This window comes from Tasmannia lanceolata, unplaced genomic scaffold (genome assembly GCF_043159265.1).
Source record: "Tasmannia lanceolata isolate RefF3 unplaced genomic scaffold, GAP_Taslan_0.1 ptg000048l, whole genome shotgun sequence".
NCBI lineage: Eukaryota > Viridiplantae > Streptophyta > Magnoliopsida > Canellales > Winteraceae > Tasmannia > Tasmannia lanceolata.
The window spans coordinates 4,302,670-4,372,303 of NW_027518725.1; the positions used below are offsets into that span (position 1 = coordinate 4,302,670).

General features: G+C 38.4%; 5 protein-coding genes, 1 long non-coding RNA gene and 1 pseudogene across 10 annotated transcripts; 5 read left to right on the plus strand and 2 right to left on the minus strand.

Annotated features, from left to right (window-relative positions):
• Window positions 1-4,115: 4,115 nt before the first annotated feature.
• Window positions 4,116-10,198, minus strand: LOC143864236 (uncharacterized). The gene is made up of 6 exons (XM_077375134.1): window positions 10,098-10,198; window positions 9,849-9,972; window positions 8,517-9,053; window positions 5,975-6,467; window positions 5,692-5,773; window positions 4,116-4,628 (listed from the first exon to the last, which is right to left on the minus strand). The coding sequence occupies exons 1-6, from the start codon at window positions 10,128-10,130 to the stop codon at window positions 4,410-4,412; spliced, it is 1,488 nt and encodes a 495-aa protein (XP_077231249.1). The 5' UTR covers window positions 10,131-10,198; the 3' UTR covers window positions 4,116-4,409.
• Window positions 10,199-11,686: 1,488 nt separating this feature from the next.
• Window positions 11,687-12,351, plus strand: LOC143864387 (uncharacterized). The gene is made up of 2 exons (XR_013241149.1): window positions 11,687-11,939; window positions 12,083-12,351. It is a non-coding gene; the product is annotated as an uncharacterized LOC143864387 (long non-coding RNA).
• A 763-nt stretch (window positions 12,352-13,114) lies between these two features.
• Window positions 13,115-23,993, minus strand: LOC143864386 (tobamovirus multiplication protein 3-like). The gene is made up of 11 exons (XM_077375317.1): window positions 23,652-23,993; window positions 21,982-22,072; window positions 21,814-21,866; window positions 21,629-21,721; window positions 21,478-21,549; window positions 15,974-16,046; window positions 15,831-15,876; window positions 14,313-14,376; window positions 14,183-14,236; window positions 13,968-14,045; window positions 13,115-13,505 (listed from the first exon to the last, which is right to left on the minus strand). The coding sequence occupies exons 1-11, from the start codon at window positions 23,802-23,804 to the stop codon at window positions 13,413-13,415; spliced, it is 870 nt and encodes a 289-aa protein (XP_077231432.1). The 5' UTR covers window positions 23,805-23,993; the 3' UTR covers window positions 13,115-13,412.
• Window positions 23,994-28,446: 4,453 nt separating this feature from the next.
• LOC143864370 (aldo-keto reductase family 4 member C10-like) lies at window positions 28,447-36,872 on the plus strand. The gene is made up of 3 exons (XM_077375298.1): window positions 28,447-30,286; window positions 31,938-32,186; window positions 36,409-36,872. The coding sequence occupies exons 1-3, from the start codon at window positions 29,720-29,722 to the stop codon at window positions 36,667-36,669; spliced, it is 1,077 nt and encodes a 358-aa protein (XP_077231413.1). The 5' UTR covers window positions 28,447-29,719; the 3' UTR covers window positions 36,670-36,872.
• Window positions 36,873-43,005: 6,133 nt separating this feature from the next.
• On the plus strand, window positions 43,006-50,953 carry LOC143864329 (uncharacterized). Of its 5 annotated transcripts, none has more exons than XM_077375246.1 (6): window positions 43,006-43,109; window positions 45,514-45,615; window positions 45,732-45,825; window positions 46,424-46,604; window positions 47,459-47,535; window positions 50,771-50,953. In XM_077375246.1, the coding sequence occupies exons 2-5, from the start codon at window positions 45,532-45,534 to the stop codon at window positions 47,523-47,525; spliced, it is 426 nt and encodes a 141-aa protein (XP_077231361.1). In that variant the 5' UTR covers window positions 43,006-43,109; window positions 45,514-45,531; the 3' UTR covers window positions 47,526-47,535; window positions 50,771-50,953. The 5 variants fall into 5 exon arrangements, with proteins under 5 accessions (XP_077231361.1, XP_077231362.1, XP_077231360.1 ...); XM_077375247.1 differs by lacking the exon at window positions 50,771-50,953 and adding an exon at window positions 48,157-48,217; XM_077375245.1 differs by lacking the exon at window positions 50,771-50,953 and having other exon boundaries at window positions 47,459-47,642.
• Window positions 50,954-62,765: 11,812 nt separating this feature from the next.
• LOC143864244 (pentatricopeptide repeat-containing protein At5g66520 pseudogene) lies at window positions 62,766-64,730 on the plus strand (annotated as a pseudogene).
• A 1,274-nt stretch (window positions 64,731-66,004) lies between these two features.
• LOC143864414 (strychnine-10-hydroxylase-like) lies at window positions 66,005-69,128 on the plus strand. The gene is made up of 3 exons (XM_077375352.1): window positions 66,005-66,601; window positions 67,247-67,606; window positions 68,406-69,128. Exons 1-3 carry the CDS (start codon window positions 66,023-66,025, stop codon window positions 69,012-69,014), a joined length of 1,548 nt encoding a protein of 515 aa, XP_077231467.1. The 5' UTR covers window positions 66,005-66,022; the 3' UTR covers window positions 69,015-69,128.
• Window positions 69,129-69,634: the final 506 nt, after the last annotated feature.

The following is a 69,634-nucleotide window of genomic DNA, read 5'->3' on the forward strand; positions in this document are numbered from 1 at the left end:
GTGTCTAAGATCAAGATACCAAACTCAAATGATGATCCAGGGGAGTCACCGGAAGACTGAGAACGAGACTGTAATGGGGACAAGGTGACATTAATTTAGCAGCGAAGGGAGCATGGTGTGGAAGACAAAGAAAGGGAAACATGTCCATGTGAAAAATGAGACAAGGTCTCTCTCTCTCTCTCTCTCAATCATGTATTTTCCAAGAATGTTACCTCAGTAGGGAATCACTTAACTCTTAACAAATCTTCATTAATACTTAAGAATGCCACTACAAGGTCCCACCTTCATACCTCCTCCCCTCCTTATTCATTCCTCCATGATTTCAAGTTTTCAAACTAGGATTAGCATGAATACACAAAAGTGCCCATGTCCTCAAAGTCTCCCAACATTTAAAATTCAAGACCCACATTCCCCTAAAAGTGGTGTATGCATACATAGATGGGCCCACATGAGTGTCTCCACTCACAAGAAAATGTGACAAGGATTTCTTAAATGGGGGTAGAGAGAAAGTAGTTAAGATATTTTTTTGAGCAACAAGACACAGGAATTTTGAGTGAATGGGGAATGTGTAATAGTTAGTCAATTTTCCTATAAGAAAATTGATTAAAATGAGTCCCACCAAGGATCTAGATGACTTTAGAAAGATACACAAAAACACTTAGGATTTTCTTTTTCTTTTTTTTGAAATGGTGGCATTTTATAAAAGGAAAAGAGGAGCCCAGGAAGGCAAAGGTCAAGAGGCAAGGAGTACGGAATGAAGAAGAGAAATAGAAATCAAGGTGGTAAACATTCAAATATCTCAAGCATCAGGTGATCCACTCCATTGAGAGAATCACCCTTCACAATGAGGTTATCCAAATCTTTTGTAGCCCTTAATCGCATGCCCTGAAGAATGGCTAGCTCTAACTTTGCCTTGTCGGAATACACTTACGATACACTTGCGATTTTTTGTAGCCATGATTAATGGTTCCCAATGGAAGGGAGAAAAGGGGAATTGTATGTTTTTATTTATGCATTGAATGCCACCAAGGTATTGATCACATTTCTCATTGTTAATTTGAATGTGAAATCTACTTAGGATCATGTAAGGTCAAGGACCTAGGTCAAAAGATTTTGAGGTGGCTTGCCAGATGCAATTGTGGGTAGGGGTGCAACTTGGGTTGGGTTTTACCCAACCCGCATCGACCCGACCCGAAAATAGCATGGGTTGGGTTCAGAAATCATGAGTCTTGGGTCGGGTCGGGTTTTAGTTTAAAAAACTGGCTCAATCTTGGATAGGGTCGGGTTTAAAGAAAAAAAAGCCCGACCCGACTTATATAGGTGTATTATGACATTTTTAATTATCTCTTGAATAACATAGCCATTCTTAAATTTATACACTTGATTACATAAATTTAGAGATTTTTGGTGTGAAGATTTTTTTTTTCCTACAAAGTGAAAAAACCCGACCCGACCCAAGAATTATCATGGGTAGGGCCGGGTTTGAGAATCGTGGGTTTTCAGGAAAAAAACCCAACCCGACCCGAGATATTTCTCGCGTAGGGTAGGGTTCTTCAAAACCCTACCCGCCCGACACAAGTTGCACCCCTAAGTTTGTGGGTGTTGCGAGAAACGATATAATCATGAATTGCCACATGGAATAATGATGTGGGACGTTTTCTCGACTTTCTAAACACTAGTTTTTTACTTGCTTAACAGAGAAATTATATGATGCCCGACCGTCAAAATAAAGGGCGAAGAGAGACAAACCCCCCGCCCTTGATTTGTGATCTAGCAAAAGGTCAAAAAGGCGGCTTTTGCTAGATTGCAAATCAAGGGTGGAAGGGTTCTCTCTCTCCGCCCTTGTTGTTTTGACGGTCGGGCACCATATAAGTTCTATGCTTAACATAGGTGGATCCTATCCAAATTGGATCCGTCATTAACTTTATTGACTTGCAGAGGGAACAAGTCAATGTACTTAAAGGTGGTTTCCCTTTCCCCCACCGTATTTTAAGTGGTTCCATGATTAAAAAGGATGAGAAACGCGTAGAACCCATCTCCTCTCCCACCAACCAAACCTCCCATTTCCACCACATAATAACAAAGGATGCTAAAAGGGTTGTGTAAAAGCTTTCTACCCTTCTGGCTAGGGCCCATGCATTGCAACATTGAGGGTATGGGTTCCACCTCATCTTTATTCCCCAAAAAGGTCCATTAGTTTTTGGGCAGTGATAAACAACCCCCATCTATCTTAAATTGACCCCTATGTAGGGCAGTGCTGAGAGAGAGAGAGAGAGATTGGGGTCGATTTAAGATATTAGGAGGTCGATTTATCACTGTCCTAATTTATTCCATTGTTTGTTTCTTCCAACCAGTCAAACTCAATAAAAAAAACCCCATGGGTTCCACCTCATCTTTCTAACCCAAAAAAGGTCCATGTTTTCCCTTGTTTGTTTCTTCAACCGTCAATCTCAATAAAAAAAAAGCCAGTCTCTCATTGCGGCCTGGACAGCTTTTAAACCTACTGGAATCATCTCGAAGGTTCTTGATAAATTGTGTGGAGCATGTGCATGGCAATTGCCTTTACATAATGTGATACACTATTATCATGTTTTGGCGCTTCTTATTGCTGTCTATCGTTCTACAGTTTAGAAATTATTTTCCTGTTTTTCCTAAATCTCTGTTCACTTGTCTTCCCGACGCCAAAAAAGGAAAGGAAAATCACTCATTTTTCTCCGAGAAAGCACAAATAGCGTTGCTCTCTTCGTTTCCCTGGAAACTAGAGATACTGACGTGGAAAACCAAAATATTACGTGGAAATTCTGCTTTCCTTTCCTTTCCCTCAACTATTTTCCCACCGATTTGATAAGAAAACGATTTTCTCACTGTCGCGGGAAAATACGAGCTGCCTTTTTCTTTCTTTTCCATTTAATCTGGACAAGTGAACAGCGAGAAAGCAGGTTTCTCATGACAGTTTCTTTTCCTTTCTTTTCCATTTTGCGAGGTCAGATTCCTTTCCTTCCTTTCCTTTCTTTTCTTTTCCTGGAGCGAGAAAACAAGTGAACAGAGCCCGACGCTCTGTTCTGTTGCTTTCCTTAGGCCGGAAAACTTGAAGAATTGACGTGGCGAAAAGAAAAGAAAATAAAAGGAAACAGAAAGAAACGAAAAGTGGCGCATTGTGGCAATACAAGAGGTTCCAATGGAATATTGCTGTAATTTAATTATAATTCTTAATATTTATTTATATGTTATAGTCGTTTCAATGCTAGAACGACATAGTCATGAATCATAAAAAGTATTTACAACTTTTAAAGGGCGATGATTTCCCCCCCTGCAGGATTATGCTGCTCCTCCGGAACGTGGTTTGCCGTCAAAAAGGGTTTAATTCTGCCCACAATTCACGTTAAAAGCATAATCCTAGGGCAAAAAAATCATCTTCCCTTTTAAAATAGGGAATTGCTAGCGTCCATCGCATAAGGCATTTCGCGGCTGGTTTGTCGCATGGCAGACCAGCCACCTCGTGCATGGAGACAAAAGCTATTGTCTTCATTCACGAGGTGGCTGATCTGACATGCAACAGACCAGCCGCGAAATGCCTTCTGCGATGGACCCTAGCAAATCCCTTTAAAATATATAAACATGTAAAGTGTGTCAAATTAGAGTGCTTGATACTAAACAAATTTTAGTATTGTATGACAAACACTATTCGCTTAAACCAGGTGAAAATAATACATACTTGTAAACATGTGTCAGATTAGTCTTGATACTTTCCCTTTATAGACTTTTTTAATATTTTATGTCCACTATTACCTTAACCCATGGTTAGGTGGAAATATTACATACATGCATTAAGAAAACGCCAAACTCCGCGCAATGACAGAAGTTCCCAATTTATGAACAGAGATACGACAAGAGATCTTTAGGAGCAGAGTTATGAAGATAGATCTTAAATAAAATGGGAGAATTCCCAGGGTCTAAATTCAGTTGGGCCTCAATAATTTGTAGTTACTGAATCATATGGGTTTAGCAATCTGGGCAACCATGGAAATCAAAGAAACATGAAGCAATGGCAAAGCCCCTGAGGAGATGATTAAAACACCCACTAAAACACTTTCAATTACAATCTTCAGTTAAGAACATAAAATCTCAGAATACTTTTATTGTGGGTGAAAAAAATAATAGCTTATTGTTGAATGGAGCAAAATTTGTGGAGCATTTTCATGACTCCTATACAAGGATGTGAATCAATTGACTAGCACAAGTACAGAATAGTAGCAGAAACCTTATGGTAAGGTAGGCATGCCACTTTATAAACATCACTTGAGCACAAAAAATACAAAACATACCAGCCTAAGATACAAAACATCACTAGTCAATTGCTACTTTAGTGAAAATGATAGGTCTTTGTTTTTTTGTTTTTGTTTTGTTTTTTAAACTGATAGGTCTCCAAAGCACCAATTCCAGTAGGAGAATGAGGATGGGATGCGACTGGTCTTTCGGATATAATCTGCTTGGTGCTCAGTTCTTGCAGCGTACCGGTTTCTTTTGGCGTCTGCTATTGCACGTTTTTTTTCGGCTTTATGTCTTGATACTGCTAGCTTGTTCATTAGCCTATCTTGGGCATGCCCCCTCATTCTTTCTACCTCAACCTGGAAGGGATGGATGTTAGTCCAAATGAGAATTTAGTTTTGTAAGACATGAGCATGGCTAGTTATATTTATGCTTTCTATCTTTCTGCATAAGTTAAGAAACCAGACAAACAGATTGATAGGTGTGAAATCCAATAGCCACCTCTGGGTTGAACCCACAACTAGCAACAACTTAGAGTGGTTGATTTGTACTTTCCACATTTTCTCTAAGTAAAGATAGAAGAAAAAGATAAGTATCCTGCATTTCAATTTAGAAGATTGGGAGTTTTGACTCTTCCATACCGATAGCTTCACACAACGATTTCAAAACATATAAACATATGAAACAGCAATCATGGTCTTAAATTTCCATCGAACTAACACAAATTGGCCCAAATATTTCAATTTCCATCCCCACTGAAACACATACTAAAATCCAAAACCAAAAGTGTATCAGCAGTATACTATATTAGTGTGTGTTACATAATTATAGTTCTATGAATTGCATGCAAAATGTAGGATGTGTATAATTCGCAATTTCTTTTGTTTGCACAATTATAGTTCTATGAATTACAAAATTATGCACGAAGGCAGAGGATGTCCAACCCTGGAATCCTCCTAGAACTTCTCTTTTGTTTATGCTTAATTTCTTTACCCTTAATGCTTAATTTCTTTATCGTTACAGATTAGCATATCAATAGCTCTTTCCTTCTACACTAAGATTTGATTAAGGCTTCACATGGCCATTGCAATGATTTGAACGTACTTCAGATATTTTATTTAATTACATACGATAATTGACAAGCAAAATTTTGAGAGAACAGCATACAGCAATCTAAAGATACAAACTCGAAAACACAGGCAGAAGTCATCCTACTTAAAAAAGATTTTCCGATGCAAAGTATAAACAAAAGAATAGGGAATTGGATAGAGCAACAGACAAAAAGATTTAATGAAAATTCGCAAGGATAAAGTCTTATCGGGCTATTAAGAAGGAAGCAAACACTAGTCCAAAGAAGCCATATATAACCGGCATGACAATTATAACTTAGATTTGGTTGGGGTTGACAAAAATAAGCAATACCTCAATTTTCCTCATTTCCGCTTCCGTCTTTGCTTTTTGATGGTTTTCCCATGCTTGTATTTTTATCTCTTCACTTTTATACCTGAAATTTTGAAGTTGTTTCGAATTTAGATCTAGAAAACATAAGTGGTGGTAATTATAGAAAAGACAGGTGCATGAGTGGTGACCATTCTGATATAGTGATTCCAACTTGTGGGAGTCCATTGTTTAGATATATGGCAACAATCATGCTGAAAATACCTATAATGAAGAAAAATCAATCGAAGGATCATAGAAAAATAACCTTGCCATAAACTTGGCTTTCTCTGTCTCCTCCCAAGCCGATGCGCGGGTCTCAATGACAGTTTTAGCTGGCTGACTCACATCTACAATCTTAAGTAAAGTTGACGCATCCTTGTCTTCCTCTTCCTTGCTTGCCCAGGCAGCAATATTCATCTTACCAAGCTGTGCACCAAGAACCATAATTTCTCGCCTAGTTTTCAATTTTAATTCTTTTTCAGACAACTCTCTGTTAGGATCCACTTGGTAATTAGCTGGCTCAACAGGAGATGAATTTGGTGCAGGTCTTCCTGGAGTTGATGGCCTAGAAGAAGTGGGGCTACGCATTGGCGTTGTTCCACTCACGGGAGTTCCATTCCTAGAAGGCTCTTGGCTAACAATAGGGGTCATTTCTGTACCCATATCTCTCACGGACACGGGCCTAACCGTTGATGGAGGTGGAGCAAGTGTTGCAGCACTTTGGGCGGATACAGATGAATCATGGCGACTGAGACTAACTGCACAAATTTAAACTCAAAATAAATATTTAAATCTTGATAAGTTGAATCATTCAAATAAAAGTAATAATTATGAAAAGCTTCAAACGTGGTTCGTATGCCAACAAAACTCCTATCAAAAAATTCTGAAATTCCACTTCCAAGTAAAACATCTTTCAAAACACAATTACATGAAGCTTCTCAAAGTTATTTCAAAATATAATCCCATATAATTCACAGGAGACAGTGCCACGCCAAATTTTAGCGTTTCCTTTTAATTCCTAAAGCAAAATATGCATCAATATTTCAGGAAAAAATGGTCCAAATACCCAAGGAAGTTTTATATCTTAGAAATTTTCAATAAGATAAAAGATTCATTTTATAATGTGCTTATCTGCATATAAAACTCCATTTCCATCGCATGCAAAATGCAACTGAAATGACCTTAGGTTTCATTTAAGCACAACACAAGCAATTCCATGCTACTAGATGCATCAACAGATGCACACCAGATGTTTGAAAGACTAAAGGAGACCTGGATGCTCAAATATCCCTATAATAATACTATGATATCAAAAGATATACAACCAGATTTAGTACACAAATACGACATACAATCCAAGATACAATTAAATAGAAATATAAATGGTAAAAAGATAATAAAGAAAACATTGCCCTTTCTCCTATCACCTTTGGACGAATGCTTTGAGATCTTTTGGTGTTGCATGGGTTTCCCAAAGGGCATCAGAAAGCTCTTAATGAATTGCATTGGTGGAGCTTTAGGTAACACTTGTCAAGCAATGTGGAAACTTCTTCCATATATCATTATATGGAATATTTTGAAGGAAAGAAATAATCAAATTTTCAAAAAAAAAGGCAAAGAGGACGAGTCGGATTACAGTTCAAAATCGAATTAATTTCATGGATAAAAGATAGGATGGGACTTACTTATGGAATCGGCCATATTTTAAGGAATTGGAATGCTGTAATATGGGAAAAGAAAATTGAGGACAAGATTACCCCCAAGTGGAAAGCACCACCGAATGGGATGGTTCAAGTTGGATTTCGATGGCAGCTCGATTGGCAATCCAGGAAAGGCTGGGATTGGTGGAGTAATTCGTGAGGCAAATGAGAAGATACTACCGTCCTACTTGGGACCGGTGAGAATTTGTGATGCTAATGAAGCCGAAGTAAGAGTGCTTCTCTATGGCCTCAAATGGTACTCTAACTACAATCTTGGCCCTCTCATCGTTGAGGGTGACTCTTCGAATACAATCTCATGGGCCACCAACAATTCAAAAGGGCCTTGGGGACTTTAAAATTACATTATCGAATTCTACCCAACAATTGAACATTGGAGAAGATCAGCTAATGAGATGGCGGATCGGTTAGCTAAAGACGGGGTACTACTGGAATCAATGTCCATCTTCATCACAACAGATGCTGTATGGATTGGGGATGGATAATTCAAATGTAGACATATTTCTCATCTTGATGCAATCTTTACGGGTGTTGTACCTGCTTGTATTGGGGACAACTTGTCCCCTGAATGTTAGCTCTTTTGGTAATAAAAGTCATTTTTCAAAAAAAAAAGAAAAGAAAAAAGAGATAATAAAGAAAGCACAGAACAGGGCAAACTTATGCCCTGTGTTGATTGCGGGGTCATCTTATCAGGGTCATCCATCGTGTCCAACATGCATGTTCAAGAGGGCGTTTTGCAATTAAAACTATTAAAAACCAAGTTCCATGTGATGGTGCAGCAACCATTTACATCTTCATTCTAAATAAATATGTTTCGGTCGAAATAAAATAGGCCCTGTTCATTTAAGATTATGCCAACCGATTGTGAGTCCAAAACCAATTACTGGACTTCAATTTAAGTTTAATTTTGAGTCGAAAACCAATTAATGGACTCAAATTTAAGTTTAATTTTGAGTCCAATAATTGGTTTTGTAGTCACAATCGATTGGCACAATCTCAAACGAACAGGCCTATAGTGTGCAAAACACCAATCAGACATTTAATCATTCAGCTTTCCACTTAGATAAATAAGAGATATTGCACTCTTACCTGCCGAATCTGCAACAATGTTCTCAATTATCAATGCAGGCTTAGTATATGACTCTGCAACTGGATGCAGGTTAGGCACCCAATTAACAGACTTTTGTACTCCAACTTCCATATTAGTCTGGCGTGGATCAATCCTTTTAACATCTACTTCTTCTGTACCTACTACCCTTTGATCAAAGGCCGTCTTTCGAGATGCAAGTGCTTGTCCAACCCGCATTTGAGAGGGTCTAGTATTAGGCCGATTTGAGGTGGGTTTCCCAATCCACTTCTGTGCATCATCCCATTTAGAAGGTGCTGGTTTGAAAAATGGTGTGACAAGCAATCTATGGGAAGCTCGTTCTTCCTTCTGAAACTCGAAAGCAGATGACACGCTTGAACCGTTGTTCGCACTATCATAACCATCTTTTAGAGATCTAATCGTATAATTACGATCTTTCAATATACAGTTCCACGGTATTGTTTCCCAATTTAATGTTTCTGTTGCCATTGAATTCGAGCATTCAGCCACATCTTTGCAGTTCTCAGAACTGATAACACCTATGCAAATTCCATCACATTTCCATCAATTAAAAAAACACGAAATCCCCCACAAACAAAACTCTAACCATACATAGATTTTTTTTATAATTCAGGATTGTAGAGAAGCTAAAACCTGTATGTTATATGGCAAAACCTGGTTTTTACAGTACTGAAAATTTACAATCCTGGTTTTTGCTTATAAAATCCATGTCTTCGCTTATAAAATCTAGGTTTAATTTGTAAAATTACAATCCTGGATTTTACAAGCTAAAACCTGGATTTTATAAGCCAAAACCTGGTTTTTACAATCCTGGAAATGTATAATCCAGGTTTTCGCTTATAAAATCCATGCTAAAGCTTATAAAATCTAAAATCCAGGATTTCACAAGCTAAAATCTGGATTTTATAAAACAAAACCTGGTTTTTACAATCCTGAAAATGTACAATCCAGGTTTTCGCTTATAACATTTATGGCTTAGCTTATAAATCAAGGTTTAACTTGTAAAATTCAGGATTTTACAATCCTGGATTATAACATCAATACATCCAAACGACTCATAATCTTTACATAATAATTCTAAAATTCAACACACACACACAGAAAAAAAAAACAAAATAGAAATTTAAACTCGCAGAAAAGTGAAAACATCTTAAGGATTCCAATTCCAGTTCCATCAATTTATTAAAAAAAAAAAACAACAATATAGACCTCACAAACAAAACTCTAACCCTAAATTTTATACAATAAGACTAAATTTTGAAACAAAACACACAATAGAAACCTAAACTAAAAAACAAGACATCAAAGGTTACCTCTATCTTCGATCTCGCTAATTTCGGATCTTAATGACTCCGATTCCAAATCTTCCTGTTCTTTTCTCTTCTTCTCCATTCCCAAAAACTTACTCCTCAGCTTACCAGGAGAAAATCCTCCTCCCTAAACAAAATTCACAATCAGTTCCACTAATTTAAACAGTTAAAGAGAGACATATATACTGAAATCTCAGAATTTTTTTTTTTTTTTTTTTTGGGTCTTTGAATCTTTGCGAAACCCTAAATTACCTGAGAAGGCTTTTGGATCTTTTCGTAATCCATCTGCTCTCTCTTTCGTTATTCACAAGGAACTGAAAATGGTACGTTCTCTACTTCATTTTCATTTTTCTAGTGGATTTGAACAGAGAGGGAGATGCTTTAGATTGAACAGTTATGGGAAAACGCGCTTCTTAGTTACGTAATTTACGAGAATGCCATTACCGGTTTCTCTGGCAGTTAGGATTCGCTCTGTCCGGTCTCGGCTTTCACCTTTGCAAGTGTGGTAATAGGACCACCATTTAGATGATCTAATCCGTTGATTTGTCGGGCCCCTTGGTAGGCAATATAATAGGTGGGCTCCACTATACTTTTCACTTACGCAATGAAATCTAGACTGTCACAGCATATTCAAACATTATAGATGATCAAACGTTCGTATAAAACAAAATAAAGGCATAGCTTCCATAGAGGACACGTGCCTTTCTATTCTCAATGTTGATTTGGTGGGCCACCCCATGATGGACCCCAGTTCTAAAAGGCATATTTTGATCTCGTGGGCCTTCAACCAGAGGATCCTCAGCCCTTGATGAGAAGAGACCATTCCGATTAATCGAGCTACATATAGTGGGCCCGGCAAGCAACAAAAACCAAAGAGAGGATCAAGCCTGGATTTCAGGGACATTTTTGTTAATTTTACATAAACCGAGGTTATTAATCTCTTTTAAATCAGACATTGACCCCTAACGTGACCATTCAACGTGAGAAAATGTCCACACGCCGTCCTGGCCTTATTCTATGTCTTGGTCTGCGGGCGCTTGATGTAACGCCACCTGTCAAGTCCTCATTCGTGGTCTCCTCTTTCCCAGACCTGCATATTACGTTTGCCACGTCACCACCAACTAATCTACGTCCACGTCATCTCCAAAACAAATTTTCTGTTAGCTTCGGTTCTTTCCGCGTAAATTTTACGTCCATAAGAAACTTAGCCTTAGTGGGTTGTGATGGGCCTTGGCCAACCTTTGGAAAGAGGTGAATGGGCTCGAGTATGGCCCAACCGCAAAGATAAGTTGTGGGTTTATTATTTGTACAATTTCTCTTTTGTAGAGAAGATCAAGAGAAGCATGACCTTATATTAATACAATGAGATAAGCCCACTGTTACATACACTGCCCACCTTTGATTAATCTAAGCCGTCCATATGATAAGTGTTATATTGGACCTACCTCCAACCGCCCAAACATCACACCATTCAAGAGAAGTAAGACCTTTAATGTGGGTACAATGAGGTAGGCCCACCGTTACATAACTAGCCTACCTTTGATTGATCGGGCCGTCCATCTGATAGGTTTGTTTATTGGATCTCCAATGGCCCAAAAATAACCCCATTCAAACAATAGTAAGATCTAATGATTTGCACTTTTGGTCGTCAAATGTGGATGGTGGGGTCTACCCAAACTTCACAGACCATCGAATTCTCGAATGAACGTATCAGATAAAATCTAAGAAATGATTCAGTGCGAACCAAGCGATCTCATCACCGTTCATTTGAGAATCAGATGGGAGAGATATCAGGGCCCACCTTTCACCTTAGACCTCCCCAATTCCTCCTATTCTTGCTGAACCCTGAAGGATCTACTTTTTTATTCTTATTTTGTATGAGATAATGAATACAGAGAGAAAAACTGAATAACTATCATTCAAAGCCAAAGGAAAGACTGGTAGTTGGAATGTATAGAGAAGATGGAAGAGATATTCAACATATCCACCTTTCTAAATGCCTGGCTTGCCGAATCTCTCACAGATGTGGGAAATAAGGAGAGGCAAGAACCATTTCTCTGATTGGAGATCAACAAATTCCTTTCCTACCAATAGGTATGTGATATTTACACATGAATTTTTTCTGCTTGTTCTTCTAATGTTCAGTTTTTTGTCCTTGGAAGTGTTTTTCCTTGCTCAGTTGATTGCTTGACATTCTTGCAAGTAAGTAACTAGGGGTGCAAGTTTTTGGATTACAGGTTAGAGGTTCTGCCTTGAAATCGGATCAAATTTGGACGCCGATTCCAATTCAGTTTTCAGCAGAAGCTAAACTCAGTCCTGCCCAGGTCAGTTAATTGTTAGTAGCATTTCATAGAAGAATTCAGGGCCTGATTGGATAGAAAATAGAATATTTTCTGTTATCCTTAATCGCGTAAGGACACATAGTATGTTGCAAGAAGGGGCAATCTTATATTTTTTCAAAGACATTTTCTTATTGTAAACACATTAATAGAGATATTTAGCGAAATTTCTCACACACTTTATAATATTTGTTGATAATCGATAGAAGAATATCACCCATAAAATATACCTTGTTATGCGTATGATCGAGCTGGGGCCGCAACATGGGTCGGGTCCAACCAGAACCCAAGCCAGTCCGGTTTGAGAAATCAGGTTAGACAGGTTGGGTTAGGGTTGACCCTCCTCAAACTGAGGTTTGGATTGGGAGTAATTAGGATTGAAGTAATGCAACCCTAGATTGAAACCTAAACGTAGTAGTGTCTGTGCTAACGCTTCGAAACTCTGACTCAGATGAGAACTCTACCAAGAGAGTTGACTGAAAATTTTCATTAGTTCTGATTAACTTGATAGAGAAAAGTGCAGGCTCTCAAAGGAGAACTCAGAGAGAAGGTAGTTTTTAAAAGAATGGCATCTACAACTGTTCCTAATGTAAAGGACGAGATCTGAAAAAGTCATGCTATAGTCTCTAAAAATTGGAGGCTTTGAGAGTTTGGATTTAGTCTGTTTTTTTTTAAGTTCAAATTCAAATAAATTAAAAGATACTGGAAGATACAAAAAAATTGATAGATAAAAAAGGAAGTATCTGAGAGAGCACAAGGAGAGTTTGAAGATTGGAAAGAAAATCGGGAAAGAGAAACGACATGAACCTAATTTTAAGAATGGCAATTCCATATTCCATGTACAGAAATCCTTCCCAAGATAAGCAGAACGGTCAACAGTTTAAACACTTGCAGGCAGAGAAAAAAGCATGGGTTCAGAAGCAAAGGCCATTTGGAAGAGTCATAAATATATGAGATTAAGCAACGAGTAGAATCAATACACAAAGCCATGAGTATTTCACAAACCTCACCCAGCATATTTCCACACATATAGAGCCACCACTGCAAACAGACAAAACCCTCCACAATAGACCCATGTGACCAGCTTTGCCGCAATCCGCCAATGGATCATTATCTTGCTATTTTCTTCTTTTGCTTGCGCCTACATCGAGTGGAGGTGGCACTTCTAAAGACAAGCTGCACCTCTTAATCGCTTTTTCATGTGATTATCTGGTTTTATAATCATCTCTCAGTGGATTGGGTGATATTGTGTAATCCCTCGTTTGGGAGGCAACTTCCTCAATATGAAAAGAACCAGAGCAGAAGGGACAATCTCGACCAACTGTATATGAAAAAAAAAAAACACACATCAACATTGCCATCAATGGGAGTTTCGATTTTTACAAGAAAAGAAGGTACATAATAGAAAGGAAAAAACATCATTGGAGAAGGATGGTTGGCCTTATAACATCAAAGTTGGGAGTTTGCCCTAATCTCTGTCCATACAAGTGTACTGCAAGGATTGGAAAGTAGAAATAGTGATCTGGTGAGGACTTGGCAGGGGTGTGTCAATGGTCCTGGGCGGTGATCCTATCTGATTAAAATGGATCTGGGCTCTAATTTTAATCCGAAAAATGGACCCATATGCCAGGATCTAATTAGGATCTGAAAAATCATCAACAGAACGAATTACGAAAAATGCTCTAAACTCCATACTCTGTCATTATGTTTGCATGGAACATGAATGTGTTTTGAAGTTCATTTTATTGCTAATGTTAAATATATAATGGAAACCAAAGCTTACCAGGTAGTATAAAAAGTTAAGGATTGGATGGTTCAAAACGTCAAGATCCGCAGCTTTGTCAAACGCATTGAAACACATCTGCAGCATAAAATTAGGAATTACTGTAGAAAATTGTAATGGGCAGTATAAGAGTAGAAGTCACGTAATCAGGTTTTTAAATAGCCAGCAAGCATAGGGCAGATCACATATTACTTGCAACATAGAGGCAGACTTACCATTATACATCTTACCAAGAAACATAAGAAACATATGGTGGTTACATAGCCAACCTGTAAAGCCAGGAGTACATGTGTGAGAGAGACAAATGAACATATCATCAAAGCAATAAAAGAGAACACAATATACCTCCTGTAACTTTTTGCGCCGCCCTTTTGATTCAACTGGGAAGCGTTGCAGCATTAGAAATAGCCTGCGGCGGGTGGCAGAAAAAATTAGTCACAATAAAAACAGAAAATGGGGCTAAAAATCTTACAACCTACGCAAAATATGCCATTTATTGCATATTCATGTAAGATATTCCTGTTAGCTACATTCACTAGTAATAGCCCAAGAAGATATGGCATCCTGAAAACAGAGATTGACCACTTCAACATAATAATATAATATATAAAGAATAAATCAGGGGTGTGAAACAGAGTAGTCTGTTAAAATCTTGGTGTAAGACACCTTCTCTATCAATGCTTGTTTCATGGTGCCGGAAATGGGGTTTCGTTAGTTTTACATGTATTTACAAGAAGAGTATAACATATGTTCCCTGTTTATTTTAAGTTTTCCATATTAAAAGTTAAAACACAGGCAAGGGGCTTCATGTGCCTATGGGTAAGATATCAGATATTAAGTAAAAGTGTGTGAGAAGTACAGAAACTTAAAGAAATGTGATGTCAGGCAAATGAACAGGTTAAGGAGAACAATTGTAGTAAGAGCACCAAAAGTTACCATTCGAAAAAAAAAAAAGCACCAAAAGTTGATTACATGTAAGACAGGACAAGAGGTGCACAAAATGATTCTTGTGCCTTAAAATCAGTGTTTAAAAACGCAGATGTGACGCGGAAAGCGGCCAAGAAAAATTCTTGTCGACTCAGCGCGGACACGGCCAAGAACGCGGTTGACGCGGTCATAACTCGGGAGAGTCAAAGGGGGTTTTATTGACTCTGTAGGGAAAAACGCGGAATGCGGATGCTGTACAACACGGCCAATGTAAAGGGAGTCGACTCGGGCAAGTTTCGAGTCGAGTCAACGAGTTTTTAAACACTGCTTAAAATGCATCTTGTCTCAGAAATCTAAATAGCATATTGCCAGACAAAGTCATGGTTTTCAGAAGTCTTAGTGTGACGGGTAAATACCAACAAGTTGGCGTAAGCCTGTCAATAGACATGGGCCAAGAAATAGGATTATATATACAGTAGAAGAAAAAAAAAACAGATCGCTTGAAAAACCAAAATATCCAGCAAGTGCTGGAGATGAGAGCAAAGAAACTTAAGCTTCTTATCCAGTGTGTACATGTCCCTGGTGAGGAGAAACTTTAACGCTCGTCAGTTGTGTTGCTGAAAAGGTGTCAAACTTTGCAAGTGATAACTCATCTATGATGTCAGAAAAGGCATCCAGAAAATATCATTTTTCCTTAGACTACACCTCCAGAAAATATCATTTTTTATTAGACTACCTGCACAAGTTAGCTCCACCAAGTTCTAGAGTTTTTTTTTATAGACTTCGTAGGGCAAAGATTTTATCAACCAGGTGGAGTTAATGACAGACCAGGCAAGTTTTTAAACATTGGCCAGATGGGTATGTTTTACATACATAGAAGTCCACCTATGCATAAATACAGCAGGTGTAGTAGAGAAAGAATAAATAGAGCCTCACCTCCCTCCACATACAAGAAACCCAAGGGCTGCAATTAGTGATACAACTGCCAATTCCATGTTTACAGGTAACATTAGTTACATTTCTTTTAAGTAAGATATGAATCAGTTAAACAGAAAAGATGCTAGTATTCTCTACTATACCTGCAAAGAACACCTTGGATAGGATGAGCATCATCCGAATGGGCTTCCACCACATAAGCAACCACAAAGCAATCTGTGAGCAGTTCAATGACAATATTATCCAAGTAATCCAACTTGGTGGTAGTTGAGAAGGAAAAGGGTTGTTCAGTCGCAACAAATAGAATGGAGTATGAAGGAATTATTCCAGGCCAACAACAATAATAGCAGCATTAAAAATCCATACATAAAGTAATACTATGGGAAAAACAACCAAATTCATCGAACTGCCGCACAAACATGAGCTAGACCAATGTTACTTGATTCGCATTCCCAGCCTCTGACCTGTGATCCGGGGTCGCCGACCCGAAATGTGGGTCGTTTGCGACCCGGATCGCAAAAAATTACGACCCAGGCGACCCGCGGGAAAGGGATAGATGCAAAGAGGGAACACTTAGGTGAACTAGGAAAAGAGAATTGCACAATAGGTTATTACTTTGTTCATGTTTTTATGTTCTTATTTCAAAACTGGGTAGTTATTTTCTATTTGCTTTCATTTAAGATTGAGAATGCAATATATGTTGGTACTTAATTTAGTGATGTTTAGAGATCTTCAAATTTTATATATTAGGAATTGGATTGGAACTGGAATTTTCATTTTGAATATATATGAATGGCATACACGAGATTTTTGGTTCTGTTTATTAAATGTATGTAGTATGGACTATAGAATGTTCTTGTAAAAATATATGAAATTATATATAGAGAGAGAGTACCAGAGTGACCCAGATTTGCGCTCCAAATTGACCCGCGAGCCGAAATAGCGAACCGACTTAGCCTACGCACATCGTACCGCGTACCGTGCTACCATCGTACCTAGTACCCGTTCTCGTACGGCGTACAGGAACAAACTGCGTTCCAGGTAACCTTGAGCTAGACCACCCAACTGAAATGACACATTCGGTGGGGTACTAATAAAAGCAACCAACCATGTAACATTGAATTTAAAAAGGCATAGGATAAATAATATATTAGAAACCAGATTTGCTAAGACATTGCATTTGGGTGAAGTGCATGTCTCCAAGGCTATAATGCCTAGATAATGCATGGACAAGTTAAACTCTTTTTTTTTTTACTGGTACAAGTAAGCCTTCCTTTGATGGGGAACAGAAGATCCAACTGAAGATCCATCGATTCAAAGTGACCTATCTATCTCTCATTAAAGGATAAACCCAAGTAGTAATACTCATATCTCCTCTTCTCTTGCCATGTGTCACCCAAATGGTTATAACCATCTTTCCTCTTCCCTTGTCATGTGTCACCCAGGTACTTATACCCATCTCTCCTCTTCTCTTCTCATATATCATCCAAGTAGTTAACTAGTTATACCCAAGGTTTTAAATTTCGACCGAAATTTCGGGTTTCGGTCAACCACGAAGTCAAAATTGTGTATACCCGAAACGTTATATTATTTCATTAGAAATTTGAAATTTCATTTTCCCCAAAATTTAGGACTAAATTCAAGGAATTCCACCCAAAAATCTAGTTTTTTTTAATTATTCAACACTTATCCGAAATTTTGGGATTTCGCCCGAAATTTTCGGTTTCGATGAGGATCGAAACGCTTTACGAAACCGAAATTTAAAACCTTGGTTATACCCATCTTTCCTCTTCTTTTGTCATGTGTCACTCAAGTAGTTATACTCATGGTTTAAAATTTCGGTTTTGGTAACCCTTTCGGACCCCACCGAAAACCAAAATTTTGGCGAAATCCAAAATTTCGGTCTGAAATTTGGTAATTTGGTTCGAAATTCCGGACAGAATTTCCTTAATTTCAGCCGAAATTTTGTAACACTTTTTTTTAATAAATAATGGCATTTAATCGAAACGGCGAAAAATGAAATTTCGGTAAATTTCGGTTTCGGTCCCCACCGAAATTTAAAACCATGGTTATACTCATCTCCCTCCTCTTGCTACGTGTCACCCAGACAATTATACCTATCATTTAAAAGAGGGCTCTTTATACATTATTTTGACAATGAATTACGGAATGAATAAAATAGAATTGAAGCCTTGTGCAAGTGGAAGTGATTTCTTCCCATCTTGATCGTGGGTGTGACGCTCTATATCCAACCTTGGAATGATTCCTTGGCAAAAAATGGTGAGATGCCCTAGTATATATCCCTATCCTAACATTTTTTCTCTTTCTTGAATTTGTGGGGATGAAACCCTAATCTTGGATCAATTTCAACCATTCTAGTTTCAACACCCCTTGGTAATGTTTCATAAAGAATTTTGAACCCTAAACCTAGTCCTTAGATTAGTTTGATTCCCTTTGTCCATGCCCTAGTCCTTAGATTAGTTTCATTTCCTTTGCTTCCCCGATCCCTCTCCCCAGATTTTCTAGCATCATTTTACTGTCAGAGCTATCACGGGTATATTGCCTTACGGAAGTTAGATTCCTATGAAAGAAATAATGAATGATTATATCTGTTCAAAATAATGAAGCTATGTTTCTGTTTCAGCGATAGCTGAGTTTTTGTTTCTAGAGAAGTGTGATTTTTTTCTAGCTTGGCGGTGTGACTCAATCGAGAACCCATACAGATTGGTGAAATGCTCTTCTAGTTGAAATTTAACTTGAGCTAAGTTCGGACGACGATGCAAGACAAAAGGATATCTAAGGAATAGATGAACCCTTGTCTGAAATGAAATATTTGATTTTGGCTTTTACTGAAACGAAATCCACTTGGATTCAGAAAAATAACAGATTTCGCCTGAAATTTAGGGATTACGTCTGAAATTTTAGATTTCGGTAATATTTCAGTTGAAATATGCGAAACATGCAACTTTTTAGATATAAAGGCAAAGTTCCTGTCGAAATGCTGAATCCTGACAAAAATCAATTCCACTCGCAGAAAAGAGAAGAACAAATAAATCCCTTTAAGATGTTTATTAAAAACGACATAAAGTAAAAAGAAAAAGTAGTGGTGAAGAATCTTACTTGGATTTCAGTCGTGATTTCGTGCCGAAATTTTTTCGTGAGTTTACAAGATTTCAATAAATTATGAGTACCTAATTAACAAATGGGCAGACCCAGACTCCAATCAAGCACAAATTGACACAAAACAAAGGGTTATGTCTTAGTTTCCACACCTTGAAAGAGTTCACAATTTCCATAGAGGATACACGGACCCCTAGTTATATACTTATATTAGTTGATAAGATTCCAGAGATTTGAGGTTCTCTGGTTATATACTAACCTTCAAGCTTGTTGAAAGATAACATCTTCTACTAAATCCATATTACATTAGACAACATAATCGTTAATTCATGAAAACTCTACTCAAACTTTTTGGGGTTTATTAGTAAAATCTTCAACCTAGGGGTGGGTCACGTAAGTCTAATAGCGATGGACTTTAGATTGTTTAAAGAGGCAATAGTTTTTTTAACATTTATAAAAAAAAAAAAAACCAATAGTTTTTATGAGTTGAAGAAAATTGAGGTCCAACAAAGTAAAAAAAAAAACAAAATGTAAGCTATTCACATGCTCATCATGCATGCCAAGTTCCAATCCATTTTCCATTTTGATTTTTTAAGAAGCTTTTTTTGTCCTTATTTGTTGCATGATCACAACTCTTTCATGTAGTAGTACAAGTACAACTTGTACAAGTTGCGGTGAAATGAATATGACCATTGGTCTAAATGGCATGTCAACCCACCAAATGTCACCCTTAAGTACAACAAAAAGAAGCAACTTGGTAAGAGTTATCAATGATACTTTTTTGAAAGGACAACTTTTTTTTTGATGACATAGGGTATCCCCACGCCATTTTAGGGCGGGACTAATGCCTATGAATGTGCGCAATCACCCATAAACAAAAGGACAACTTTATTAATGAAAGAAAAGAAAAGAATTGGAAAAATTACAAATTTAAATCAGTGGGTAACAATTCCCGTAATACAAGGACTCCCTTCTCACCCCGATTTTGCTAACTTATCACCCATCACCATAGTTTTAAAACTCTCCCGCGTCATCGTGGACTCCCCAGAGTCGACTCCCTTTTCTCTTGGCCATGTTCCGAATTTTGCCACCGCATTCTGCGTTTTGTCCTACAGAGTAAAAAAAAGGAAACTCCTTTGACTCTCTAGGGTTATGACCGTGTCAACCGAGTACTCAGCCACGTCAACCGCTTTTTTGGCCGCATTTGTGGTTAATCGACAATGATTTTTCTTGGCCGCATTTTGACCCGCATCCACGTTCTTAAACACTGCCCATCACATTTGCACCTTTAAGTACATGATTACATTCCTCCATGACCCTCCTCAGTGATTCAACAACCTCACTAATGTAAAGACTAAATCTCCAAAGCCCCATTTCAGCACCACGCATCCATGGGATTACATTAGATGAATCCCCTTCAATTTGTAGATTTACACTTAATTCACTCTTAAAAAGCCGAATACTTGTTGGAAATGCTCTCCTCCACCCCCATTAAGTCCGTTCAACCAATGGGACCTGAGTAGTAGGATAATCACATCATTGGAATCTCAACCCCCCAAACACCCCCTTACCAAATAAAAATGCTCACCCATCCCAAATATTCTCAAAAGCAATGGTATTGGTACCTACATACTTCATCTCAAGCGTAGTGCTTGTTTTCTGAGATTTACAAAATGATTTCATTTTTCTAATATTCCTGGTCATCATAGTTTATCAAGTAACTATAAGGCTATGATCTGTACCAGGATTGCCTTGAAATCAAACACTGTTATGATATGCCGCATGTTAAACCAGCTTTAGTGGAGATAGAAATTAAGAACAAAATTTAATCAAAGAACCTTATGCAACACCTACAACTGGTGGAAGTAGCCTTATATAAGACAAAACATTACAATATTGTGCTGGCCGTGTAAGCATCAGCAATTAGCAGACCCAGTGAATGATAGGAAACATCATCTGTTTTATTATTTACACTTTGAAAGGCGACCTTCTGGAAAAAATTTCTTTGATACATTAAAAAAAAAAAAGGCACCACAACAACAAGAACCACATCACATTGATGAACTAAGTGCCACCAATGGGTATAAATTAGTTTACATGAATGTGAATTGAGTAAACAAACAGTGGAAGTTGAAAACTAAATAAATAAGTAAATAGACAACAGAAAAAGTCAACTCTTATAACTATTTGTGAAGTATTTCATCATATCCAAAACATGGAGAACATATCAGAGACCACGCTCATAATCAGGGACTCCTAAATTTTGGAAGTCGGGACAGCCAGTTGAACCCTGGCTTTGCAATTTATGCTGTCTTTTTTAGATTACTTTTTCAGCTATTTTAATATAATTTTATAACTAATAAAGGGAAGAAGGCAAAAGAAGAATAAGAAGGCGAGAAATATTTGCAACAACACAATACATATCAAATAGCATTCCCCTTCAGAGTTAAGTAGAACAACTTATAAATCACACCCATGTCTGAACTTCCATTGACCATTAATTTAATCAAGCTAGCGGGGACTTTACCTGTATGTCATATACAACTGCATTAATCATATAGAAACTTGGCTTAAGGCCATCAGTAGATACAGCACGTGCCTGTCAAAAAACAAAGTTAGAGAACAAAGCACAAACATCATGACTCAAAAAAGTAAGCGACAACAGATCCGATTCCAACCTGATAATATATCTCTGCCCAGAACAAGATCAAGAGTGCATACGTTGTGAAGAATGCAAGACAGGGCAAATCAAGCAGGACATGTTGGATGATCTGACAGTAAGGCCATGATAAATATTATTTAGAACCTGTAAGATAAAATGGGTAGAGATAGGAATTTTAATAAGAAGATTCAACTCAAGAACCTCGGGATGTATCCGTTGCACACTTCGGCGGAACATAAAGACGGCAGATCGAACTGCGAAACATAGGCAAGCATCATACGCAAAAGAGTATTTTTTGGGCAGAAAATATTAATATTCATATGTATGGAATTACAATTACACGACACAGAGCACAAAATGGATACAAACCGGCATTCACCAGGAAGTTCAAAAAATGGAAAACCTTCTGAGTAGTCCAACCATACTCGGGAACTCTGAATTCAATTCGAACAAGTTGGATCTGCAAATTATAATCTATCAATACTTAATAATTAATGAAGAATGTACAAAAAATGTTGGTTTGATTGGAATAGAAATGTGAAATCAATAAATTCTGATTCTATCTCAAAAGTTTGTGGTAACATTCAAAAGCAATCTTATCTCCTCTTTCCTGTTACTATCTTGTGCACTTGATTTGGCATGCTCTGTTGACAACTTACCTTATATATACAAAAACTAAGCAGTAAAAAAACAATAAAAAGATTAGATAACAAAGCAAAGTCAATTTTATCAACAACAAAAATAACAAAGCAAAGTCAATTCAAAAGTGTAGAATAAACGGTGCATAAGGATGAGAGTAATTCAAATTACTCAAAACTCTAAGGTGGGGCTAATCAAGTTTAAATTTTAGTAGAAATTATTAAATCCACACACGGGTTGTTCTCTATAGTCTTCAAGTAATATTAATTATATGCACTACACTCTTTCCAAGGTTTCATGTCATGTAATGGTGTACATTGAATGACTGAAGTGGACGTTGATATGATGCGCCACTAACTTTACGCTTGCATTTAAGAAGTGTACTCTAATGAAAAAGGAGAGAATTTTACAGCAATCAAAGAAGAAATTTATGTTTCCAGATAGTCATGGTTCCTCGCGAATTGCACCGTTAGGAGGTCCGGTTGCCTCGAATCAACCTCTCTCCACCTCTCTTTTCTATCGTTTTCTTTGTTTATTTGTGTTACGGCCAATTAGACACATAACAGAGGTTCATTTTCTTTCTGATCATTTCGCTGTGTTTCTTCAAATTTAAGTTGTTGGGTAATCAAGATTCGGCTTGTAAGAATAAGCTTCTTTTTTTCCCTTTTTCATTTTCATATGTGCATGTTAGAGTCATATGTGGGGTTAGTTAGTATGTACTTATTATGTAGTTGTGGGTACGTGTTTTAGAGTTCTGGGTGTTGGTTATTACTTATGTGTCATGTGAGTGGGTTAATAGAGTAGTGATGTGGCAATCCTTTGAGCTTGTATTTAAGAAGTTATATCTTAGGCTCTTAGGCTAGAGACTAAGGCCCTGTTTGTTTTGGATTTTGAGAACCGATTGTGAGTCCAAAACTGATTATTGGATTCTAAATTAAACATGAGTTTGGGTCCAATAATCAGTTTTGGACCCACAATAGGTTCTCAAAATCCAAAACAAACAGGGCCTAAATGAAAAAAGAAGAGAATTTACAGCCAAAACATAAACTTATGTTGGTTTCTCTCGAATTGAACCGTTAGGAGGTCCAGTTGCCCCAAATCAACCTCTTTTCCCTTCTCTTTTTCTATCTTTTTCTTTTTTATTAGTGTTACGAGTTTACAACCAATCAGGCACATAAAAATTTGCTATATTTTTTTCTGTAGGAATAGGTTTCTATCTATTCTATTGAGAAAGTCGAATCAATTCCCTTTTCCAAAAAATAAACGAATAAAACCCTAACCCTAAAATCAAAACAGCACTATCTGATTTGAACTGCTACATCCTTAAGATTAGAACAAAAAAAACAAACAAAGGGAGAGAAAAAAAATCAAATTTAATCGAGCCAATGGAGAAAATTTACCAGAGCAACGGTTGCAACGAATCCGTAGAGCCCGGCTAGGGTTTGGAAAATCCGATCTTGCCAAATAGACGAATTGTTCACTTGGTCCCACCAATCAAAGGCGTTCTTGAGGCCATACGCCGGAATCACCGATCGGATTCCGGCGGGTTCCATCGGATTTCCACCGGAAAATCAAATTCTCCGGCAATTGAACGGATTTGAGGAAAAATCCGAGCCGGAGAATTAAAAAAATGTCAGAAAGAACGTGAAAAGCCCCAAACAAATAGAAAATGGTGGGAATTAAAAAACAAAAGAGTCTGAGAAAGAGAGCGATTTACAATGAGATTTTTTTATGGTGAGAGTACTAAATATAGACGCAAAGAGCAGTTTGGAGTTGGGTTCGGTAACTGGCCTTGATACGGGCGCTCACAGGTAAGGATAACTGGAAATAACCTGTCGTTTTCGATTATTGGACTGACACGTGTCAGTTTCTGAGAGTTCTTTTCTAGTTTGGCTTTGTCATATTGTCAGCTGGCGTAGATTCTTGGTGGGCCCGCTAGACTTTTGATTATTGAGAATTTATGTACTGAGCCCAAAAAAACAGTGGACCCGACATTGTTTGGATGATCTAAACCGTTCATTTGTTGGGCCCTGATATAGATAGGGTGTGCCCAAAAAATCTTCTCCATAGGATGATCCTATCCAAACAATGTGGGCCCCACTGTTTTTTTTTGGTGCTCCACCGTGTAATTTCTCTTCGTGAGTTGGTTTCACATTACTTTGAGGATGGGGCCCACGCACGATAAACTGTTTCTTAGACGTTTATTTGTAAATTTTTTATTGGAAGGCTGAGATCATCTGATTTTTAATTCATGTCATTTCACCGATAGAGCCTACTGAATGAAGGGCCTAAATCAACATCTTAAAGATGTATTTTGGAGGTTTTTTTTTAAGGGGAAATGATATATTCACCCCTTTTCGACGTAGAACAGTGTATTTATGACTGCTCTTTTACACTACAGGGGCTGTCTCAGGTAAAAAATTGGGGCAAGTAAATCACATCCCTATTTTTAATGAATATCGTTGACGATTTCAAGTTTCGGTCCCACTCATCGGATGATTTTAGACCTTTGATCAAACATGGTGGAAAAGACTGTATCGGGATGATAAATTCACAACTGGTACAACGCCTATACAAACACCTCTCTCCTCACTTCTATCAGGGCCCAACAATGAATGGTTTCGATCTATGAAGAAGGTGGAAACCATAAAAATGTACTTTGTTCGAAGATCCAAACCATTCATTTGTTGCAACCCAACGTAAATACGTCTTGCTCCAAAAAGCATCTCCCTACGATGATCCTAACTCTTTGATCCGTGGAGATTCATATATTATGTCGTCATATTAGAACGGAGGGTTGGATCATCAAGATGATTTTGGGGCACAGCCTATTTACGTTGAAGCTCGACGAATGAAAGTTTGGATCTTTGAACTGAGTGGCCTAGTGAATTTTCTAAAAATGAATATTCGTTAGATGATGTACGCACGTGAGGTGGGCCCGGTATATATTGCGTATATTCATAGGTGAGCATACATTTCGAAAGATACAATGAAGCCCACCTTGTTCAAAGATCCAAACATGGTTCGGAGATTCAAACCATTCACATGATGGACCTTGATGTTACTAGATCATGCCCCAAAAATCAGCTCCATTGGATGATCCAAACCCTCTACTCTATAGATAAACTACTCCAATGAAGATGATTACTTGGTACGATGCATTTACATTGGGGCCTACCAACTGAATGATTTAGATCTTTGAACAAGGTAGGTCCCACTCTATTTTTAAAAAATATGTAAACCTCGATACATACACCATATAATGCATAGCCCTTATTCCATTATCCAAATTGTTCATTTGATGGGCCCAATGTACATAGGCCTTCCCCAAATATCATCTCCACATGATGGATGATCTTAATGCTCCGATATGTAGAGGCTGATAAGAGGGTTTGGATAATCCTATCGAGATGATTTTATGGGGCAAGGTCTATTTATGTTGGGCCAGTAAATGAACGGTTTGGGTCTTCGAATCAAGTGGGCCCAAGTAATTTTTTAAAATACTCTTTTTTTATGTAAGATGGGCCCAAGGGAGAGATGGTTGTACAGGTGTACAGGTGTCGAACCACTTGTGAGATGGTTGTACATGTGTTGTACCAGTTGTGACATTTTGTACTGTTGTAATGTAGAGTTTTTATACGGTGCCCTACCTACGTTGACCTTCAAGTCAAATCTGCACCACCCTTGATATTTGATCCAACAGCGGGCACTTTTTAAGAGGCTGTTGTTGGATCAAATATCAAGGATGGTACTTATATCGTACCATCTTCACGGGGCTTTGACCGTCGGCCACCGAATAATTTCTCTGTAATGTGAATGGGGTTGAATTTATCCTGTAAGGGGTTGAATTTATCACTGTCCGATTTTATTTGAGAGAATGACTAATCAAATCAAAACTCTAGATTACTAACTATACACGGTAATCATTATGCATGATACTCTAATACGATATTTTATTTAAAATAATGACCACGCAAGAAGTCACTTTAGAATCAAAGGCAAAAATGGTCATCATTTGGATCTAGGAAACTTCTTTGAAAAAACTTTTTCTTAGCAAATCCTTTATAATAAGAATGTGGATATCATTTTAAAATTTATCACTGCCCGATTTCATTTAATTCTCTGTTTCTTTGGACGTAAAATTTGTTTTATGTTGTAAGAATGAACATAAAACAAATCTTACACCCATTATGCATGATATTCTGTTATGAACTTAAATCGGTTCGCAACGGTTTTGATCTTCTCGGAGGGAAGATCGGCTTCTTGACCCACTTCGAGGGAAGGGTCGTCCTCCTTTGTGCCACAAAAACACAATTTCTCAAATTAAATTCTTTAGTTTTCTAAAAGTCTGCATACATGAAATTTATAGAAAATCTATGAGAAAAGTGTTCCTGAGCTATAGCTCAGATAAGCTTATCTAAGCTATATAGCTCAAAAACGCTTGAGGCCCCACATTTTTTGGGGGATTCAAAGCATCCATTTGGAAGGCCCTTCCACGGATAGGGTGTGTACCAAAATCAGCCGGTCATCAATTTGCGCATTTTTCAGATTTAGCTTTCTTTCTTCTCACATTTCCTTGATCACCATGCTGATTTTATTTAGGCCTTCCGAAAATCGCAGTTGTTCTTCCATGAATTCTGAAAAAAATCTTGCAAAAATCATCACACAAGGAATTCCAAATCTCACAACCCATGGCGCGTGATTGACGGCTCTGATACTACTTGTTACAAACCTAAATCAGTTCACAACGGTTTAATCTTCTCGGAGGGAAGATCGGCCTCTCGACCCACTTCGAGGGAAGGGTCGTCCTCCTTTGGGACCTGAAAACACAATTTCTCAAATTAGATTCTTCATTTTTCTAAAAGTATGCATACATGAAATTTATAGAAAATCTATAATCTAACTAACCCTTATCAATAACACTCCTACTTATCTAAAACAACTAGAAAGCAAATCCCAAAAGCAACAAAATCTAAATAAACTTATTTCTTCCATGTGAGCACGTAACGTACTCTAATATAATAGGATATTTTACTTGAAACAAGGACCACACAAAAAGTCACTTTAGAATCAAAGGCAAGAAGGGTCATGTTTGGATCTAGGAAACTTCTTGAAAAAACTTTTTCTTAGCAAATCCCTTATAATAAGAATGTGGGCATCATTTTAAAATTCTTAGTCATTTGAGATAAATGTTTTTCCAACATATTATAATATTTAGTACTAATTTAGAAATGCTTTGTTATTCAACCTAGAGGCCAGAGGTTCAATCCCCAGCTTACCTACCCCCCCCCCCCCCGCCAAAAAAAAAAAGAAAAAAGAGAGAAATATAGTGACAAATCCCTTAAAGATTATTATTAATTCTTTTCACCATCTATTTTTATATTTTCTTGATAGTTCCTAAGAAAAGACAAAGAAGAGGGGATGAACATGTTAGAAAAGTGTGTGAGAAAAAATATATTTTCTTTCTTCTTTACAGAGCAATGATTAGAAAATATAGAAACTTGATTAGAAAATGGTGAATAAACATGGCCTCACTCCAAAATTATGCATCTCTAACAAAATTTGCCTGGCATATATACCAAATTGTTGGTGTATATATATTATATGTAGCCATATCTCGTATATAGTGTGACAATTTCATATCGAAAATGATGTGTTGCTAGCCAATTTCGAGGAAAGCCATTTCGTGGCTGGTTTGTGCAAGTGAGAACAGCCAAGACTTAACCGAGACTGTACACAGGAGAAAACCAAGAAGAAACTCTCTTCTTTTCTCTTTCTCTCGTCCTCTGTATCTCTCTCTTGCCTCCTCTTTGCAGAAGACAAAAGAGCCTCACATGCCTTTATCGTGTGCCATTAAGAAGGTTATGTATCCTATTTTTCCAAAACCTACCAAACGCTTCCTATGCTTAAGTTTCCCACGACAATTACTAGTTCTTAAATAAGGTAACTTTCCCACCATGTGGGCCATATGAGAGTACAATTAAGCCATTTATGTGTAAGTTATATGAAAGCATAACCGGGCCCACAGGTGGGTCATCTGTTAGACTTTTTATGGGCCCTCTACTATCTAATTTTTTTCTTTTCCTTCCCAATCCCTCAACCGTAAATCTAGGATCAAAGCATCCATATAAAATTCTAGTTCAACTAAGAAAGGGAAAAGACAATTTCGACAAAAACCCATTTCAAATATTTCAAGTGCAAAATTCCTTACTGCCTCTCTTCTCTCGATTGTAATCTATTGTTGAACTGAGGGCATTTTACACAATTCTCCTTGGTAATTCCCATATAACTTCTTCTAGAGTTCTAGTCCTCCAAAAACCCATGAATTTTCTCTGATCAATGAATGTTATTTCGTAATTCATATAGATTGGTGCCTTGGTGGTCAATGAATTTCAGTCTCCTCGGTTAGGAAAGTGCTGACGTATTATTTCCCATTTTTTAATTCTTTTTGGATTTTAATATCAAATGGTTTTCTAGATGAAGTTGATGTTGTTGAATAATGAATAGGGCTGATAAAGAGGTCAATGGTGGGAATTTCTTGGAAAATGAAGGCGTGGAATGTTTGTAATTTGATGGGGAAGCATGGATTTTAGTCGGGTTTCCTTCCTTGGATTGTTGGGTTTTGTTTTTAAGGAATAAAAAAAAGGAAATAGACTATTAGTAGGATTTCTTGAAGGGTATTTTAAGGTGGCATGTTCTCCTCTATTGGAGAGAGTATGAAGTTATTAGATTGTTGGAGCTTTGTTTGAATTGGGTATTTTTCTTCCTTTATACTGAGATAATTGGATCAGTTGGTTTTTCTTTCTGATAAGGATTAATTTCTGAAACATTGGGTATTTCTTTGAGTGCGTTTTTGTTCTTCATTGAAGAGATTGTAGTATTTCTGGGTTTTTTCTCCTTAACAACTAAGATTATTGGATTGTTGGGGTTAGTTTGACTTGGGTTCTTCTCTTCCTTTACTGAGATCATTCGATTCTTGGGTTTTCCATTCTGGTAAGGATTTCTTTCTGAAACATTGGGTATTTCTTTGAGTTGGTTTTTCTTCGTCATTGCATAGATTGTGTATCACCGAGGTTTTTCTCCCAAATAACTAAGATTATTTGATTGTTGGGGCTTAGTTTGACGTGGCCTTTTCTCTTCCTTTTCTATGATCATTGGGTTAGTTGGTTTTTTTCTTTCTTGTGAGGATTTATTCTCAAAATTTGGGTATTTCTTTGACTTAGTTTTTCTCCTTCATTGAAGAGATAGTGAGATTCCCAGGGTTTTCTTCTTCACATGTGAGTTTGTTGTATTGTTGGGTGTTTATTTGAACAGCCTCTTCTCCTTTCCAATTAGTCTTTTTTGGGGTCCTTGGACTTTCCCTCAAGGATTTTTTTTCTTTTCTTTTCTTCTCTCTTTTTTTTTTGGGATTTTCTCTTCTCAGTTGAGATTTTAGAGTTAGCTGTGTTTTCCAAAGGAGATAGAGAGAATGAAGGGAAAAGGAGGGGCTGTAGGAAACTACTACTTGTTGAATACGGGAGGAAGAATTCCCGCCATGGGGCTTGGAACATGGCAGAGTGGAGGAGAACTCTGTGTCGATGCTGTAAAAACAGCGTTGAAGGCTGGATATTGCCACATAGATTGTTCTCATCTTTATGGCAATGAGACTGAAGTTGGGCAAGCATTGGCTGAATCTTTTGATGGCGGTCTTAAGAGGGAAGAAGTGTTTTTGACTTCAAAATTATATTGTACTACAAATTCCCATAAGAGGGTAGAGAATTCTATTAGAGTTTCTCTGCAGAGCCTCGGTGTATCGTATTTGGATCTTTTTTTGGTTCATTGGCCTGAGAGTTCTGCTTTTGAGGATGCTACTGATCGTCCTTGGAAGTCAGGAAGTGAGTATAGGCAGTTCTCACATCGATTAAAATCGACATGGGAGGCCATGGAAAGTCTTGTGCAAATGGGTCTTGTTCGTGCGATCGGTGTTAGTAATTTTTGCGTTCAGCAAATCGAAGAATTGCTCCACTTTGCGAAGATCGTCCCAGCAGTCAATCAGGTTACACGAATAATGTTTTTTGTTTCTTGTTGCATCAATTTGGTAAATTTTGAATTATCAGTTGTTAGGAATTGAAACTATCTCTTAGAATGAGTTTTTTGTTAACCATAAGGTGAGAGTTCTATAGTCTACTCATAGGGACTTTCCGTCCTCATAGCTTGTATGTCAACCAAGTATTTCTAAACAGTCCGCATAATGGTAGAGAATTAGCGATAATGGGGCTTGATTTGCTACTGAGAACCCATGTCACACAGATCCTTTTGAATGGTTGAATTACCCATGTCAGATTCCAATATTTTATGATTCTCAGCGGCACTTACTAGATTTCTTTTATCTACTTTTTTCTGAATACTACTACTACAACTTTATAATTTTCACATGCTTTGAATTTTATCCATGCTAATGAAAAGTTTTTTATATGAAAATAAAACAATATGTGTACTTAACCCATTAAAATTTTCAATGTATTACTTGTAATAACTGTATTATTAGTTAAAAAAATTAAAATTTGAGAAATGATTAAATATTTTGGTGTGTCCACGAATCTTTGTTTTTTAGGCTTGCTGAAATCCTACACTTGATATCCGTGTCGGATTCTGACACTCGTGTACTGATGCAACATAGCTGAGAACTAATTATGAGCAGATTAAGTTCTTTTGCAATGATCTAGTATCTCATGTATACTTGGTTAACACATTGAAGCTGCTTTCAAGTACAATGGAATGCCATACTCTTATTATTCTTGTTGTTTTGACAATTTCGAAAGTTGTCAGAGCATGCTCTTTTCTTTCAAATAGCCGAAAGGAAAAGATTTTTAAACCTGTTGAATGGATAGTTCTAATTGTATCAATGTGATTCCAGTCACTATTAGGGGAGGTGCTGAAGCGTTTTGCTACTGCAGTTTTTTTTTTTTTTTTTTCTTATCAAAACTCAGGCATTCTTGATGATGAAATCCATGATTATTGTCGCAGGTCGAATGGTGCCTTTTTCATGAGTGCTACGACCATGTTAAGACTTTCATAGGTGTTGATATTCTATATGATTATTTACTTAATTCTTTTGAAGCATCTTGTGTTCCTTTCTAGTGCCCACATGCTCTTCTCCATCCAATCTAGAATGTTTGGGTCCTCACTTGAAGAAATACTACTATGTAACATGCAGACATAGTTTCGAAACTCCCCTGAGTCGACTTCCTTTTAGCTTGTCTGCGTTTTTGTCCTGGTATGCATTTTGTGTTATAAAGTCAATCAAGACCCCTTTTGACTCATGAGTTTTGACCGTGTGCCAGCAATAACTTGAAAGTGTCGGCCAAATCATAGCTTGAAGGCTATTGATATTAGCACTACCATGTTTTGTTAATTGCACTAGGCCACCTTGTCTTTTATTATTTAACTAACTATCAGAGGTTATTACAATTCCCAAAAGGCTCTCTGAAGCAAATTAGAAAAGAAAATACAAGGTGATCCTGTGCACTTATCAAAACATGGTAGTGACTAGTGCCAATGTCAGTACGCTTTCTGAATTTGAATATACAATATTTATTTTCTCACATGTAAATGAAATATGTCTTTTTATGAGATTTTATTTGTGGCTCGGTAGTTTGAACTCTATATTGGAGTTGGTTGACTGAACATTGATTATTTTCATTTAGGTAGAGTTGCACCCTTTTTGGAGGCAAGATGAGCTTGTAAAGTTTTGTCAATTGAAAGGTATTCACATGTCGGCTCACACCCCATTGGGTGTACCTCCTTCCCATTCTGGTCTATCTGATAGTGGATCAGAAGATGAACCTGGAACTCCTAGGATATCATTTGGACGGTCAAGATCCGTACATGGACCAATGTTGAAACTGTCTGTTGTTGCAGATATTGCTGATCGTCACAAGAAGACACCTGAGCAGGTATAGTAGATTATGTACGTCTAATTCGAAGTAATCTCTTCAGCAATTAATTAGGATCATTGGGGATATATTTGATGAAATTATTTGTTGTCACTTTCTATTTAAAGAATAAACGGGTAACAAAGTTAAAAATCCGATGATTAGTTCAACCCACAAAACATTTCAATAAATCAAAATTGGTCCAACAGTATACCAAGAAATTGTTCCAACCAATAAAATAAATCGATATTGTGTGAAAAATTTATTAGGTGCAAAAAGGAAACCGATCGAAAAAAAAAAGGTGCAAAAAGGAATAAGATATTATTTTCAGCAATGGCAGAGTAAAACATGACTTGCCAAGTGCCCTTTTGAAATCAGTCCTCAAGAACCCAAAAAGTTTCTAGGAATAAATATGCTGAAGAAATTTTCAACACATTGATTAAACAAAAAATAAGGACATGCACAACAAGAAAATGGTAAAGTTACATGGGAGCATGATGGCAGTGTTTTTATCGTTCTTCTTTTGCTCCTTTTATTATCATTACTACTTGAGTTCGCTTAGCTGTTACATAAGACATGATGGAAATACCTTTTATCTTATGATTTGTGGACACGGACACGAGTGTCGCATGTCGACACGGGCACGGATTGTCGGACACGGCAAACTCCCAAAATTTAGAAACGGGGACACAACTAAAATAGAAAGTACATATAATCATGATTTGTGGTTACAGATTCATGTGTCGAGTTTTGACACGAATACAAGGCATCTGACATGGAAACCCCTAAAAATCTAGAAATAGTGGCATGCTCATTCATGCACATACATATAAAGTTACTGACACTTTTAGCAGTACATTTACAAGTGCTAAAGGAGTGTCGACACGTGTGGGCACAGGTGTCGTGTCGGACACAACACAACATGTGTGTCAGCAATAAATTCAAAGTGTCCGGCTAAATCATAGCTTTTATCTTTTGAAGATGGCAAGCAGTACTTATTGTGGAAAGTAAGAGAAGTTCTAGGTACTTAAAAAATTTGATTATCCCTTAATTTCTCAAACAAAATTTCACCAAGTAGAAACATGTCTCAGCTTGTCCCAGTGTAGTGTGCTCGACTAATGTAAAATTGACACTTGCCGATTTGATTTGTACATCTCATTAACTCCCGATGTTATCTTTCGGATCTCAGTCATGACTTGAGCTAAGAATTGTTTAATGGTCTAACTGCGTAAAAATCCCAGGAAAATCTGACCCATCTGAAGATTGCAATTTTAACCATACAAAAGTAGTTTATCATCGATTTTAGAGTATCTGCCGCCATTTCTTTACTACCCAGAAATGATATGGTTGTAAATCCAACTTGTATTAGGGTTTGAAGAAGAAAAAGAAAGGAAGACAAGGGACGAGGGAAAAAGGGAATAATCATGAACTATGTTTAACCCAATGAAACCCAACTTTTATTAGGGTAGCAGCTTACTTTAACAAATTATATGAATACCCCTCATAAATGAGTATATGATAGGGCCCATCACAACACTCCCCCCCCCCAAGCTGGTGCTAAGATATCTATCATGCCCACCATTAAAAAAATGATATTTATCATGCCTAGCTTGCATAAGATTCCTTGCAGATGAGCTTTTCACACACCCTTAGTCAAGACTGATACCAATTGCTCTTCTGTTCTAACATAGGGTGTACAAATCTTGACCTGCCAACAACTTTTCCTTGATAAAGTTTCTACCAATCTCAATGTTCTTCGTATGGTCATGTAACTTTTCCTTAATGAAGGTTCTATCAATCTCATTGTTCTTTGTATGATCATGTTGAAATGGATTGAGAGTGATGCTAATTGCTTCCTTGTTGTCAAAGTACAAGCACATAGGTATTGATTCCTGAACTTTGGAACCCAACTCATATACGTGTATCATTAGTCGCAATCGCTCATACACCCTGTTATCTTACCAATTTCTCCAAAAGCTTAAGCTGTTGGAGAAAGGCATTATTTATCTTTTATACTTTAACCCTCCCCCGCACATGTGGCCCACTTGGCAAACACGTGGCACATGTGGTCCCACTTTGGGCCGACCATCGCATGTGGAGTTTTGCTATCCGGGAGGTTTGAACTCGAGACCTTTGGCTTTGATACCATGTTAACTTACCAACTTCTCCAAAAGCTTTAGTTGTTGGAGAAAAGCTTTATTTATCTTTTATACTTTAACACACCCAATGAGCCATGGATCTAAACCATGACATGCCCATGGTTACCAAACAGTAAGCCTCTACTAGAATAGCCTTTCAGATATTGAAGAACCCTATATGCTGCCTCCAAGGGTGAGGTATGTGGTGAATGCATGGATTAGCTGATCACACTCATTGTGTAAGCAATGCCAGGATGAAGATGAGAGAGGTAAATTAGTCTCTCAAATGAGTCTCTGAATCTCCTAGAATCAACAAGTGGATTCCCATCAATCTAATTTAATGTATGGTTTGGTTAAATAGTAATATCTACATGTTTGGAACTAAGCTTTCTTGTTTCACTCAACAAGTCCATAACATACTTTCTCTGCGAGATAAAGGCCCCTTTCCTTGATCCATCAACATCGATCCAAAGAAAGTATTTCAATGGCCAAGATCTTTTATTTCAAATTCAGATCTTGCACTTCCTTTGAGTCATTACCAGTTATAGCTTTCTCCATGGACACAAACAATGAGAGTTGTGATTTTATCACCTTTCGCTTGAGGAATAGGGTATGATCAACCAAACTCTGAACACTTCCAAACTTCTTAAGTGCCCCATTGAACCTATCAAACCAAGCTCTCAGAGGATGTTTTAATTCGTAGAGAGCTTTCTTCAAATTACATAACTCCACCACTAACAAACCTGAAGCCAGGTGGAACCATCATGTACACCTCCTCCTTGATGCCTCCATGGAGAAAGGCGGGCCAAGACAAATTTGCTACAAGTGACAAAAGCACTCGGATAGAGTTCAACTTGGCAATCGATGCAAATGTCTCCTCTGAGTAAAGTATTTGGCAACCAATCAAGCCTTATACCTCTCTATGGACACATCACATCAACCATGTACTTCTCCTTAGATCCATTTACGCCCGACATGTCCTTTTAGTACACTAGAAAGTGCCACAAATTCCTTATTGTTGTTCTTATCCACTGCTCTCATTTCTTCACACATCGCCTAAATCCACTAAGGTTGAGCAAGAGCATTTAAAACACAAGATGACAAGGAAACAATAAAGGAGAAGGTTGCAAAAGCACGATAGGGACCAAATAATGAAACATAAGAGGTTGTGAAAGCACAATGGGAATCAAATAATGAATAATAGGAGACAAAATTAGAAACAGGATGTTGAGTACAGGTATGAACTCTCGTACAAATACAAACTCTCTTATGAATAGCAATAGGAAGATTAAGATTATCAACAACAGGAGTAGTAATCCAATAACAAAAGGATCGTCAACAACAAGAGCACTATAAGAAGGAATAATAGAGGGATCACTACTTAAATCGAGGCCTTTTGACATGGAGTTGAACCCTTTCTCCTGGAATAAACTCAGCTCCTTTCCTTGTATAAAATCATCTTTAGTAGTAAACATGAAAGGAGGAACATGAACATGTAATGGTACAGCGATGGAGGGGCTCTCTCTACTTCAAAAGATGTAAAATATCTAGTAGAAAGTGGTCTCTGGTTTTTCTTTTATTGCTTATATGGAGCTAAGTCACAAATATCGTTCTAAAAATTTCTTGGCAATGGAAAATCTCGTGATATATTACATTTTTTTTCCATTTTTTCGGGTTTATATCGGGGAAAACAATAAAAATAAAATTATTTAAAAATTTATAAATTAAGAAAAATAAAAATATCGTAAAAATATTGCGGTAAATGAAAATATAGCTTTAGCTTTTAAATTCTCAGGATTTTGTAGTTTTATCAAAATGTCACGATAAAATCGCTATATTTTGAAAGCGTAATGTTATAGGCACAACCATATTTTGATATTTGCACAAACCCAGCTGTCTTTTCTTCTTTAATTGGCTTGTGAGAGCTTTTTGGGAGATGTAATAACCTTTTGACAGCTCTTTAAATACTAAAAGACAAGTTGGTTTGTGAAAATATCTAATTATGGTTGTACTGTTATTATTTCCCATCTTGAAAATGTCGGAGATATTTGTGACATAGATATGGAGTAAAAGGAGAATTACTTCTTTTCTTTGATCTCTGGTAGGTTATTCTTCGGTGGGGACTGCAACGAGGAACCAGTGTTCTACCCTGCAGCCTAAAGCCTGATCGGATCAAGAGAAACATAGACATCTTTAGTTGGTCACTCTCTGATGATGAATGGAATAAGTTGAACAGGATTGAACCACAGGTATGTCTCTTTGGTAATGGGCCCGGAATAAATCACTCTGAACTTGGCTTCATGTCTGGAAGTAGTCCTCTCCAAGCCGTGCACGAGATGGACGACGACATTGAATTATATTCATGATGTTTGATCTTATTTTTCTTGTGATTTATACAAATACATTGATTTATTAATACTTGTAAGCTTTTCATTCTTTCCTATCTTTCTTTTTTTAAATTTTTATGCGTGTACGAAGTTGAATCATCTTTGCCTTACTGATGATCCATCCTCAGGGCCGGGATTCAAACTTCATCCTTATGTATATGAAAGAAAGATTTTCATCTCTATATATTGCATTTAATCAAGACTACAAGAATTTCATACATGTTGATTTAATCTAGAGGTATTAGTAGTGAAAATTATGGCTTAAATATGTTTTATACAGATGGCAAAATTGCATGTACAGGTCGGCCGTCCTGATTTGGCAACAGAGGGGGGGGGGGACGGGGATGGGAGGGACTTATAGCGTGGGGGTGGCCACGCCCCCCTCAATGACTTGCAAAACGTCTTTTATAGTACTGATATGTGCAGAAATTATTACAGAAAGTTATAATAAAATATGGCAAAAGTGCATGTAGAGGTCGGCCGTGCTGATTTGGCAACAGAGGCAGAGGGACATATAGCATGGGCGTGGCCATGGCCCAATTATTACAGAAAGCTAGTACCCCCCCCACAAGTGTAAATTCCTGGCTCCGCCCCCTGTTTGGCGATCCTCACCGTTCATTTTGTGGGGTCCTATAATGGATTGACCGTAGAAAATCTTGAGCATAGGCAATCCTAACCCTTTGAATTTGTGGAAACTGTTGTGTCGTTGCCTTTTTGTGTTTAAGGAAAGATTTTTTGGGGGCGTGGGCTATCTATGGTCGGGCCCAACAAATGAATGGTGTGGATCATTGGAGGTTTTGAATGTTATTTTTTTGTGGGGCTGGGTGCGTGGGTGTTTTTGTGGGGGTTCGAGGTGCCAGATTTTTTATTAAGAGATGAGCAGTTGCACTTAAAAAAATAAAATTAAGCGAAGATACAGAGGATTCACATTTTAAAAGAGATAGCGATGTGTCAAATTCATCCAGGATTCGTGTGGGACACGGCTACGAGTCTACGACAAAAATCAAGCGGTGTCCCACACGAATCAGGCAATTTTGCAAAAATCCATTCCATGGCTCATTCTTCGAGAAGAGGATAACAGCCACCTTATTTGAATTAAATCAATAAGACAAAAATTTGGTTCTAGGTGATGGGAAGTTATGGAACTTTGATATGATATGATAACTTTTGAGTGTTATATCATAAAAATCAAAGCATAATCTCTCTCTGATTGTCATTCTCACTTTTGTAGTTATATGAGAGGCTTGTGAATTGTGATTGCTGTCTTGGACCCTACTTTCCTTTGTTTTTGCTTCCCCCTCCTTGTGTCCAGCCGAATGACCTTATCTATCGAGAGAATAATACATGTAGACTATAATGCACCCACCACTGTCAGCATGGGACACTTGCCCCATGTTTGGCAACCATAATTTTTTTCCATGGAATATTAATTTGTCAAGTGGTAATGGAGGGGCAGGAGCGTAGGAAGAGGAGAGACTAGAGAGAGTAGTGGCGAAGGAGAGTATGAGAAGTAGCGGAAAAATAAATTGGATTTTAATTGGAATTTTTTTCTTTTGTTTTGTAAGGTTTTTTTTTTTTTTTTTTCACTCTCTCCTCACTCAATCCCTCTTAGGTCTCTCCCTCTCCTGCCCTCCCACACTATTGGGTAAACAAATATGAGGAAGTCTAAACTGAAGGGAGCCCTTGCAAAAAAGAGGTGAAAGGGCTCTCCCATTGGTTGCACATCACCATCATGTAGACTCTTTTTTGCAAGGGTTTCACCTCTTTTTTGCAAGGGCTCCCTTCAGTCTAGAATTCCTCAACAAATATTCCATTGAAAAAATCATGGTTGCCAGACATGACTTTGGTTTTTGTCATTAATAACTATTTTAGCAAATCGAAAATTAAGCAATACCAAATCTTGCTTAGGGTTTGAAGAAAAATTATTCCAATTTATACATTAATGGCATCAAAAACAATTTGGCAATTATAATATTAATTATGGAGTTTTTTTTTTTTTTTTTTTTTTAATATTTTTTTTAGTGGACAACCGTGCAGGCCTACGTGAATGGATGATGTAAACCATTTTGACCCTCATCGTAGATAAGAGGCAGAACTTGTTAGTGATTTTGCATTTTCAAAATCATGTATATTACATGTTTTAGTGTTTTAGAAAATGTTTTATCAAAAGCGTTTGGGAAAAAGAAAATGTTTTCTTGAAAATATTTGCTTTTACAAAATGATGTAGAAGTGTAGTTGAAAAGATAGTTCCGTACCGGATGAGAGAAAAGAAAAAGAAGGGCTTATAAAGCACTACCTTTTCTAACTCTTGTTGACTGCACATTGGGTTGAACCCATGGTTGGACCCGCGGGACGGTGCAACGCACCGTTCGCACACGCGCACGGGCGCACGCGCGCGGCGTGGGCAATGGGCTATAGGGCGCATAGTGGCGCTTTTTTAGGCGCACTTTGCACTTCGACTAGGTTGGAGAGAGGTTTTACTCAAACCAACAGTCACCTCTAGAATCGATCAGGACCATTCAATATCAATGGGTGCGATCTAACGGTCAGATTTCAAACATTCTGGAAAGGTGCCCTGTAGAGGTGTTTTTCACACTGAAAAGACACCAGATGGTCTATAAAAATGTGCAAACTTCAGTCAATTCTGACTGACTTTACACTCTCTTCTACACTCCTACAAAAATCCCCAAGTATTTCTACATACTGTTTTTCTTTTGTTTACTGTTCTAGATACTGTTTTTCTGTAGAAACAGAATCTAGAGATTTCTCTAAGGCTTGAAATTTTGGAAGGGCATTTCGGGTTTGATTCCGCTAGTGCTACGCGTTATCAAACATTAGTAGGGCTTCCCTACTATGCTTCATTGTATCTTGGAGGCAATTCGCGGATCCCCTTTGCACACTACTAGTGGGGGCGAATCTTGTCTTAAGGAAAGTGATATCACGCCTTGAAGCAACAAGTTTCTGTTTTCTATCATCAATAGTACCCTCAACAAATTTTTCAACAGAACTAGCCTGTATTTAGAAAGATTGGCCTGGAGAAGAGAAGCAAGATGTGGGGGTTCCATGTTGACAACAATAGAAGTCATCCTTATAGAACCTTCTCATCAAAGACCAATTCTCAACTATCTATAATTTCTATTTATTGAATCGGTTCTGGGGTGGTGTTATGAGATGGCAATTGATTATCTATTCGCCCAAGGAATTAAAGAAAGATTGACGCATTCGACCTTTTCAGCACGAGATTTATCCATTCGCCTAAGGAATCAAAGATTGATGCATTTGACCTTTTCATCTCTTTCGTGCCTGGTTTACAACCTATGACCAATCCCCGATTATGGATGAACGTCATGACTACTAACATGAAAAAACACGGGCTCCGTGAAAAAGACTTGATTCCCGAACCTTTCATCGGATGAGAGGTCGAGAAAGAAAGGAATTGGGGATAGGACCAGGGGCGGAGCTACATGTAGCATAAGGGGGGCAGTTGCCCCTGTTGAGTTAGGCCAAATCCTTAATAGGCCTTACTCAATTGGGCCCAACACCCTTTAAAATTTGAAGGCCTGGCCCCCTTATGTATAAGCATGTATAAGCTTGCCCCCCCTTATGCATAAATCCTGACTCCGCCACTGATAGGACGATAGATCTACAGCATGTGGTGAATCGGTGAAAGAGAGGGCATCACTGGTACGGATAGAAAGGTCAAGTCGTCAAGAATTAGGCAAGGGAGGTCACCTACTTCTCTTTCGCTGGCCTTACTAGTATGGGGATGGATAGCGAGAGCTGGATGGTTGATGATTAGGTTGACTAATACTATTCCCACAGGAGATGTAAGAGACCGTGCCCTACAATTTGGGCCATATGATGATATAAACTCTTTGATTTGTGGGGCTTTCAATTTAAACAAAGATTATTCCAATTTAAACTTACTTGCAAGTGTGGCATTAATGGCTTCCAAAACCATTTGGCAATTATAAGTTGTGTATTTTTTATATGGTGGAAGGCCATGCAGACCCACGAGAATGACCCACATGAATGGATGATTTAAACCATTTTGATCCCCACCGTAGATAAGAGGCCCAACCAACCAGTATTAAGAAAGATTGGCCTAGAGAAGAGAAGTAAGATGTGGGGGTTTTCACAACTAAAGAAGTCATCCTTATATAACCTTCTCGACAAAGACCAATTCATGAATCACGGCTATCTATAGTTTCCATTTATGCTACGTTTGGTTGCTTGGAGTGGCTCAGAGAGTAGTAGTGGAATAGGAAGTCAAAGGGAGGAGACAAGCATTTTTATTTTCCTAGAGTTACCTCAAAAATTGCATAGTAGTGTTTGGTTGCGTAGCAAATACTCGGAGAGTAGGAGAAAAAGTAGGGGATGTTATTACCAATATAGAGAGAGATGAGAGAGATGGAAGAGAGAGATATAGAGCATCATTCCTTATGAACTTCAACCATAATTCTTGGCTTTTGGAAGAAAGGGACAAGAAAAAGACAAACAATTATTACATGAGAGAAATCCAAGGGAATCAATGGGAGTCCAATGCATTTTGACAACCAAACGTGGCATTGCATGCCAAATCCAAACAAAATTCCAACGGTTGCCGAGCTTTTGTGCAACCAAACAAAGCTTTAAGGAATTGGTTTGTTGGCATTAGGACTTGAGAGATGGCGATTGATCATCCACTCTCCTAGGTTGGGTGTCCGGAATCCAAGATTGATGCATTTGACCTTTTCATCTCTTTCGTGCTCGTTCTACAAAACTCTGACCAGTCCCCGATTAAAAGATACACACCACGACTTAGAACGTGAACACGGAGTTATGTGAAAAGATGTGATTCTCGAACCGGTAGAGGAATTGGGGCAGGGCGATTGATCCATAACTAGTGGTTTATTCATGAAAAGGAGGACATAACCGGTAGAGATACCTAAGGTGAAGAAGTAATACTATTTGGCAGGAGATGGAAGAGGTCGTGCCCTAAAATGCAGGCCATAGGATGATATATCCCCTTTGATTTGTGGGTTTTCATCATCAGTCCATGCAAAATAGGGGATCATGAGATAGCCCCCATATACAGTCATAATCGGAGATAAGCACCTGTTCAAATAATAAAATGTGAGAGATGTCATGTTTGGATTTGGAGTGTTCTCTTTATGAAAAATAGCTGATAATGATGGAATTAGAAAACTAGTCATTTTGCTATGGGATTATTTTCAACCTTTATTTTCTTGGGACATTCCCCTCTAGTGCATTTATGAATCATGACTAATCTTTTACCCTAGATGGTGATGTCCCAAGTAAAAAAATGTGGAAACATGTCATTCACCTTTTGCTATTCTTAAAATATAAAAGTAACATATGCTTGACTTTAGTACTCCGACAATATTCGTCCAAATGAACGTGAACTACGAGGAATCTCCATTTTAGTATTATATCACTTCCATTTTTATATTCGACTCGAAAAATATTCTAAGTAGGATTTTAATGCTTTTTTACATCAAAATCACATTAATAGGGGGGTGTATTATCCTATAGGGGGTGAAAAAATCATCTCCTATATTTAAAGGATTTTTTTGTATATTGGCTTCTTTCATTAGGATCTAGGAGGCTCCATCAGGATTTGTGGGTGGGTCACGATCTGACATAATTTCACAACCCAAATGGCCCCATGGATCCGTTTGGGTCCATTGACACACGTTTATTACATAGTATGTTTAGCCCCTTTTTTGCATTTCCACCCCTTCTCGCTATCCTTTCCAAGTCCTGTACTCAGTGGCGGAGCCAGGATTTATACATAAGGGGGGCAGGTCATACCTGAGGTGGACATTATACATAGGGGGGAAGGTTATACATAAGGCTGGCCCAATTGAGTTGGCCTATTAAGGAGTTTGGCCCTGCCGCTGTTGCCCCCTTATGCTACAAGTAGCTCCGGCCCTGACTGTACTCCTGTTTGGATTGCATGAATTTTAAGGAAAGTTTGGAAAGAAGAATATTTCTAAACTTTGCTACCTTTATTTAGACAAGACAAGATAAAAGATAGTAATCATAGTATCATTTACAAAAAGAAAATTATTTCAAAGATTTTTTTTTTTTTTTTCCATCAGGTACATTTTTCTTTCAATTCAAATAGGGCCTTGAGGTGAATTTGCTTTCATTTTCAGGAAAAGACAAAGAAAAGATGTTGAATCTTTTGACTTTCTTGCCTTCCTATCCCCTTCCCTTCCTGGTAGTGCTACACTGCCACACAATATAATGGCATTCTCGAAAATTATTCTGAAAGTTGAGGGCGTTCGTCTACTTCCATATCTTATAAAACTTGGACGAAGTTTTAAGTTTTAACCAGTTGTAATCGATTCTGCGCATTTTTCAAATCAGTACAGAGAAAATCACTTGCCATTAACAGATAGCGTCGAGAACAGGTTTATTCTCTTTTTATTGTTTATCTTCTCTTTGATTTTCGATTGAATTATCTGATTTTCTGCTTCTAATTCTAGTAATTTGAATGCATGAACTTAATTCTCTTGGATTTTGCATAAGCTATAACTTTTGATCCCACTTTTGAAATGTCTTTGACTTCTTAAAGAGAAAAGTTCTTAAAAAATGGAGATTCCTTAAGCTCTGATCTTTATACTTAAGACATCTCATTCTCCACTATCTATAGTTTCTATTTTGGGAAACCAATTTTTGGTTTACAGTCTCCAAGTTTCCTTTTCATTCATGAGAAGAAATTCTCACAGAAACCGTTAGGCCCTGTTTGGATTGATAGAATTTTTTTGGAAAAGTTGGGAAAGGAAAATATTTCTAAAATTTCTTACCTTTTTACTTACTTAAAAAGATAACTTGAATGAACCAATTCTCATCATTTTTTACTTCAAGGAACATTCAATCCAAACAGGGCTTTAGTGACCAACAATTCCAAAAATACTCCTTATGCTATAAATAATCTCATAGATGAGTCTTGTGAAATCAGAGTTTTTATATGGTGTAGCTGTGTAAGCCCACCATAGTCCAGTGTTTTTTCAAAAGATACTGTTCGGCTTACACCATAGGATGATCCAAACCGTCCATTTGATGGGCCACAACGCAAATATGTTGCGTCCCAAATATCACCGTAGGATGATCATAACCCTATAGAGGTTTCATTAATATGAAGTTCCTCTATAGATCGTAGGACTAGGAACATCCTATGAAATGAATTTTTGGGCACAAACCTATTTGCTTTGTGGCCCATCAAATGGACGGTTTGGATCATCCTATGGTGTAAGCAGTACAATACTTTTTTGAAGAACACTAGACTATACGGGTTTACACCATATAAAATCTTGTGAAATTATGCATTTTCTGGTTTCTATACAGTTTTGATTTTAAGAGAATTTATCTGATGAAGGGCCTTATGAACACATGCTCATCATCCCATCCTTGATATTTGATCCAACAGCAGCTCACTTTTTGAGCAGCTGCGGTTGATCAAATATCAAGGGCGATACCTTTATCGTACTACCTTTACGTGTTCATACGGGCCTTCATAATATAATTTCTCCGATTTTAATGCTTTGATTCAAATTTCAAGAACTGTGCATTTGCTTTGAATACAGATTTACCTATTCAGGTTAAAAAAAAATCCAGTAAATGAATGACTTTTACTATTTTAGCCAAATGGGTAATCAATTTCTAACTTTGTATTCGGATTTCCTTAGATCCAGAGTTCTGGTTTGAGGCTTTGGATTTTCTGGCACTGATTGTGATCTTTCAGACGTATGTATTGAGGCTTTGGATTTTGTTTGTGCTTGTCTTCTATGCTTTGTGCTTCTCCTGGTGGGATATTAATCTTTAGTGGGCCCACCCAAATCACATTAATGAGATATTGACCCTTCATCTGATGGGTCATGCCATGAATGAAGGGTCCATTTCATTATGACTTCATGTGGTTGGGCCCACTAAGAGCTTCTTCCTATAATATCCTTCCCATATTTAGGAGGTCGACGACTCACAATAATACAAACAAGGCCAGCCAAGTATGGTATTGTGGTTCCCACCTTTAATTGATCTGAACCGTTCAATTGGTAGGCCCTGTTCCACTTGACAATCATTCTCTAACAACACCCAAATAATGTTACATGTTTTGTCGTTGAAAATGAACCACTCCCTACCCATAGTTTTATCTGTCCACGTTCAAGGACAAAAGGAACACATCTCTACATGTTAGGGTAGGACAATTGGCCTTGTCATGACAATTGGCCTTATTAGGGTATAACATTTGGCCTTATTTGTGGAAACTAATACAATTAATGTTCATTTGGACACACTCTAAGGTACGAGAGAGATCGAATCCCCGAAAATATGATCAACGTCAAGATAAAATGCAAGAAATACATATGAAACAAGAAATATAAGATTTTTTTTTTTTTATGACATAGGGTATCCCCACTCCAATTTTTAGGGCAGGACTATTCCCTATGTATGCGCCCAATCACTCGACTTGGCAAGTTAGTGTGCCGACATACACTGGAGAAGTAAGTTTTATTCTCCTATAGGATTACAAACTCTCTTTTCTACCTGTTCTTTTAACTGATAAGTGAAAAAACTTTTATATCAAGTAACCCTAAAACCCAATACTAGAATTTCTAAAATACGCCTAGAGAAGTATTTGTGCCCCCCGTTTTGGGAGAAAGAGATGTGGGCCGACCATAAAACATCATTTTCATTTCCATCCTTGTAGTTTTGCTGACTTATATGAATATAGCTTTTTCATTTCTGGCATATTGGATTTTTTAATAGATTACATTGTATTTGTGCATGAGAAATTGCCTGATTTTCTTGCAGAACCAAACTACTCCTTCTATGGATAAAGACGCCCATATTGTCTTAGATATTGAGAGCCTGACACAATCTACAGAAATAAGTTTAGGAAGTCCAAAATTGACAGTAAGTAGATGTTGTTAATTTGAACTAGTAAAGCTTACTTACAGATAATGTAGATAGTTGCATTGAGGTTCTTAAGCTCAAGTTTCTTCTTCTTTCTTTTTTAAATTTTTTTCTAGAAAGCTCTTTCCCGTAAGGGCTCTTCTCGGATTGACAGAAGGAATGGGGAGAACCATGAAACAGATGATGCAACAAAGAAGCTTGTACTCAAAGGTACAAAATGATATGGTTACTTTAATAGTTCATCAATCTTATTCTTTTTCCTTAAACCTTAAACCCTAAATGTCAATATCAACACATTAAATGCCAGCTCCCTTCAATTATTTGAAGAGGAAGACTCCGAGTGCAACCTTTGTAATTTGACCTTAGCCACTATGATCATCATCTTGTTAATGCTTAGCTATAACGTAAATCAAGTAATAACTTGCTGAGAAGATGTGGGTGTGATTTTGTTCTTCTTCGATGTGATTCAACAGTCTTAATCATTAGATTCAGTTGTTTTATAATTAGACATATGTTATTTTTCTATTATAATTGAATTAGAACCCTTTTATTATTCTTTATTTGCAACATTATTGCACTAGTAAGTAGTAACAATGGTTCGAGTAGTCTCCGATATCCGGATTTCTAGCGGCGGGGTCTTGCCGCAACACATTTTTTGGCCGAAATTTTGTTGTGTATTAAATAAAATATATTTTTTAATTGTTTCATCGGATTTCTGCTGAAATTTCGGTTCCGGTGAGGACCTAAACACATTTCGAAACCGAAATTTAAAACCATGGCAGTAACCACCATTTTAATCTTCTTGCAGCAGCGAGCTCTCTGTTAGATCCATTGAAGCAACCATTGATATCCAACAAACTTCTGGTATCAATGACCTCCACTGCAACCAGTACCTGCAGTCTCGCAGATGCCAGCGATGGACGAAATAAGGGTTTCAGTCACTTTACAATCACCCGCCCGAGGAAGGTCCTCCTCATCTTTGCAACCTTGTAAGTCCCCATTCCGATTCAGCTGGAATCAAAATATACCACCTCGATCTTGGGGGGGAAACAGATGGTGCTATAAATTTCCTGTGAAACAACCAATTACCTTAAAAGCTTAAGCTGTTAAGAGTTGGTGTTATTTAATCATTTACACTTCAACATTTCCCCCATCTATCCTCACCTGATTTGGACTGCTGGAATGAGCATACTTATTCTTGGATTGCCAGAATCGACATCTTGATTCTGAATTAGTTGGAAAAAGTAAATAGGTTGCTCCATTATAATTTATCCGGGCGATCTCCCTCTGGTCGCCTCATTTCTGCTTGAAAAGCGCAGTTAAGGACCCCAAATGCCCAATCAACTGTTGGTTCAGAACTACCCGCTTGCCTTTCCACCCTTGATTTTGCTAATCTATTCTGCCCAGGTTTTAATTTCGCACATTATTCTATTTATTTATTTGAACCAAACGCCGGAATATCGGAATTGGATGCCGATTCCAGCCATCCAAGCACACCCAAGGGCCAAGGTAACATGGACAACCACCACCTCAAAGAACTGTCAAAACTCTTTTGAAAAATTGTGAAGATATAATATCTTTACTCTTTCATTCTACTGATTGTCTTACCTGTTATAGGTCCAGATATCATCCTTTCACTTTTTTGTGAAGGGCTGAGATTAAAAACCTTAGATTAGTCTCAGTCCTTAACAAAAAAGTGAAAGCTTGATTTCTGAGGTGAAACATTCCCCTAGTTATATTTTGAGTGTCAATTTCCTTTGGGAACATATAGTTATAAATAAAACACAAGCATTTAAGTTGGACCCACTTTTTAATTAACCCCCATGTTTTGGTGTGTGCTCAGGTCTAGCATGGGGTCCCTGATACTCATTTACTTCACTCTCGCCATTAAGAGATCAACGGGAGCTTGAAGAATATTAGGTAAGGAAACAAAAGCAAATTTTGTTTCTGTTTTATACTCCTGTCAAGTTAATTGATTATGTAACTGATACGTATTGAGCAGTTTGAATTACTGGGTTTAGACTTTAGAGTTCCTGTATTCCATGTATTTTGAGTTAGGGATAGCGTACTGTGCTCATGATTGTATCATTTTCCTCTTTATCAAATACACCGGTAGGGGTCCCCGCCAAACCCCAGCTTACCCATCAATAAATAAAAAATTGTTTCTGTTTTTTCTGCTCTACCCATCTGAAAAAATACAAGATTTAGACTCCTCTCCATCAACTTGTATAAAAAAGTATGAAGGTGACATAAGAAATGATAGAATGAAGGGTGCCCTTGCAAAAACCACCTTCAAGAGCACCCCCATTGGTCAATGTCAGCTAAAGTCAAAGCTTTTCCACTTTTTTATTGCGCCATCCACTTTTTTTGGCGCCACCATAATGCTGAAATTGACCAATGGGGGCATCCTTGAAGTTGGCTTTTGCTGGGGCGCTCTTCATTCCATCATTCCTCATGTGACATACATATATTCCTGTAATAGTTCCATTAATTGCAAAACCATTTATTTCATCCATATTTTTTGAAAAATCATGTCTTCAGGTCTGTTTGGCTGCACAAAAGTCGAGATGGCTTAGGGTTTTGCTTGCATTTCGGGCCACATCAGCTAAAACCCTTGTTTGGTTGCCAATATAGCGTTGGAATCCCTGGATTCCTTGTCTGGTGATGTGTCACACTTGTATCCTCTTAATAAAATCAAAGTAAAAAACCACCAAAAATGGGTCTCTCTCTCTCTCTCTCTCTCTCTCTCTCTCTCTCTCTCTTCTCTTTCTCTCTCTTCTTGGTGATATAGGGTATCCCTGTAATAACCGGTAAAATATATATATATATATATATATATATATATATACAAATAAATAAAAATGGCCTCATAGGTGGGTAATCATGGGCCATTACTCATTTTTCCCGAGTTAATCGGGCATGAGAACATCTGGCATAATGGGGCGTACGTGATTTGAACCCAACGCTGAGCGAGGATTGAACGGCTTCCTACCACTAAACCACCGCCCCAGATGTCAACTAAAAATGAGTAGATACTTACACATATTAAAAATTACCAATAGTCACTATTCATAATTACTATTCACAATAGTCACTATGCAAGATTAGTATGCAGAAATACTACGTAAGATTACTATACAGAAATACTATGCAAGTTCACTATTGAGAAAAACTATTCAAAATTACTATTCACAGTAGGACCCACCGAGTACTATTCATAAGCGGGTCCCACCAACAGTGGGTCCCACATCAGCGGGCCCCACACAAGCGGGTCCTACCACCAGTGGGACCCACAACAAGCAGGACCCACAAACAGCGGGACCCAACGCCAGCGAGACCCATCACTAGTGGGAACCACTACCAGAAGGACACACCACAACCACTTTCATTAACTCATTGGTTAAGCGGGTCACTGCACAATCACTATCATTAATGAGTAGTTGCGCTTCACCGACGAAAATAATAATTAAATAATATTAATCATCCTGTTACTATTCAAGCAGCCTTTACTATTCATTTATTTATACCTTTATTATTCCTATATTTTTGTAAAAGCATTTAAGAGAGTAGTTGTGAATTTAAGACTGTAGTTGAAAAAAATACCTATAAATTGAGGAAGAGAAGAAGAAGAAAAAAAAAGAGAGAGAGAGAAAAGAGAACGAGAGAGAAGAAAGAGTAAGAGAGAGAGGGAAAAAGAGAGAGAGGAGAAGGAAAAGGAAATCCACTTCATCACTACCAAGGTAAGTCTTTCATATAGATAGTTAAAGTATTTATTATGGGTAATATGGTTGGTTCTACCACCTATGTAAATATTAGGATAAAGCATGCATAAGAGGCGATAACTCGCTATAGATTATGCAAGTTTTATCATCTTATTTGAACGGTGAATTGCTAGCATAGTAACCGTAAAGTAAACTTTAATCAAAGAAAGGCGAACTGCTGAGCATAGTAGCCCATCTTATTTGAACGGTGAAATGCTAGCATAGTAACCGTAAAGTAAACTTTAATCAAAGAAAGACGAACTGCTGAGCATAGTAGCCAAGAAATAAACTAAATCAAAGAATGGTAAGCTGCTGAGCATAGTAACCTGTGGGGTCCACATGAATAGTAACATGTGGGGTCCATATGAATAGTGCATGCTGGGCCCCATGATCTTAAAAATTTAATAGAAAGAACACTGAACACAGGGAACATTATTTTGGACATAGATGGACATTACCTGGACAGAAAGGACACTGCCTTAAAACATGAATTTGATAAAATTAGAATATATTTACAGGTTATCCACTCCAAGGTGTAAGCTCAAACAAACCTGTGACCGGAAAACTATATGTAAGGGTTTTCTTCCATTGATTCTCTTTTGCTATATGTAAGGGTTTTCTTCCATTGATTCTCTTTTGCTATATGTAAGGGTTTTCTTCCATTGATTCTCTTTTGCTTTATGTAAGGGTTTTCTTCCATTGATTCTCTTTTGCTATATGTAAGAGTTTTCTCCATTGATTCTCTTTTGATATACTGGATGTGAATATTTCATATTCTTTGATTCTCTTTATACGTAATTGCTATAAGAGTTTCTATCATTCTAAGATCCACAACTGATGAGAATACAAGGGGGATCCTTTCTTTCAGACCCCATTCTTTTCAGATAAATGATTTTACTGATAAAGCTATAATTCTATTTTGTATCCTCGAAACTTGTTTCCGTGAGATATGTTTATGTTTAGAGTTTATCTTGTGATACCCTAATTCTGAATATGGACTGAGTTATGATATGATGACGGATGGACGCGTTATAGTCCTCCATGTGCACGTAGGTAAAGACGACTCTAGAGAGTGTAAATCTAGAGGATTATGAGCCGAGGTATGGCTATGAATGGGCCGAGATATGGCTATGAATGAAAGCATCTATGCTTAATGAAGTCTATATATATAATTCTATATATAATTCTTGATATCAAGTTCTGTAAGTTTTCTCTATACGTTTGGAAAATATGTTGTGCTTATTCTTTCTTTCCATGTTTATAATGTGAGATGTCCTATCTACAAAATATCATGTTCTTATAGCTTGACAATTCTACATCACTTGTTGTTTATACCCTACTGGGCTATTTGAGCTCACCCCTTTTTTTTCTTGTTTTATTGTTCCAACCCCCAGGTGAAGTATAGATGAAAGATAAGGAATGCTAGAGTTGAATCCAGAACTGTTCTAAAGGACAAATATGTTTTAAATATGTATCAACTATGTCTTGAATTAAGATGTAATAAGTTAGAATTAATTTCTGTAAACCCTCTAAACGTAGTTGTTGTATTTGAGATCTTGGGAATAATGAAAGTTTTTGAGAAAGATTATGTAATATTCTTCTACGCACCGAGTTGGTATTTCTAAAAAATCCGAGGCGTTACAATCCCCACCCCATTTTTTAGGGCAGGACTATTCCTTACGGATGCGCGCAATCACCTGTAAACCGTGCGCATCGGCTTAGTTCGGGGGGATTCGAACGCTCGTCAATGGGGAGCAAGCCCATGACTTTAAACCAAAGAGCAACACCCGTACGGGGTTTTCTACTCTCTCTCTCTCTCTCTCTCTCTCTATATATATATATATATATATATATATATATATAGATTATAGTATATTATTAATGTTATTAGTAATTACACCTCATACCACTATTCTACGAGGTTGACAACGAAACATTACTTACCACTATACCACAAGGTAAGTTCCAGGGAAATCCAAGTCTTGTCTCCTCCCTATTGACTACTTACCCCACTACTCTACGAGTTAAATACCTGCAACCAAACACTATTTAAGGTCGAATGTGTGTGAGCTTGAAAGAATGTTCAACGCAAAGTTTTCTCTCTCTCTTAATTGATATTCTTTCTCAAATTAGGAGGGTCAATGGACTAAGACGGTTCGATGAATCCAAAGGGTCCAAACGGTCCAAACTTAACTGGATAGGACTTGGGCACAATGGATCCGTCTTGGATTCAAGTCTGATCAAACACAATCATAGCCACAAAATCCATTAAAGCGTCCTATATTTGATTGAAAGCTAGTAATATACAAAAACAATCTAGCTTTGCTCAGAGAAAATGAAAAAGATAATGCAAGCTTGAGTGAGAGAGAGAGAAAGATAATGCAAGCTTGAGTGAGAGAGAGAGAGAGAGAGAGAGAGAGAGGGAGGTTGGTATATAGCAAACAATCTAATTTCAAGTTAAACTTGTCCAAGTAAGATAGCTAATCCCAATAACAACTTGTCCAAGAAATCCTATCTCCATGGTGAATAGTCCCCTTATTTCTAATATCTCCTAAATCTTGATTCGCACGGCAAATGATAAATTGTTAGCTCCTCGACCTAGCCGATTAAATGTGGTAAACTCACACTCTTAATCATGTGATAACGAATCTTAGAAATAGGTGTCCTAGTTGTATCCCATCGCTTGGATAATCCAATCCAATCCAAATGCATCAATTTGTCGGACTAGCAGGTGAATGAGTGGGAAAGAGAATAATAGCTTCTAAAAAACATTAACTTACATTCAAATGCGACTCGAGAAGGAAGTTGAAAAAAAATGGAGCTATGGATTTGGATTCGGATGGTCCATTGGACCTTTTGGGTCCATTGACACCCCCCTGAAGCCTTTATCTTACGTCTCATGATGTTCTCTGGTACATGCTCTGTGCGCTTGAAGTCTCGAATTTTCTGAAAGAAAGCGGGTCCACTTCATTGGATGGTTCAAACCGTTCATTTGGTGGGCCACAACGTAAATAGGCTGTACACCATAGATCATCTCCATAGGATGATTGTGCAGTCCCTAAGATTTATAGAGTTTTTATAATGTGCAGTCCTTCCACATATATAGGAGGGTTAGGATCATCCATAAATCAGGAGCATCCTATGGAACGATCTACGGTAGACCTGGCAAATGGGTGATGCGGGTGCGGGTCAGAATTTTGGTGACCCGCGCGGGCCACGGGTGGGCCGGGTAAACCCGCGGGTCACCCGCAAATTCAAACAGTAGTTTATTTTGGAAAATATTATCACTGGATTTTGATGAGGGGGGTATGGCGGGCATCGTGGGATGATCCAAACCGTCCATTAGATGGCCCACAGCGTAAATAGGTTGTGCCCCAAAAATCATTTCAATAGGTTGATCCTAACCCTCCGATCTATAGAGGGTTAGGATCAAGTGATCAACCCTCTAACATTCAAATCGGAGGCCACAACCTATTTATATTCTATGGTGCCAGCCATAACCTATTTAGGCATCAAACCCTTAAAAAATAGATTAGCATGACAAAATCACCATCCTTTGCATTAGAAAAAAAAGCCATCTAACTAGATTAGCATAACGAAATCACCACCCTTTAAATAGCCAAGTGACTTGCGGGTGCCCGCGGGTTGACCCGACCGACCCATGTTTTTGCGGGATTTGCGGGTGGGTTGGGTGGACCCGCGGGCACGGGTCGCTTTTGCCAGGTCTAATCTACGGGTAGTCGGTACAACCTATTTACCTTGACCAAACGAATGAACGGTTTGAATCATCCTATGAAGTGGGCCCACACCACTTATTTAAAAAGAATAGACTTCACGCGCACGCACCATTGATCGTGTTCGTTGACAGCTATTAAAGAATAAATAAATACTCTCTAGTCATTGACTCCATTGTGTGGGTTAGAACTTAGAACTTAGAACTTGGAAATAGAAAACAATATACAAAGGACAATAATACTTCAAACCCCCCTGCAGTATGCATTCGCCCCACTCTTAACGTGATTTGACGTCAAAAAGCGTTAAAGTTGCCCACTGTTCAAATTATAAGAGGGGCGAATGCGTACTACAGAGGGGGTGAAAATATCATCTCCCTATATAAAATCTCTGGTCTTCCTTTTCCCTCCTATCTCTCATTTCTCATCTCATTTTCTTGCAAAACCCTCAAAAATGGCTGCATCCTCTTCCCTCCTAATCCTTCTCTCTCTCCTCTCCCTGTTTTCCACAGTAGCAAACGCAAGACCAGGCTTCCATTTCCACCCCTGCAAAACCCTCTTCATTTCCTACACAATCTCCACCTTCAAACCCTCAAACCCTAATCAAAACCCTAACCAAAACCCATCTGGGTTCTTCGCAATCTACCGAGAAATCAACCAATTCGAACCCAAACCCTATCACCCATCATCCGATCTCTCAATTTACCCCTCCAATTTCAGAAACCCTTTCCCTTTTCGCACTTTTGCGGAAAAACCCCAAATCCACCAAACCCTACCTTTTGGGAATTTTGGAGTAAGCTCTCTTCGAGAGAGGACTAAGGATATTCTTAGTGTTGTTGTTGCTTTGCTCTTTGGTGTTGGTTGTGGCGCTCTCACGGCCGCGATTATGTATTTGGTGTGGTCTTTGATCGCGAATAGGTGCGAAATCTGTGAATCCAATGGTGATGATGTAAGCCATAAGGATGTAGGTTATGTGAAGATCCCTCCTACCGCGTCCCCTGCAGTCACCAAAGAAGGGTATGAGGGGAATTAGGGTTAGGGTTTCTAAAAATGGGGTATATATATTTATGTTATTTTCTGTTTTGTTTGTGGATTTTTATGTTGAATGGTTTGTGTTTGTGGACAAGACTTTTCATTGGTCAATCTTATATATGACATAATGTGTTAGACTTGGTTATTTACTAATTGCTTGTTCATTTTTGCTGTTGATGTTTGTCTAATTTGATGAAAATTTGGGTGGGTTGTTAGTATTGGTATCTTGAAATGCTGATCTTACATGGTTGGTTTGTGTTTGTGGACTACACCTTTCATTGCGCAATCCTATATATGGCATAATGTGTTGACTTGGTAATTTACTAATTGCTTGCTGATTTTTTGCTTCTGATGTTGGTCTAGTTTGATGAAAATTTTGGGTTGTTTGTTAATATTGGTATCTTGAAATGTTGGTCTTACATGGTTTTGGGTTGTGGATTTTCATGTTGACTGGTTTGTTTTTGCTGACTGGACTTTTCATTGGGCAATCCTATATATGGCATAATGTGTTGACTTGGTAATTCACTAATTGCTTGTTCTTATTTGCTGTTGATGTTGGTCTAATTTGATGAAAGTTTTGGTGGCTTGTTAAATATTGTTCTGTTGAAATGCTGATCTTATTCTTTTTTGTTGTTTGCTTATTTCTTCATGTGAGTCTTTTTGCTATTGTTCTTCATTTTATTTGGTTTGGCTGATCGTCATTGTGTTATTCTTCTTTTTGATAGGTGAAAATGTTATTTGAAGTTGACTTTTTGGGTTTCTTTTTTTCTTTATTGAGTTTGAATTCAATCCTATGTCGCTGACAAAATTTATGTGGCAGTCATTATCTTTGGGGAGTAATTCTGGTTCTTCATTTCTCTGAATTATTTGCTCAACAGAAATGTAAATGTCATCATAAAATTGATAGAATCCTTGACTTGCGATGAATGAGAATGTTGTGGTTAGAATGGCTGATACAATGGAGAGTTAAAAAAATGGGAAAACCTCCTTACTGTTTCTTCCATTGTGATTTTAAAATGAGATGACTCTTGTTGCCGTATTCAATAAATTTCAGATTTGTGCCCGTTGATTTTTCGATTTTTCTCGTCATGTTTTGCTTTTGGGGTTTACTCTTCAATTTTGCTTGAGGCAGACTTGAGCATCTTTGGCTCTTTTCTGACTTGGCCTTCAAAGGAGATCAAGGAGGACTTATTAGATTTCAAAGAGTTTCATGAAATGGGAAGGGTGGGGGGGAGTGAATCCCACTTTCTTTACATTGATACCCAAGAAGGAGCCTTTGAGGCAATGATTTTTGAGCTTCAAGCTTAGTGTTTAGCGTATACAAAGTGTTGGCAAAGGTTCATGCAAGATGATTAAAAGAACATATGGCCAAGGACGAGCTTGACGGTAGAAATGTGAAGGCAATCCTGGAATCATTTGCAAAATTGACATGGAAAAAGCATATCATAATGTTGAATTGGATTTTATTTACTATGTACAAGAGATGACGGGGCTTAGGGAAGATGGATAAATGCATGCATATCATCGGCATGCTTCTCAATTTTACCAACCGGCACATTGGTGAGTTTCTTGAGATGTTCAAGAGGTATTCGACAAGGAGATCCACTATCTCCTTATTTGTTCATCATAGTGGTGGAGACTCGTAGGTTACTAATAAAAAGAATATAAGAGAGCAATCTGACGTGGGAATGCATGTTTCTTTTTTATTGAATTAAATTTAAAGCCCTTTTAATGCACCCAAATTCCCACAAGTCAACATGCGAACCTACAATTTTGCACCACATTAAATCTCATGAATGTTAGAGAGGTCGAGATGGATATAAAAGCAGCTTGAAGCCCTTCGAAGAATCAAAGCCCCTATGCTTGCTGAATAAGAAATAGTTTGATACTGAGACTAAGGAGAATGAGATGGTATTTGCCTTACAAGGCTAAGAAGTCAAGTCATTAGAAGAGGAGCAACAATAGGAGGTACCATCAAAGTCTTAAGAAATGCTATTGGACTTTTCCGATGTCATCCCTAAGGAATTGCCATATGAGTTGCCTCCTATGCAAGATGTGCAACCACTTAGTTCCGGGATAATCCTTACCTAACCTACCAACATATCATATGAATCCAATAAAACATGCTTAACTGAAAAGATAAGTCAACGAGTTACTTCAAAAGGGATTCATTCACGAAAGCCTTGGTCTGTGCACAATTCTTGCCTTGCTAGGACCCAATAAAGGTGGATCATACAGGTTGAGCGTGCATAGTTGTGCCATCAACAAAATCATGATTAAATACTGATTCACTATTACTAAATTGGAAAACATGTTGGACATTATGTCTAGTTCTTCCATTTTCGCGAATATTGATTTGCGAAGTAGATATTATCAGATACAAGTGAGATGAGGAGATGAGAGGAAGATTGCTTTTTAAGACGAAAGATGAGCTCTACGAGTGGGTTGGTGATGCTTTTCAGCCTCACTAGTGCCCCCAGTACCTTTATGTGAGTGATGATTCTGGTTCTCACCCATTCAAAATCTAATTTTAAGTGGTTTAATTCAATGATTTTCTCATTTATAGCAAAACTGAGGAACTCACGTCTCACATCAACAAATGATGAGAGTTCTTCACCATGAGAAACTTTGTCAATCTGAAGAAGTCTTCCTTCATGAGCCATCGTTTCCTGTGGTTTCAACAAAAGGAGTAGAAGCATATCCCAACAAGATGGTTGGTGTATTCCGACAAATATTCACGGGGTCAGAAGTTTTCACATATTAGCAACCTTCTATCAGATATTTCGGCACAACCATGGTTCCAATCACCAACTGCATGAAGATGGGTGATTTTTATGGGGCAAAGACAACAATTAGTGCCTTTGTATAGATGACATAGATTTCAGTTTTACGGTCCATTTGCATGTGTAGACTTTTGTATGAAGTATGAACCCCTAGTTAGATATAGAGTGGGGAGGGGAGAGGGAACACGATTTTGGGTAGATCTATGGTTAGGAGAATCTTGTCTTTGCCATGCTTTCCCGGACCTGTACTTCTTAACGACTAATAGTGAGGCTAGAGGCTTTGATTACCTGATTGGGGAAAGGGATGTGAGTGTGGTCTGGGACATTAGGCTTAGTTATAAGAGATTGTCAACCTTTCGTCATTGTAGGGTCCTTGAATGCTTTCTATGGTTCCACTAACCTCTCGGAATGTAGAGTGTGGACCCTTGATCCTAGAGGAATGTTATTTGTCCGCTCATTTTTTTATGCTTGAGAAGTAGGGAGACATCTCGCCGTGTAAGGATTTGGAAATCAGCAGCCCCTCCAAGGATTTCGACTTTTGTTGGGGTGATGATGAGCAGGAAAATCAATGCTTGTGACCGACTCAAAAAATAAAGTTTAGTGTTTCAAGGTAGTGCATATTTTGCAACAAGGAAGAGATGTTTCATCACTTAATGATTTAGTGTACTTTTTCTTACCGACTATGGCAGGCCATCATCAAAAGTTTTGGACTATAGTCTGTCTTTCAAAAGTCTATCAATAAAATCATTTCAAGTTGGTTTGGTGGACCTTTTGGGAGAACTGGCCCGGCTCTATGGAAACTTGTCCCATACGCACTCACTTGGCATATATGGAACGAAAGACATAACCAGATCTATCAATAAAATCATTTCAAGTTGGTTTGGTGGACCTTTTGGGAGAACTGGCCCGGCTCTATGGAAACTTGTCCCATACGCACTCACTTGGCATATATGGAACGAAAGACATAACCAGATCTTCAAAAAAAATAAATATGAAGAGTTGGGGGGAAGGATATTGCTAGATGTGAAAATAGACATTATCTCTTGGGGAAGAAAAAGACAAGCTAGCTGCAAGCTTTCAAGTGGAGATATACTAAGAGAATGTCCAATGGTCGTGAACGAAAAGCGGGCAAGGAATATAATTGCTACAATATGGCTGCCTCCACCAATTGAGTTTCTGAAACTGAATTTTGACGAGAGTTTAAGGTATAAACTACCGCGAGCGGGCATTGGTGGCATCATCTAGGACTCAAATGGAAGGACACTAATGTCTTTCTCAGGTTCTGCAGGCATCTTATTTCTTATTTTGGTTAATAGTGGTGCTAATTAAAAATCAAGTGAAAACGTTCAGAACCACCGTGATTGAATGAATCATCCTCTACCTGAGATGTATTGGTGGCAACCCCCTGGAACTGTAACCTGTTCCAAACTGATAAAACCCGATTAGGTGCGTGTTTGGCGTACCGTTTAAAACACCGTTTGGCGTTTGAAACACTGTTTTGGGGCCAAACGGCCGTTTGGGAGTGTTTGGGTGCGCAGCCACCGTTTGAAATGCCGTTTGAAGCACCATTTTGAACCCTCAAAACGGCGTTTTGCAAACGGAGGGGGGGAGGTCCGTTTGCAAAACGCCGTTTTGAACGGAGTTTTTGGGCTGTGGATTTTTACTAGTTTGCCCTCACCAAAACCCATTTTCCTAGAATCACGAAAGAAAATAAAAGGGGAGAAATCTCTATACTATTTTTAGCTTCTATGAATATTAGGTCTTCCTCTCACAAACTTACCTTTTTCTCATCTCCATGCCTCATCTCTCCGTCTGTGCAAAGCAAATCATCATCAAAAGATACAAGGTATGCACCTCTCTCTCTTCGTTTCTGTTTTATTTTTTTGAATATGGAGATGGGTCTTTCTCTCCGTCTCTGTTTTTTTCCTGAAAATGGAGATGGGTCTTTCTCTCCGTCTCTGTTTTTTTCCTGAAAATGGAGATGGGTCTTTCTCTCCGTCTCTGTTTTTTTTCTAATATGAAGATGGGTCTTTCTCTCTCTCTCTCTCCCCAGTCTCTGTTTTATTTTTATTGTTCCCACCATTTGACCGGTCTCTCTCTCTCTCTCTCTTTTAAGCTATGGCCATATGGACGGTTTGGATCATCATATAGTTTGGTCCATACAGTTTTTTTTGAAAAATAAGGGGTGATAAGGGCTTACACCGTATAAAATCTCTTTTCTTTCTTTGTTGATTTTTATTCACCTATTGTACTATGAAGTCTTTGGCTTTATTGACTTCTTACAATAAAATAGTAAACAAATATCTCAATGAATCTTGGGAAAAGTACGAGAGATCTAAAAAAATTTTGTGAATCATTGCAACCAAAAAATATGAATCATTACTTTGATATAGAATTGTATTTATTTATTTTTTGGTGCCCTGTCATACTTGTGTTTTAGACATTTTAGTAGAGATTTTATGTTCTCCATATTTGTATGTGTGGTGAGCATTCGGATGTGACCCCTCTCCCATGTGCTTATGGGGCATATGCTTCTAAAATTGTATATTTTTATTTGGTAGGTGAGTTAGCGTTTGGTCTCACTCCTACCAGATTATTAATTAATAGATAATCTAAAGAGAAATGATATCCACCCTCTATGCTTTGATAATAACACTCGCAGTTTGTTAAACCTTTTGTAATTGTTTTTTTTATAGTTTTTTAAGAATTGTAATATCTTCTAAGAGGTAATAAGGGTGTTTGTTTAGGATTTTTTATTGGAGTTTTCTTTTCAATAAAAAATGAATGAGACTGCTAGCAAAATGGGATTTTGTGTGGAAAATAAAGACGAAACCCTATGTTGTGACACATGCTCAAGAAGACAAGGAAGTTACATTGAGGCCAACCAAACAATGCCCTTTTTGGTCATTTTACCACTAAAACTCCATTTTGGGGCATTTGCAACCAAACACACAATACCTCCGTTTGCCGTTTAAAACGTCGTTTTGATCTGGCCAACCAAACATGAAAACGCCGTTTTGCAAAACGGCGTTTCAAACGCCATTTCAAACGGTACGCCAAACACACCCTGGTAGCATTTGCCCATATGATAAAACCCAAAGCTTGTAGGCCTTGGATTGCCTTCAGAGTAACTGTCAAATTTTGTTTGCGAAACCATGTGTCTGATTACAGATTTGAATCTGTCCAACTTTATTTTGCTGCCATTTTCTGTGCACTTAGTTTTTCACAGGATTGCTGATTCTCTTTTCTAATGTACAGTGTTGATAGTGAATGCAACTGTTTTGAAATTGGTCTCCTACTATGTCTCTATTGTTCTCATTTCAGTTCTTTTAATGATGTCTATGAATGGTTGTTCTTCATATCTGCGAGTGCATATCTCTGTGTTATTGGGATAAGTGTAGTTGCTCAGTCTTGTATATGATCTTTCTGGTAAGTCAGCTGCTATAATGCAGTTGAGGGCAAGTGTTTTCTCGTTTGTCCAATTGTTTTGAATAAAAAATTACAGGTGTAAATGAAAAATTCTCAATGTTAGTGACCATTGATAAATGAGAAGGTAACAAAAATGCCAAATAAGACTGATGCTTGTTAGGAATTTTTTTATAGATTTCATGTGAAAACAAGTTCAGCCTCATCGCTTTTGGACCCACCTTGATTGAATGATCCTAGGCGCTTGATCAATTAAGCCTTGCTTGAATGATCTTAGCCCCTTGGATTTTTCGGCGTCGTGGATAAACAAGAAACAAGGTGAGTTTTGCCCCCATCATCAAAACATGTTAGTGCCGATATTAGATGCCTTTTTTTACTGTCTTTATAAATGCGGCGGGGTGACGGGCACCGCTGCGCAAGGGTGCCCTTCAGTTTAGTATTCCTCGTGCAGTGAACTAATGATAGGGACATCAGACCGTTCATGTAGTGGGCTTCATAATATCTACTAATCAAATAGATAAGATCATCCGGAGAATGAAATTTATTGTCACGATCCACTTACAACAAGCCCCATTTCCATTTATAATTGGGCCCACAAGATGAGTATTCTAGATCACTAATGTTGAATGGGGTCCACGCCCACCAAGTCTAATCCAAGTCAACTAAGAGTGGGACCCATTAAATTGCAGTGGCCCTACTTTTTATGTTACAATAAGGTCAAGTCCTGGGTGTTAACAGATCCACTTCACATCATGGTGGCCTATGCATTAGGTCTTGCTCACGATCTGTTCATATCCCTCATCAGTTGGATCCTTTTCCTTTTCATATTGTTTTTCAGATCATACATTTGAGTCTAGATCATGATCTATTTTAAATCAGATCGTCCATCAGTCATTGGTATTTTCGTACATTGGCACCCTCCATTCTGATCTAGGCCGCTCTCTTGGCCTTTGTGGCTAGGTCCGGGTCATGATCCAAAATAATTTTGGAGCTTAGAATATAAGATCCAATGGATACTTTCACATCCAATTGTTATGCCCGAATCTTGCCCATTATTAGCATTCATCTGACCATTGACACCCCAAGTCTCTTCCACTGTAATTTGTAGGGGTATTTTTGTCAAATGAAGGGCAATGGGTAGGGCTGGCAATTTCACCCGGAAAAGCGGGGATCCGCCCCGCCATGCCCTGCTTGGGGAGGTGATTCCCCGATTTGAGTGGGGAAGGGGAAGGGGATTTAAAAAATTCCTCGGTGCGGGGAAGGGGAGGAGAAGGGGATGGAGTTGGCCCCGCCCCGCCCCGCATTAATGCCATTTTTTTCTTGTATTTTTTAAGTGTTTTTTTTTTTTGTTGGGAAAACTACTAGAAACCCCTTGGATCAAAACATATCTACAAGATTCTCCCAAAATTTTCATAATTTCCATTAGTACAGTTTTGTCCCTGACATAGCTTTTTATGTTTTCTTTTACCCATAATCCATTGGGCATTGTCCCTCATTATATTAGTATATTACCCTTAAAAATCCCTAAAATCTCTCCCTCGAACCATCACTGTAAGGCATCATTAAATTCTTTGAAAATCTCCATCCTCCAAATAAAGGCAACATCTCTCTCATGAGTGATGAGAATTTATATGGTGTGCGCTCGTATAGTCCATTATTTTTCAAAAAGTAATGTATGAGCTACGCCATAGGATGATCCAAACTGTTCATTTGATAGGCTACAGTTTAAAAGTACTTTACAGGTCACACCATAGATCATCCAAACCGTCCATTTGATGGGCCACAATGTAAATAGATTGCGGCCCAAAAATCATTTCCATAGGATGATTGCAACCCTCCGATCTATAGAAGGTACCATAATATGCAATTCCTCTATAGATCAGAGGGTTGGGATTATCCTATGGAAATGATTTTTGGGCCACAACCTATTTACGTTGTGGCCCATCAAATGGACAGTTTGGATCATCCTACAATGTGCCCATCAAGTGGAAGGTTTGGATCATCCTATGCCTATGGTAGTATGGTGTGCCCATCAAATGGAGGGTTTGGATCTTCCTATGATGTGGCACGTACAGTACTTTTTGGCAAGTGGGATTGGGAATTAGGGATCTGCTAGGGACTAGTGATCAATTAAATGAATCTGAGAGCAACCACCTTTGTCCCCAGGTTAATAAAATGAATAAGACAAAATCTTAGCCTATGTGGGTTGTGTGGCTACTCTCACATGCAACAGCAAAGCCGCAACATGCCTGAAGTGATTGTCCCTAGCAAATCTTTAGTTTTAAACCTAACATTTAACAAAGTAAAGTGATTGTCCCCGAAGGATGCGGGGCGGGGAAGGGGAGGGGATGGGGATTAGATATTCCCCGTGGGGAGGGGAGGGGGATTCCCCACCATCCTTGCAGTGGGGAGGGGAAGGGGAGGGGGAAAATTCCCCGCAGAGGGGAAGGAGTAGGGGACCCCAACATCCGGCCCCGACCCGCCCCGTTGCAGCCCTAGCAATGGGAGCCCTCTTTTGATGCTCTCCCCATCTAAATAGTAAATACACCCCCACTTTTTTCAAAAACCCCAACGGCTAATGTCCTCTTCTTTCACCAAACATTTGAAATCAAGCAAGAGAACACTCTCCCTCTTAGAACAATGCCTAACCTTGAAACAAATCAAGCAAATCCACGCCCATCTCATCCTATCCAACACTCTCTCCGATCCATTCGCAACCGGAAAATTGATCTCCCTCCTCGCCATCTCCCCCCACGGCGACCTAGACCACGCCCACCTTCTCTTTCACAACCTCCCTCACCCACCCATCTTCATTTGGAACACAATGATAAGAGCTTTCGCCGAAAAAAACCAACCCATTAAAGCCCTCTTTCTCTACAAACAAATGCTTGAAAATAACCACTTACCCAACAATTATACCTTCTCCTTCCTTCTCCGTGCTTGTCATGATCTCTCCGCCCTCTTAGACGGTCGAAAATTCCACACACAAATCGTCAAATTAGGATGGGAGTCTTATGATTTTGTCCTCAATGGGTTAATCCATTTATATTCTAATTGTGACTCCATTTCTTCGGCTCGCAAATTGTTCGACAAAAGCTTGAATCGAGACGTGATTTCGTGGACCGCTATGGTTAATGGTTATGCTAAATTTGGACAATTAGACGTTGCTCGGGAACTGTTTGATCAAATGCCTGAGAGAAATGCTGTTTCTTGGAGTGCTATGATTACTAGTTATGCTCAATTTGGCATGTTTAAAGAATCTTTGGAGCTTTTTAATGAGATGCAACTTTCCGGGTTCCGGCCAAATGTTGCTGGGATTGTTGGGGCGCTCTCTGCGTGCTCTTTTCTTGGGGCTTTGGATCAAGGAAGATGGATTCATGTTTATATAGATAGAAATGAAGTTGGATTGGATAGAATTGTTGGAACCGCACTTATAGACATGTATGCAAAGTGTGGATGCATAGAAACAGCTCGTCAAGTGTTTGATAAAATGCCTAATAGAGATGTTTTCGCGTGGACGTCTATGATTTCGGGACTAGCGAATCACGGGCACAGTGAAAGAGCGATTGAGTTGTTTGGTGAGATGCAAATGGAAGGAATTAAGCCGAATGAGATTACATTTATATGTGTTCTTAATGCGTGCAGTCGAATGGGGTTGCTGAATGAAGGGCAAAGATTTTTCGAAAGCATGAGTGTGGTTTATGGGATCGTGCCGGGAATCCAGCATTACGGGTGTTTGGTGGATCTATTGGGGCGTGCGGGGATGCTCGAAGAGGCGAAGAGGGTGGTGAGAGAGATGCCAATGGAGCCGGACTCTTACGTTTTAGGGGCATTGCTAAATGCTTGTAGAGTGCACGGTGAGGTCGAATTGGGGGAGAAAACGGTGGAGAGTTTGATGGATTTAAGGCTTGATCATGGCGGAGTTCACGTGCTACTTTCGAACATTTATGCTTCGGCTAATCGCTGGGAAGATGTGGCGAAGGTGAGAAAGGTGATGAAAGAGAAAAAGGTGATGAAGATGCCTGGTTGTAGCTCCATTGAAGTTGATGGTGTGGTTATTGAGTTTGTTGTTGGGGATAAATCTCATTTTCTTATGGGGGAGATGATGGTGTTATTGCATGGAATGGATAAGCAGTTGAAGTCTTTTGGTTTTGATGTTAGTACACTTGATTGTGATGCTAGTTTATAGTGAAAGAAGTTACAGTAACAGTCCTCTTAGTAGAAGAGTGAAAACATCATTCTCAAGGGAGTTGGTTTCTGATTGAACTCCTAGTCTTTCTTTCCATTAAATTAATATTGGGTGTAAGGTGATACTCATTTCTAATAATCACCCATTTGTTCAAAATTATATTACAAGTTAGAACCATATTTGTATTTGATCATTATGGTTTTAAGTTTTATTTCTTCTTTTTCCTAAACAAATTTCTTTTCCATGAATTTTGGTTTCTGCTCCAATGAAGTTATAATCTTCAAAAAAATGTTTATATATATTAAAAAAAGGGATTTGCTAGGGAGCACCGAAGAAGGCATTTCACGGACCGGATGTTGCATGAGATAGCAGCCACCTCAGATGAATTAAATGAATAAGATAAAATCTGTTGACAAGTGAGCCTATGTGGCTATTCTCTCATGCAACAGCCGGCCTGCAAAATTCATTCTCCGATGGTCCCTAGCAAATCCCTTATAATATATATTAGAATTTTTTAGTGGCTATCTGGCCTACTCCTACTTTTGCCTGCCAGACTTTTCTTGGATGTCTTATTGGCGGGGCGAAAGGACACGGTCAGTGTTGTTAGATTTTGGAGGTAAAAAATATTTTGAGGGAATTGCTAGCGTCCATCCAAGAAGGCATTTCGCGGATGGTCCGTCGCATGTCAGACCAGCCACCTCGTGAATGGAGACGAAAGCTGTTGTCTTTACTTACGAGGTGCTAGTCTGACATGCGACAGACCAGCCTCGAAATGCCTTTTGTAATGGACCCTAGCAAATCCCATATTTTGAAAAGGGATTTGCTAGTGACTTTTGTTGAAGGGCATTCCGCAGCTTGTTGTTTCATGTGAGAGCAGCCACTTCAGATGAATTAAATAAATAGGACAAAATCTGCTGAAAAGTTAGCCTATGTGGCTGCTTTCTCCTGCAACAGCCAGCCACAAAATGCCTTGGTGGGAAAGTTTCATAGGTGGAGAAGCAACCGTTAACTCCAAAAGCATAAAAGTTAACGATTTCTGTTTAAGGGGGGGGGGGGGGGGGGGGGAATATCCAGAGGGGGGGGGGGGGGGGGGTATCACTGCCCTAGAATAGGTGTAGATTAATTATTTCTCTCTACAGCAAGACGATTTAGTCCCTCCTCCTTGTCCTCTTGCACACGTGTCAAATTACTACGTTCCTTTCTTGCCGACTGAAGATTCTCATAAAATAGTTACAACCCAAAGAGGTTCCTTTCCTTTATAAGATGATACATGTGACAATGACAAAACCGGCCTTGCTTTCAACTTAGACACCCCCCCTCCAAAACGCAACAGGAAGCATACTACTACTATTTTCTTTTAATCTTAGCTTCATCAGAGTGTTTTAACAAAGTGAGGGGATGAGATGTCATCGACCTTTTCAAACCCCTCATATTGAATGGAGTATATAACATAGAAGAGGGACTTCTCCATAAGCAAAGAAAGCTATGGATTTGCTTCTTCAATTTCAAACTTTTTTTGGGCTTTTGTCTTTGCTCTTTCTCTACAAACTATTGATATCTTGGACTCAGAGTAAACAGAGTAATAAAAAAAAGCATTCACCAGAAGTTCCCGGCGGCTTGCCTATAATCGGGCACCTATATGGGCTAAGAGGGCCCGATACGATATTCCAAAAACTCGGACTCATGGCTGATCAACATGGGCCGGCCTTCATGATCCGACTCGGCATGCGCCGAACACTTGTGGTGAGTAGTTGGGAGGTGATTAAAGAGTGTTTTACCACTAATGACAAAATTCTCGCAGCTCACCCTGCTTCCGCCGTGACTAAGTATATGGGTTATAGCTATGCCATGACCGCCTTTGCGCCTTATGGGCCCTATTGGAGAGAGATGAGGAAGATCTCCACCGTCCATCTTCTCTCCAATTCTCGTCTCGAGATGCTCAAGCACGTCTGGGTCTCCGAGATCAACACCCACATAAAAGACTTATATGTGATGTGGGTCAAGAATGATCACCGTCCGATTAAGGTTGACATTAAGCAATGGTTCGGGTCCTTGGCATTTAAGGTAATGTGAAACAACCAATCACTCCAAAAGCTTAAGCTGTTAGAGTTGGTGTTATTTAATCATTTAGGCCACGTCTGGCTGTCTGGCTGCCGGGATTTATTTATTTTTAATATTTATTTATGATAAATTAGCATCTCCAAGTGGTAAGAGAGGGGTGGCGCAGGTGGGAAAAGAGAATTGAGAGGGCACCATTGAGATATTAATTTATCATGAAAAAAAAAAAAAATCATAGTCCGCTCTTTCTTTCTTTTTTTTAGAAGGGGGAGGGAGGGGGGGGGGGGGGGGTGGTTCGCCATAAGCATGGCACATGTGACCCCTCCTTTTTGGGTTGGTCCGAGTACATGTGGATTTTTTTTAGGGAGATGATAATCCACACCCACTTTACCATGAATTGTTGTAAAAAAGGGTCGAAAAAGGAGGTTATGTGGACTTTTTACTCTTTCTGACATCAATTCATTTTACAGGGGTGTGGATCATCCTACAGGGGGGGTGCGAATTTATCATCTCCCTTTTTTTTAATATCAAAGAGTTATTGGGGTTTTAACTGAGGACCTTCCGTGAGGCGATACCATGTGAAAACAACCAATTACTCCAGAAACTTAAGCTGTTAGAGTTGGTGTTATTTAATCATTTATACTTCAACAGGTGATTATACGGTTAGTTACCGGTAAGCAATTTTCCGGCAGTTTTGATGATAATTCCGACGAGGAACAGCGATTTCGAGAAACAATTGATCGGTTTTTTTATTTAGTGACGCGGGGTGTTGTCTCGGACATGCTCCCTTTTCTTGAGTGGATGGATTGGAAAGGGCAATTGGGGGCCATGAAGAGGAATGCCAAAGAGCTAGACTCTATCATGGAAAGTTTCTTGCAGGAACATCGCCGGAGTAAACTTTCCGGCGAGGCAGTTGGCGAGCATGACTTCATGTATGTGCTAATGTCGATCTTGGAGGACACCCAATTTGGAAGCTACGATCCATATACCATCGTCAAGGCAACTTCATTGGTATGATTTTTATGCCAAAGATCTCTATGGCTATTAAAAAACCCAATGAGGCCATAATGTATTGACGTTTGCGCATAGTGCACATATTTATTTTGAAATAAACCTAGAGCCCCAGGATTAAAATTTCGGTTTCGGTACCGGTTTCGGACCTTGAAATTTCGACCGAAATTTCGGTCAAAATCTGGTACAAAAAAAAATAATATTTTATTCATTATTAAATTTCGGTGAAATATTAAATTAATATAAAAAAAACAGATTTTTTGTGTCAAATTTCGGAAAAACGACTGAAATTATGAGATTTCGACTTCTGAAATTTCGGCCGAAATAAATGACCATTTCGGTTTTGTGTGGTTTCGGTGTCGGTCTCCACTGAAATCCGAAATTTCGGTCGAAATTTAAAACCATGCTAGAGCCCACCTTGTTTGAGGATTCAAACCATTCTTTCGTTGGGCACCAATATAAATAGGCCTTTCTACAAAAAATTAAGCTCCATTGGAGATTGGAAGGTTAGGATCACCCTATGGATATGGAGACCTATTTACGTCGGGCCCAACAAATGAACGGTTTTGATCAATGACATGAAATGAGCGTAATCACAATGCCGCCTTTGATATTTGATCGGACAACGACCGGCCTTATTAAACTGGCTATTGTAGGATCAAACACCAAGGGCCTAAGGGTTAATCACTTAATCCAATATATGTTTCAAAAAGTTGAATTCTTTGGCTAAATCATGATCCTCAGAGACTAATGGGAAAATAGTTTTCCTTGTTCTTCATTTTTCTGAATTTATTTGAAGGGCTTAATCCTAGGTGGCACGGAGACCACGTCACTGGCCATGCAAAAGGTCCTTTCTTTAGTCCTTAACAAAATTGATGTGTTAAAGAAGGCCCAAGATGAGTTGGACATCCACGTCGGCAAAGATAGACAGGTGGACGATTCAGATATCAAGAATTTACCATACTTTCGAGCCATTGTAAAGGAAATGTTCCGACTGAGTCCACCAACTCCAGTTATATTAACACATGAGGCCATTGAAGAGTGTCAAGTGGGTGGGCTCCACGTGCCACGTGGCACTCAGGTAATTGTGAATGTGTGGAAGTTGCAGCGGGACCCACGGGTGTGGTTGGACCCATTGGAGTTCAAGCCAGAGAGATTTGTGACTAGCCATGTGGATGTTGATGTTAGGGGTCAGCATTTCGAGTGCATCCCATTCGGGTCCGGTAGACGGGCATGCCCTGGGATCTCGTTCAGTCTCCAATTCATGCACTTGGCCATCGCACGTTTGTTCCACGGGTTCGAGCTAGCAAGCCCAAATGGTGCACCAATTGAAATGGCGGAGGGCTTTGGGCTAAAGAAACCAATGGAAATCCTCCTCACTCCACGTCTCCCCTCTTCGCTCTATTAGTCATGGTACCACTACTACTTCTATTTCTATATTGTTACTGAGACTTGAATTAGGGTTTGAATGGATTTAAGATTCTTATGGCAATGTTTTTAGGTTAAAAAGGAGGTTGCTCTATCTTGGGAAGGAAATGATCACCTTTGTAGGGTGTAGATTTTGAAATTTAGATAGAGGGATTGTGCTATTTAGTATTACAAAGAATTGGGATTGTTTGCCTATCAAAAAAAAAAGAAGAAAGAAAGAATTGGGATTGTTCCCAAGGGGATAAAATGCCAAGTTTTGTTTTGTACTTGGATAAGATTGCTATCCTCCATTCATGTCAAGAAAAGCCCCAATGTGTACTATATATATATATATATATATATATATTTTAGGGTAGACAATCCCAAGAGTTTATTCAAGATAAAATTATCCGTAGCCAATCGCAACACTTATTCAATTGATTTTTTTGCCCGTGGAGAAAATCCCCAATACGAATATCCTCTATTCATGTCGAGAACAACTTCAATGTGTACTGTATAGTATAAACGATTCGAGCAGAGTAGCCAATCTCAGGGGTTGATTCAAAATAAAATTAGGGTACTGATATTGGCACTACCTTGTTTTCATAATTGCACTAAATC

Bases quoted from the DNA above. Each gene is read 5' to 3' on its own strand.
- LOC143864236 (XM_077375134.1), bottom strand. From the start codon at position 10,130: ATGGATTACGAAAAGATCCAAAAGCCTTCTCAG. The intron at 9,973-10,097 runs GTAATTTAGGGT...AATTTTGTTTAG, and splicing joins AGATCCAAAAGCCTTCTCAG to GGAGGAGGATTTTCTCCTGG. The intron at 9,054-9,848 runs GTAACCTTTGAT...GAATTTGCATAG, and splicing joins TAGCGAGATCGAAGATAGAG to GTGTTATCAGTTCTGAGAAC.
- LOC143864386 (XM_077375317.1), bottom strand. From the start codon at position 23,804: ATGGAACCCGCCGGAATCCGATCGGTGATTCCGGCGTATGGCCTCAAG. The intron at 21,867-21,981 runs GTTTGTATCCAT...TATGTTTCGCAG, and splicing joins GAACTTCCTGGTGAATGCCG to TTCGATCTGCCGTCTTTATG. The intron at 13,506-13,967 runs GTAAGCTTTGGT...TTTCATATACAG, and splicing joins TTAACTTTTTATACTACCTG to TTGGTCGAGATTGTCCCTTC.
- LOC143864370 (XM_077375298.1), top strand. From the start codon at position 29,720: ATGAAGGGAAAAGGAGGGGCTGTAGGAAACTACTACTTGTTGAATACG. The intron at 30,287-31,937 runs GTTACACGAATA...ATTTTCATTTAG, and splicing joins TCGTCCCAGCAGTCAATCAG to GTAGAGTTGCACCCTTTTTG. The intron at 32,187-36,408 runs GTATAGTAGATT...GATCTCTGGTAG, and splicing joins ACAAGAAGACACCTGAGCAG to GTTATTCTTCGGTGGGGACT.
- LOC143864329 (XM_077375246.1), top strand. From the start codon at position 45,532: ATGGATAAAGACGCCCATATTGTCTTAGATATTGAGAGCCTGACACAA. The intron at 45,616-45,731 runs GTAAGTAGATGT...ATTTTTTTCTAG, and splicing joins TAGGAAGTCCAAAATTGACA to AAAGCTCTTTCCCGTAAGGG. The intron at 46,605-47,458 runs GTAAGTCCCCAT...GTGTGTGCTCAG, and splicing joins CTCCTCATCTTTGCAACCTT to GTCTAGCATGGGGTCCCTGA.
- LOC143864414 (XM_077375352.1), top strand. From the start codon at position 66,023: ATGGATTTGCTTCTTCAATTTCAAACTTTTTTTGGGCTTTTGTCTTTG. The intron at 66,602-67,246 runs GTAATGTGAAAC...ATACTTCAACAG, and splicing joins TCGGGTCCTTGGCATTTAAG to GTGATTATACGGTTAGTTAC. The intron at 67,607-68,405 runs GTATGATTTTTA...ATTTATTTGAAG, and splicing joins TCGTCAAGGCAACTTCATTG to GGCTTAATCCTAGGTGGCAC.